This window comes from Amphiura filiformis, chromosome 15 (assembly GCF_039555335.1).
Source record: "Amphiura filiformis chromosome 15, Afil_fr2py, whole genome shotgun sequence".
NCBI classification, from domain to species: Eukaryota; Metazoa; Echinodermata; class Ophiuroidea; order Amphilepidida; family Amphiuridae; genus Amphiura; species Amphiura filiformis.
Window position 1 is genome coordinate 61861245 of NC_092642.1, and position 72089 is coordinate 61933333.

Consider the following 72089-nt stretch of genomic DNA (forward strand, 5'->3'; position numbering starts at 1 on the left):
TGATGAGTTTGGGAGTGATGCTGCCATTATATCTTATATTCTTACTGGATCAATGTAGGTAGATCCCAGAAAACTGCTCTGATATCTTATATTCTTACTGGATCTGATGTAGGTAAGTGATGTAGTACAAATCCCAGAAAACTTTAACAAGACTTCATAGTGTGTAAGGTCTTGGTATCTGATGAGGATGAATCTGGGAGTGATGCTGCCATGATATCTTATATTCTTACTGGATCAATGTAGGTAGATCCCAGAAAACTGCTCTGATATCTTATAGTCTTACTAGATCTGATGTAGGTAAGTGATGTAGTACAGATCCCAGAAAACTTTAACAAGACTTCATAGTGTGTAAGGTCTTGGTATCTGATGAGGATGAATCTGGGAGTGATGCTGCCATGATATCTTATATTCTTACTGGATCTGATGTAGGTAAGTGATGTAGTACAAATCCCAGAAAACTTTTACCAGACTTCATAGTGTGTAAGGTCTTGGTATCTGATGATGATGAATCTGGGACTGATGCTGCCATGATATCTTATATTCTTACTGGATCTGATGTAGGTAAGTGATGTAGTACAAATCCCAGAAAACTTTAACAAGACTTCATAGTGTGTAAGGTCTTGGTATCTGATGAGGATGAATCTGGGAGTGATGCTGCCATTATATCTTATGTTCTTACTGGATCTGATTCGGGTAAGTGATAGAGTACAGATCCAAGAAAACTTATACCAGACTTTATTGTGTGTAAGGTCTTGGTATTTGATGAGTTTGGGAGTGATGCTGCCATTATATCTTATATTCTTACTGGATCTGATTCGGGTAAGTGATAGAGTACAGATCCCAGAAAACTTTTACCAGACTTTAGTGTGTGTAAGGTCTTGGTATCTGATGAGTTTGGGAGTGATGCTGCCATTATATCTTATATTCTTACTGGATCTGATTCGGGTAAGTGATAGAGTACAGATCCCAGAAAACTTTTACCAGACTTTAGTGTGTGTAAGGTCTTGGTATCTGATGAGTTTGGGAGTGATGCTGCCATTATATCTTATATTCTTACTGGATCAATGTAGGTAGATCCCAGAAAACTGCTCTGATATCTTATATTCTTACTGGATCTGATGTAGGTAAGTGATGTAGTACAAATCCCAGAAAACTTTAACAAGACTTCATAGTGTGTAAGGTCTTGGTATCTGATGAGGATGAATCTGGGAGTGATGCTGCCATGATATCTTATATTCTTACTGGATCTGATGCGGGTAAGTGATGTAGTACAGATCACAGAAAACATTTACCAGACTTCATAGTGTGTAAGGTTGTGGACGTTGATGAGGATGAGTCTGGGGGTGATGCTGCTCTGATATCTTATATTCTTACTGGATCTGATGTAGGTAAATGATAAAGTACAGATCCTAGAAAACTTTTACCAGACTTGTGGTGTGTAAGGTCTTGGTATTTGATGAGGATGAGTTTGGAACTGATGCTGCTCTGATATCTTATAGTCTTACTGGATTTGATGTTATACAAATATTAACTGTCTATGAGTGCGATGGTCGAAATATAATCACGAGGTGAAAGATGGATTGTAATGGAATGATACATCTTTCACTGAGTGATTATATTTCGACCATTGCACGAATGTAAGACAGTTAATATTTATTTTATATCACTCGTACATAAATTATATTACTAAAATAACATTTTGGGGTTCACCCCATAACTAAATCGGCGAGTCTAAGAGTCAGCGCACGGCTCTGGAAACGATGCTGCGGTGATATATTATAGTCTTTCTGGGCCTGATATTCATACCAGTCTTCATAGTGTATGAGGTCGTGGTCAGTTTGTTCTTAACCACCAATAAGATATATGCTATCAATGGCTTGGTTTATTTGTTGTTGTTCTCTGTCTTTGAGGACCTGTGTTTTAAGTATTTGACTATCATTCAGTACAGACAGATTGTAACTTAAGGCATTGTTCTTTATGTTTGTTTTCAGACTTTTTTTGGATTGAGAAAGACATTGATGGATTTGGTGTGATAAGATTGAACAGGGAGGTAGACAGAGAGACAAAAGATTTATATCAAGTCACTGTTGTGGTAAGACACGTCTGTAAAATATATTTCATTTTCTACTCAAGTTTGTTCGGCTTATAATTGGCAATATTGTGTATTGATATAGAATGGTGTGCACACAGTTGGATGCAGCACTTATGCTAGTTGCGGGTTACATAATTTGTGGCTGGTACAGCGCTTAAGTGAATTTATGTGCGCATAAGTGGGTACTTTATTGATGCGCACAGTAACTGAAAAAACTGAATGTATTTTGCCAATTATGAGCCGAACAAACTTTAGTGGCACTATCACAATTGACCTTGGCCACCTGCATGAAGACTTGGCCACTTACCCAGTGGTGCATGTACCACTTATAAAAGGAATTGACGTTTGCGGTAAATCCCATAATTCCTTGCGGTTGGACCCAAGTTGTCGTCATTTGACGTCACCCTGATGCGCACATCTGGGAAACGTCGTTACTGTGCATTGCATGTCGGCGTGGCGTCAACTGACAACATTTCGGGTATAACCGCAAGGAATTAAGGGATTTACAGCAAACGTCAATTCCTTTTGCAAGTGGTACATGCACCACTGGGTAAGAGGCCATGTCTTCATGCTATTCACCCTTTGCACGGATCCGCCATATTGTTACCAATAAAGGTTCTCCCTGGAAATGCACGCGCAAAAATTGTATTTTTGTTTCCGGCGGTTTCTAGTTGTGGGTAGAATCTTGTTTTGAGATGACTGTACGATTGGCGAATTGCAGACTATGAGCCGATCATGTAAGTTACCAAACAGGACGTGGCACTACATAAGCACACTTCTCAGGTAAAAAAGAACGAGGCTTACATGATACAAATTGTGGGATAGGCTTTTTCTCTGTTGACAAAACGCAGTCTTGGCCATAAGTAGGTAAGGGGCAGCCCACATGTCTCATTCTTAGGTACTTTGTCCTGAAGAAGTCAGAGTTACTCCTGAAGAAAGCTTGACAGTTCTAAACTTGTCCAACGGCAAACCGGCTAATATGATACTTTTGGACCCCGTCAACAATGTTTTTAGGTCCATGTGGATGTATAGTTACATTTCCCCTGAATCTTGTGTGTATAATTAGTATTGATAATGTTTTCATTATTTTTATAGGCTTCTGATCAAGGTAGCCCACCACTGTCTGTCAGTTTAAGTGTGACCATCAGAATAACGGATGTCAATGATGAACCACCAGAATTCTCTACACAGACTGAATATAGGAGATCATTTAATGATGAAGTACCGTCAGGAACTGAGGTAAGCAAAGAGTTGCTCTCATTTTCATTACGTTTTGTTACCTGGAGAAATTTGATCCTGTCTCGCCTCCTTTTTCAACCAAATTGATGGCAATAACTCTTGTAGTGAGGGATCAACATTTAACCACAAATTGCCTCAGGTAAAACTCACTTCCTGGGAACTAAATACCACTCAAGGTCATTTTTATGTAACTCATTGACCATTTGTGTTATATACTGCCTATAGCTATATGACATCCTTGTGATGTGGTCAACTCATATTGACCGATACCAACCTCAGGAGGGAATTCAATTTTTTGATCAATGATCTCCAGGTAGTGAAACCACAGAGGAGTAAGATAAAACAGAGCGTGTACCACCAGTCAAAGTCTCCGCCTCATCCGATAATGAGGGCCGATTGTTCCATGAAATGAGACAGGCAAGACTGCTACGCAATAACCGCGTATTTCCATGGTCTATCGCGTATTCGCGAAATCACGCAACGCCCTCTCGCGTATATGCGATGGCCCGTAGCGCTGGCGTGTTTGTGAGACACGACACAATCGAACAATCGGCCCTCATGAATATCACGAGAACTGGTAGCATACAATACAGGGGACTTTGACTGGTGGTGCGCGCTCTGTTTTATCTTACTCCTCTGTGAGTGAAACGTAATGCATGTTTCTTGCTGGGTTTATTTTCTTCTTGTTTTCATTTCTTTTTTTATCATCCTCTCTTTCTGTTCATCATCTTTTTCGAAGAAGATAAGTGATGAAATGAGCTATTCCACTTGAAATCCATACGCCCCTATGAAAGACATAACCTTAATCTTTCACATAGGGAGTGTAGGTTTCAAAAGGAGTCAGCCATTCAGGTAACCCCATTTGAAATTCACACTCCCTGTGTGGAAGATTAAGGTGGCATCTTCCATAGGTGTGTGTGAATATTAACTGAATAGCCCAATTTCTGATTATTTGTATCATTTTTGTCTCGCCTGATAAGGCAGGAGACTATATAATCACTTTTCCGTATGTATGTGTGTGGGGGTGTGTGCGTGTGTGACAAATTTGATTAAAGTTTTGGTTTTCGCCTATTTTCTCGGAGACTAGGAGTCGCACGTTTCTCAAACTTGGTGGGTGGGTGCATCTTGACCCGAGACAAAACCGGTTTGTATTGGTTAGTGGGTCAAGGTCACTGAGGACCTCTAGAGGTCATCTGAGGTCAAATTAGTAAAAACTGTCGTATGGGCATGAAACTTGGTAGGTACAGTCAACATTTCAAGCCAAATTTTTTGAAGGTCATTTCAAGGTCACCAGGGGTCATCTGAGGTCAAATTAGTAAAAACTGTCGGATGGGCATGAAACTTGGTGGGTACAGTCAACATTTAAAGCCAAATTTTTGGAAGGTCATTTCGGGGTCACCAGGGGTCATCTGAGGTCAAATTAGTAAAAACTATCGGATGTGCATGAAACTTGGTGGGTACAGTCAACATTTAAAGCCAAATTTTTGGAAGGTCATTTCGAGGTCACCAGGGGTCATCTGAGGTCAAATTAGTAAAAACTGTTGATGGACATGAAACTTGGTGGGTACAGTCAACATTTAAAGCCACATTTTTGGAAGATCATTTCGAGGCCACCAGGGGTCATCTGAGGTCAAATTAGTAAAAACTGTTGTGTGGGTATGACACTTAGTGGATACAGTCAACATTTAGAGCCAAAGTTTTGGAAGGTCATTTCAGGGTCACCAGGGGTCAAATTAGTAAAAACTGTTGCATGGGCATGAAACTTGGTGGGCACAGTCACCATCAGCCAGATAATCGTGCCTAGCCGATAACCGCCAAATTCATTTACCTCTACCAAAAGTAATCACAAAAGCAGGCGGTTGCGAAAGCAGGCGAGACTCGTGGTTCGAGAACCGCCTTGTCTTATAAATTTTTGACTTTTATACAAAGTTGGAAATTTTTCTTTTCTTGCAACTATTTTCTGTCTTATTTTATTGCCAGGTCATTCCTGTGACTGCCACTGATAAAGATTTGGATCCATATAGAACAATTCTGTGTAACATAAGCAGCACTGATGGAAGCCATGATTACTTCTTTGTAACCTCTGATGGTAAGTTCCGTTGCAAAAATGCATGCATCAAAATTAGCTCACAACAAGCTTATTGAAGCTTTTCAATTGAATAGCTGAGTGGAAGAATGGCCCAAATCGATCAAAACTGTTTTTGAGATATTAAGAACAAAACTTAATATTTGGAAAAGTTTTATAGACAGAATGTTTTCATCTTCAGGGGACCATTAATACATGAACATACAGTATTACAGACATTCGAAATTATATAGGTTGTTTCCATGGCAATGGTACAGGTCTTAATATGAGCTGGAGTTGGACCCTTCTTCCACTAATATACCGCAAGTTCCAGTTCCGTAAGCAGATGTGTTATAAATAGCTACAGAAACTTGGTAATTATCAATTAATTGCACAAGTAGAAGCATGTATTATGTTAGCAAGAAAGTTTATTGTAGTGAAAAGCAGATTTCATGGATGAACAAAATTCCTCTTTAACCCAATAGTTGTGGAAGAAGGGCCCAATTTTTCTTCCATGAAAACCATGATTAAGTGTACGTGGAAGATTATTTAGAGGGTGGATTTTGGCTCATCTTTCACACACAAGGAAGAACAGTCTGCTGGCAATAAAATGCTGGGTCTAACTCATTTTTGTAAAAAATTGGAGTTGGGCCCTTCTTGTACTTAGGTAGTCAATTCAACTTTATTTCCATAATAAAAAAAAAAGACAAAATACATCGCTTCAAAGAAAGATTAAGCGATTATGGAGGGAATGGTAGAAAGGCCAATAAGGACAGCATTGACCACACCGTTTATAACACAGCAAAAATCTAATAGAAGAGACTTTATCTCACATGGCACATAAAACTACCTCCAAGAATTAATTGTAAAATGAGGTAAGATGCAATTTGTATTCTCTCCGAAAGTTTTTCAATGATCTTGCTTGTTTTATGTTTTTAAGGGCATGTGTTTCATGCTTGATCAGTAAAAGTGGCATTTGATCAGTAAAAGTGGCATTTGACCAATGAGATTACAGAATTCATGTCAACTAAAGGAATAATGTATCTATTCCCTATTTCTCTTGCAGGTGCTGTGTGCACTGTCTTCACTCAGGGTATCGTGCCAGTGCGCCAAGCTGGACCCTATGTAATCACCGTCCAAGCTTACAATCCAGACCGCCCAGAACTTGTAGGTAACAGCATAGCCACCATAAGTATCTACGTCACCGCAGACTTGTGCTTGGTCATCATTGATCCTACCGATTATTTTAGCAAAGTGGAGGTTGGAAACATCAACGCTGGAGAGGAGGTAGTGAAAGTTCTCGCATCTAGTCCATGTGGAGTTGATGGGCTGGTTTATAATGTGATCAAGCAGACTTTGGCTCCAAGTAAGTTTGACAATCAGTCCATAATGTCTGCTTTGTCCAAAAAAATACACTATTTTGGGGGGATAAAAAAAAGTATCCTGTTTTACCAAATGAAATACCGTAAAATTCCGTCTACAAGCATATATATGCCTCTAAACGAGGTTTTTTTGAGACAAGAGGCAGACACTCTCAACAAAAACATTATTTGGAGTTTGAACAACTATATTACTGATAAAGGCGGCTGTACAAACATGTATATTTGTAAGACCAATCTATTGCAATGTTTTTGAGAAGGGTATTGGCCTTTCATATCTTTAGTTAAAAAAACCCTCGTTTAGAGGCATATATGCTTCTAGACGGAATTCTACGGTATAGCTTAATCTTTATTCATTTAGTTAGTTCTAAATGGCAATAAAAGTCAAATTTTAATTTTTGTTTTTGCAATTTCAGGGAAAATGAGCCAAAATATGTTTTTGTTTTATTTCAATTTGCAGTCACAAAATTCACAGACTGATTCAAAATTCAGTGTTGCCTGTCTTCAGTAAATTTCCTGATTTCAGGAAATTTTACTTGGATGATCCTGTATAAATGTTTAGGCAGAGAGTCAGACTACACTGACTGGCATCTCTGAAAATGTATAGTATTGACTTATTTGGCTATGAGTTTGCTCACAAATGTAATATTTTGTGTTAAATGTGACTTTTGGTATCTCGATGGGTCCAAATTTCTTGAAAAATAAATATATTGATGGGTCCACTTTCAAATTCTCAGCGGCACATACCCATATCCAAACTAAACTTGATTACCCCCCCCCCGTCATTCTTTTCCAAACACCTGACAATCCACCTCCAGCCATGAGAATTTTCAGGCTTTTGCCTGAATTCAGGCAATTTTTTTGTCTAAATTTATGCATTTTTATATTTTTGCAGCCTGTTTTGGGCCTTTTAAGGCCAAATTCACATGCTTTTTCACTCAGTTTTCAAAAAAGCCATTCCTCTGAGCTTACCATCAACGACATATATATGAATGCCAAGTTGGGAACACATTTAACATAACATTTTGTCTTCTCTGCAGCACCTTTGGACCCACCAAGCGATTCCACAGAGTTTACCATTGACACTGTGACAGGCATCATATTTGCAAGGAGCAACAACCCCAGTTTTGGAACACATTTCTTGGAAATCGTTGCTTTTAATTCATCAAACCCTGATTCCAGTACTGATATGGGATATGTAAGTTTTTGCTTTTATTGTTATCATAAAAAAGGTGGTTAAGTGATGAAATTGGTAGGTCTTTTTAGGAAAAAAATGTACCTATATCTTAAATACGAAAGATCAAAATTTTCAAATGATGGATGGCTTTTCCTCCCAGCTACATACACTGTAAGTACATCTCCATTAAGTACAGCTCCATTTGAATTTCATACACCCTCTGAGAAAGATTCAACCTGAATCTTCCACAGAGGAGTGGCAAGTTTCAAATGGAGCTGCTAATGTGTTCATTTCATTTGAAATTCATACTCCCTCCGTGGAACATATGTGACCGTCCACGGCGAATGAGCCGTAAATTCCTCCCCCGGTCAATTTTGTTTTATTTCGTGTTTAAAAAATAAACATCATAAACTTTAAAATGGTATATTATTTGACTTCAAACGATATCCAGAAGCGGGGTTATGGTTTGTTAAACTTTGCTCCTTCAACAAAATTATAGCTTTTTACGTTTTTACATGTGTCTCTTTTTCCACATTGTTGGCAATAAATATCAAACAGTCATAATTGGTGGTCATTTCAAATCATCCCCAAGTCAACGAGGTTTAAGAAAGTTCTCTCATTGTTAATTGTTATTAAAAGTTCTATTGCCATCTGAGGTAGAAGCTTATTATCCACTTCAATAATAGGATTATTGATTAGTTTTTGACTATTGAAATGAGACGGATGTCGGGCCAGCTTAAGTTACCGATGAATATGACCTTCGTACACATTTTACACCGTAACTCAGAATACAATTTAGGGAATTTACGGCTCATTTGTGCTGCCGGGTCACATATTTCCAAAATCTTCCACAGGGGTGGTGTGGATTTTAAATGAAATAGCCCATTTTATTTAACCACTTATGCAAATTTTTTTGACAGGTCACCATTATTATCATTCCAAACACCAACAGTGGACCAGCCTTTGACAGTGACCTCTACAATGTGTATTTCCAAGCGCCTAAACTTGAAAATTACGTTGTAGTTGACCTGGAGCATAATGTCACAGATGACGACTACCCAATGACTGGGGTCGGCGAGATTGTGTTCACGGAATTGTCTGAAACAGGAAATAGTGGTGAACGTAGGTTGATCAAAACGAGAACATTCACAGGAGTTTATCTCTATACCGTAAAAACTCGATAGTTAGCATATGTGCTTACTATCGAGCACTTTTAAAACATGCAAAGTGTAAAGGGTTTTGAGCAAATCATGGATACACATAGTAATATACGAACAAGTAAACCTGCAAATTTGTGTCTCAACCCCATTAGCTCGGTTGGTAAAGCGCAGGACTATGGTACAATTTCATGTTTTCATAAGCACTCGATAGTAAGCACATATGCTAACTATCGAGTTTTTACGGTATGTGACGCTCCCATAAGCATATAAAGTCACACATTTCACTTTCTGAGATATTCTATGTTTTGAAATCCTCTTTTCAGAAGCTTTAACCCCCTGAGTACTACCTGCTGATCTAACATTGCCTCTGATTGGTCAATTACATGATATCTTCACTTTAATCACCAATCAGAATGGAGTTTTGCAAATAATTCACCCAAATTTTTTTGTGGTGAAATTATTCTAACAATGTTGCTGATTGGTCCAATTGATAATGAAAACTTCTTTTTGGCCAATCTGCAGGTAGTTCTCATGGGGTTAAAATGATATATCACATGTCATAGCTGCTTCTTGATTCCTACTTAAAAAATCAACAATTCCTTGAATAATTCCTATTGATTTTAGACAGGTTTAAAGGGACATTTCATGATACACAGCTCATCTCCCCACTTTTCACAAAAAAGTTGAGATTTTTATACCACTGGAAACCTCTGGCTACATAATATTTATGTACAAAAAATTTCTTACAGATTAATTTGTTTACCAAAAATATCATCAAATTTGTATTTCGTTCTGGTGCACCAGAACAAAATTACAACAGAGTAGCCTATATAATATGGAGCAATGTAATACACATGACCATGCATAACTCGCAAACGCAAGATCAGAATAACTGAAATTTTGTGAATAAGCATTTTTGTGGATATCTACTGAAAAATGTTTTAACAAGAGAATGCATATAGGATCATGTAATACTCCTTTGATGGATCATATCTCTGATGTTAATGTTTTTACAACTTTACGCTCAATTTTTGGGAGCAGGTCACATATTTGCAATAGGGGAGGACAAGTGATGGACAGTACACCCTTTTAGTAGCACTATTGGGCTTAGCCTGGCCTATTGGGCTTAGCCTGGCCTGGCACACACAAATGAACGGGCACTTTTTTGATTATTTTCATCAAGGTTACTCAAAACTTACCTAGCTAATTTATTATACAGCAGGGGTCTCTGCCTTTTTAATATGTTATGAAACACTTAATTAAAAAAATATTTACAGACGGAAATTAAAATTCATCGACGGAAAGTCTTGTTATGCTCTCACAAACTTAGAAAAAATCTGAAAAATTCAAAATGTTGGTGTAAAAATTGGCAAAGGTTACTGCTGTCCCATTCAAAAGCACAGGAAAACCACCCACAGCGTTGAGGTCACCTTAGACTTCCTGTGCTAGCATCAATCAATTGTTTAAAACGAATTAATACATTCGGTATTATAGACTGTTTAAGATTAACAAATAATGTTTGCATGTTTTACATTTCAGTGACAGATTACTTTGGGATAACTGTCGATGGTGAGGTATTTTTGAGGGACAACTTACTAGAGCTCCCTGAAGCACTCATCATTACCTTGACTGTCCAAGTTGAAGATAAAGGCCTACCTCCATTGACTGATGTTGCAACTATTATCATCAGCATCGAACCACCGGCATCTAAACCACCAGAGTTTATAGTCAAATGCAGCGGGGTACAATTTGTGAATGAGGTCAGTCTTCAATAACAGCAAAATTTTTTGAAAAGAAAAATATTTTGCCTTACTACTCCAAAATGTATCAATAAATTAATCAACAGCAATAAATTAGGTCAACAGTAAATTTCAGAATCAATAAAAGTAATTCATATATAAAGGAAAGCTGTCAAGTTAGCTCAATCAATAAGGCATTTGACTATGGAGCGAGAGGTTGCAGGTTCAAACCCTGGTGGGGGTTTAGTATGCTCTCATGAAAATTGTGTTAGCTTGAAATTCCACTAAGCAAGGAACTTACTGCTAATTGTCCTGTACGGAACTCGGGGAGCTGCTCCTGGCTGTGAATGTCAATTGTGGAATGTCTAGGGTGTAGGCTCGTAAGCTGCAAAATCTCCAAGTTGATATGGGGACGTAGTTGTTAGTGGCGACCTGTAAAGTGTGCTGAGGCTTGGGGATCAACATATAGGTGTTGTGCTTGTGCATAGCACACTTTAAATCACTGCGCTTTTTCTTTTTTTCTTGCTTTCTTTTTTTCTTTTTTTTAAATAAAGGCACATATAGCCCACACATGTTCAGAGTCCCTGTGTTTAATAATAAAGGTCACTCCTCCATGAAGTATGCAAGATGAAATTGTGACAGTTAATTGATAAATTAAAACGATAATTGCGAGGTAGCAGGTTTGAGTCCCTATTGCGTCAACTTGTTGTGTACTTAGGCGAGGGTCTTCACCCCTATTGCCTCTCCCCACCTAGTGATCCCCTTACAGCAATATTTCTTGGAAGAGTCGGGCCCAATCGTTTCGAAAGAGAGATGGGCACTCCAATCTGTGAACACATGTTTGTCCCCTTTCCCCTTTTACCATTACCTTAGTAAATCAAGATGTAACCCCTCACAATGGACTATTCCAGTCGAAATCCATACACCCCTATGGAAGACATGACATTAATCTCCCGCACAGGGGGTAGACCCATTCAGGTAACTGTATTTGAAATTTGCACTCCCTATGTGGAAGATTAAGGACATGTCTTCCATAGGTGGTGTATGGATTTCAATTGGAATGGTCTATTGACCAAGGTGGTTACATGCTTGAATATAAAGTGATGGGAACAGCCCATTAGTCTAAAAGGCCATTAGTCTGAGAAATGGTTAAATTTAGGGCATTTTAGGTTAGGATTTGGGGTACGGTTAACATTAGTGTTGGAATAGGGTTAGGCTACGGTTATAAATAGGATCAGAGTTAGGATTAGAGTGTGGTCAGAGTTACGATTAGAGTCAGTGTTAGGGTTAGGATTAGGTTATTAGTTGAGGGTGAAGGCTAGGGTAAGAATTAGGGTTTATAACACTTATTGAGTTTTCAGACTATTAACCTGTAACCAAAGTGACATACTCATTATTGTTAGAAACAATAATATTGTGGGAAAGTTTTTGACACAAGTATCTGTGTACATATGACAGACAGTGAAAAAAAATTCACTGACATAGAGGATTTGAACCCGGGACCTTCGAATCACCGGGCCGATGCTCTACCGACTGAGCTAATGAGCCAGATCAAGAAGAGCAATATTGCGTCACTGGGCGGGAAAAACCTCATATGTACTTTTTGCCCTTGAACATGGATGAAGCAAACCATTCAATATAAAGTCTACACATATAGAGTGCACAACTTATAAGTTCCCCCTAATGCTTTTTGAAATAAATCGAAAATCATTTAACAAAATGTAAAAGTGTAAAACGTTATGAGTAACCTTATTTGTTTTACAAATCTGGGCCAATTTGTAGTGTCACACATCATTTCGTTTGGTCACAATGGTTCATTACGTAAAAAAGAGGGAGTTTTAAAAGTTGCACCTGAGTCCATAGGAGTTAAATGTCAAACAATACAGTATGTTAGGCCTGTCCATGTGTTTGTAATGGAAATAAAACTTAAAGTCTACATGCTTAGTAGGGGATGTGTCCTCCTGCACTGTTGACAAGTGCGTTGCAACGTCGCCGCATGCTGTTTATCATATTCCGGAACCGTTGCTGGTCCATGTTGTTCCATACATGTTGGATTGCTCGGGTTAGCTCTTGCAGTGTTGTGTTTTCATTGATATTCATTCATTCATTTCTAACACATCCCTTCCATCTCAGCCATTTATCATTAAAAAGTAAAGAATTAAACACCTGCTTTGCTTTTGAAAAAGAAGAAGAAGAAGAATACCAAAGATTAAGTTTTCTTTTACAAACACGAATATCCCTGGCCTACTGTTTTGTTTGAGAATTGAGTCCTATGGACTCAGATGCAACTTTTAACACTGTTTAAAACGGTCTCTTTGTTTTACATAAATAACCATTGTGACTGAACGCAATAACGTGTGATGCTGAAATTTGGTCCACATGTGTAAAACAAATAAGGCTACCCATATCTTTTTACAGGTTTGCATTTTGTCAAATATTTTTTGATTTATTTTAAAAAGTATTTAGGGGGGAACTTATAAGTTGTGGACCCTATACAAGCCTTTATCCATGTTCAAGGGCCAAAAATAAATATGAGTTGTTTCCTGCATGTACTTTTGGCCCTTGAACATGGATGAAGCAACATCTTCAATATAAAGTCTACACCAACAAGGCTTTATCCATGTTCAAGGGCCAAAAGTACATGTGAGGTTTTTCCCGCCCAGTGACGATTGTGATTTTTGTTTTCATCAATAGAATACACCACCACCATTTTTCCTCTGCCAAGTGAAAGCAGAAGGTAGCAGTAGTACCATCACATACACCGTGGATGATGCCGTAAACTTCAGGATTGATACAGCAGATGGATCCATTTTCACAAACAGAGAGTTTGATTATGAGAATACTGAAGAACGGCAGTTTAAGGTATGTATAGGTCTCTCTGGAAGTGTCTATTTGAAATAAATATTCAATATGTTCAGTGGATTAACTATGAATTAATATATTAATTCCATTTAATGACCAAGTTCCAATAAGCAACCAGGCAGATATTTTTCAACTTGCAGAATGTGATATTACTAACATCCTATTCAGATTTACTAGTATCTGGTGCAGATACCATGTGAATGGCAGGAATGGTGCTGAGTATGTCCGTACACAGGAGGGTGCTGCCCCCTAAAAATACAGGGTAAATATGTCCTACATTGTAGAAGGGCAAAATTTAGAAAGAAAAATGACTAAATAGGCCGCTTTTTCATTAAAACTCCTGAAAATAGCACCCAAAAGTTAATATTTAGGGGGCTGAAATCCACCCTGCAAAACATATTACATACAAGCCTGGTGCTGATAGAATGGTTTGATGAGAATTATAGTTACTAACTCTTACACTATTTTACCAAACTTTGTCTCTCAGACTGTCACATGTTATTGGTGACAGCAACCAGCTGTCAGAGATGTGAGTGATGCAGAGACTGAATATGATGAGATGTTTTACACAATTGTTTGTATTCTCTTGTATTTTATTCAGGTCTTAGTGACAGCAACCAGTGCAAGTGATGGTCTGTCGGCTACAACCAGTGTCAGTGTAGCTGTCAGAGATGTGAATGATGCAGCACCTGAATTTGATCAGGTAAGTAAGTCACCAAGGCCCACCCCAGCCCCCACCCGTACAGTGTCATCACCCCAATATCTTCATGGAGAAATCGCCATGGTAGGTTGAATCCACAGCCACGCATGGCCATTTTGTTCCTTTGAGACGTATAATGAGCCGAGGGAAATCCGACTAAGGCTACTGACAATAGCCTGGTAATTGACCTCTCTGTGTGTCAGTGAGCATGTATACGCCATGATGAGGTCAATGGTCATCTGCTTTTAGACTGCCTCCACGTCTGAGTGGAGCTAGCCTAGCGCTATAGTTCGGCACATATAAAATCAGAATTTTTGTAAGTTTTGAGTTCAAGACGCAAGCTTCTTTCTCAAGACGCAAGCTAACGACTATCCTATCCGTTCAACACATATATTCAAGTGCAAGGAACAAAATCTGGTTTCTTTAGACTAAATAAATTATGGGAGATATTCATCATTTTCTACCTGTACCTCCAATGGATCATCAATACCTATATGCCAATAAGAATGTGACTTAGACTAAATCCATCAGTCCCCTACACTGTGCATGCATTTGTGTTATGCTTGCAGTGACGACTGAAAAACTCATGGAACACAGACTCATGGAAATGTTTGTTTTGGAATTATTTGTCCAAACATCACTACAATAATCAAAATGAGATAAAACCAATGCATTGCCAAGCATTTTTAGAGTGTCTTGTGGTAACAAACATTTGACACATCTAATAATACCAATTTTCTTGGAAACCTTTGAATTGATGAGAACATTACATTCCCTGAGGACACTATTGTGATACCGTAAAACCCCGTCAACAAGCATATATAGTGTTTTTTATAAAAGCTTAATTAATTCGAAGCAAGCGTTAATATACAAGTACCAATACAATAGATCGGTCTTAAAATAATACTTGTTTGTATATGCTTGGATCCGTAATTTATTTGCTCAAACTCCATAATGGCGACTGGATTAATGTAGCTTTCATCAGAAGCACACTATATGCTTGTAGACTGGGTTTTACGGTATTACGTCCGCACCAAATAGTCATGCGATAGACTCTTTTCATGCTCATTCACCTATGTAGAAATGGCATAAGCACATAAAGTAGGAAAATGTTTTAGCATAACAAAGAACAAGCCCCAAAATTAAGCTACAGAGGGTAAACAGTCTCATTTTCATAATAAGGAACAACTTGAGCCAACACTTTATTGTAGCAATTTAGTTGATACCAGGTTTCTTATGATTTAAAGATACCAGTAACATGCGCATATTTTGGGGGGGGGCTTTACCCTTTTTTTTATTTATTTTTTTTTGCTCTTCACTTTTTCAAACGACCGAGAAAAAAATTGGGTCAACCTTTTCGGGCTGTTGAGGAAGGGGCGGCAAAATTGAATTTTCTTCAGCCCCCCGGGGTTGGGGCGGCCATGGTACGCCACTGAGTAATGGTTGGGTACTGGACATGGTGATAATGCAGATGTTGATGCAATGCAGTCGCAAGAAACATAATTTGCCGCCATCATTTTCAAAATTGAAAAACAAATCCCCATTAGGGTTAGCAATTATAACTGTTGCGATGTGGTAGTTCACAGCATCTTACGAATGGTAGTGACCTTTGGCAAAAATTGCATTGATCATTTCATAGCGAGTGTGTAGAAGAATTCAAATATCACAGATATACTTTTGTAGGTTCTGTGGTTCTTGAGTTATGTTAAAGAGGCTGAAATAACAACACTTTTGTAAAACGTACATAACTCATTAACAACAACAAATTTTTCAAAGTATATGATTTGTTGAATGAACTTTTGGAAAGGTCAAAGTGTTATTTTTCAATAATATATTGATTTAGATAATGAAAATTAATTTTTTGACTGCTTCGACCAACAATAACTGGTCCACCCTTGAGTCAATTTGTCGTGGTTGTCAAACAGCAAGATATGTCTTTGTATGCATACATATACAATACAAGAACGTACATGTCAAATTTACACCACCCAGATGTGTATTTTACATAAATACCCTCCTACATTATGAGATAACTCAAAATCTATGCGACAAATCTCAAGACCTATCTTAAAATTATTAGACATTCCTTTAGTTTTGAACATTCCACTAATAACTGAAATCAACATTCAGCTATCAACAATTCTATTATCTCTCCATACGACTCCATACATTTATCATGAATCTGCAAACAATACTTAATATGCTAAATATATGTGTGTTCAATTTTAGAGTGAATACAAATTCTCCATTTTGGAAGATGTTGCCTCTGGTGGTTGTGCTGGTAAATTTGTGGGTACTGTGCATGCGACTGATGCAGACACGGATCCGGACTTTTCCTACCTTCAATATAGTATTATTGGTAAGCTTATCAACTTGAAACAGTTTTGAATAGTTTAATTCAGAAGGGATGTTTTAATAGGTGCTAGTAACAGAGAACTAAATGTAGCTCACATTCAGTTTTGAAAAGAGTAGGGTACTATAATCTGTAGCACTACCTGCCGATCTAACATTGCCTATGATTGGTCAATACATGATATTTTCAATTTAATCACCAATCAGAATGGAGTTTTGCAAATATATCGCCCCAATTTTTTGTGTGGTGAAATTATTCTAACAATGTTGTTGATTGGCACAATTGATAATGAAAACTCCTTTTGACCAATAGGCAGGTAGTTCTCATGGGATTAAAGTAAAATTTCCCCCAGTCTTTTATAAAGTCACCATATGCTGCCTGGTCCAGCAGTGTTTTCTGGGCAGGCAGTTGGACAGGACTGGTGATGTGCTGTATAGCAGGATATTTTGGCGATATTTGTTGTTCTTAATTTAAACTGTTCTGAGCCGCTTTGCAGATTCTTGTATTTGTGGTTTCATATAGTTAAAATGTTTTTGCTTTTGAGTTTAACCCCATGAGAAGTACCTGCTGATTGGCCAAAAAGAAGTTTTCATTATCAATTGGACCAATCAGCAACATCGTTAGAATAATTTCACCGTGCCAAAATATTGGGGTGAATTATTTGTAAAGCTCCATTCTGATTGGTGAATAAAGTGAAGATATCATGTAATTGACCATTCAGAGGCAATGTAAAATCAGCAGGTAGTGCTCAGGGGGTTAAAAGTTATGAAATTAACCACAAAAATTGTGAAAATGAAAACCGCATCAACATTTTCCACTACACGGTAGATGAAGTGGCAGTATATAAAAGTGCAATGTGTATGTAATCAGATCATTTGGATTTAAAGTACCCAGAGTTTAGCGAGTTTTTTGTCATTTAGTTACTGCAATTGGAGAACCTATTTAACAGATGATGTACTTGCAATTTTCAGATGAACCCTACGATTTTACCATTGATGCCAGCAGCGGCATTATTGAAACCACAGCGTGTATTGATCGGGAATCATCAGACTACCAATCGGGACGGGTCGACATCGTCATCAGAGCAGCCAACACTCGAGGAGGCAGTCCCATCTTAGATGCTTCTACAAATGTGCAGATATATATAGGAGACCAGAATGATAATGACCCTGTGTTTCAGCAGGATAGGTACACTGTGTTACTGCCCAGTCTACCACCCAGTTATGAGCTGATTACTGTGAAGGCTGAGGATATTGACCAGGTAGGTACACTGTGTTACTGAGTAGTCTACCACCCAGTACTGAGCTGATTACTGTGAAGGCTGAGGATATTACCAGGTAGGTATACTGTGTTACTGAGTAGTCTACCACCCAGTTATGAGCTGATTACTGTGAAGGCTGAGGATATTGACCAGGTAGGTACACTGTGTTACTGCCCAGTCTACCACCCAGTACTGAGCTGATTACAGTAAAGGCTGAGGATATTGACCAGGTAGGTACACTGTGTTACTGGGTAGTCTACCACTCAGTACTGAGCTGATTACAGTAAAGGCTGAGGATATTGACCAGGAAGGTACACTGTGTTACTGGGTAGTCTACCACCCAGTACTGAGCTGATTACAGTGAAGGCTGAGGATATTGACCAGGTAGGTACACTGTGTTACTGGGTAGTCTACCACCCAGTACTGAGCTGATTACAGTAAAGGCTGAGGATATTGACCAGGAAGGTACACTGTGTTACTGGGTAGTCTACCACCCAGTACTGAGCTGATAACAGTGAAGGCTGAGGATATTGACCAGGTAGGTACACTGTGTTACTGCCCAGTCTACCACCCAGTACTGAGCTGATTACAGTAAAGGCTGAGGATATTGACCAGGTAGGTACACTGTGTTACTGGGTAGTCTACCACTCAGTACTGAGCTGATTACAGTAAAGGCTGAGGATATTGACCAGGTAGGTACACTGTGTTACTGGGTAGTCTACCACCCAGTACTGAGTTGATTATAACAAAGCTTCAACATAAAAAAGTTTTAGGATGTTTTCTCAAAATAATTAGAGCTATCTTAAGAACCACTGAATCAATATGGCTTGTTTATACTCATTTTAATGCATTTGTCATGCTGATTCCAAATATGGTCATGACATTGTACAATTCTGAAATTTTGAATTTTTAAAGAAAATTTGAAACTTGTCATGTGCAGTGGACAACCACATGGAGAGAGTTTAATTGTTATGGGTGGATATCCAAGTGAGCGAAAAAATAATGTAGTGTTGAAGTTAAACTCTTTAATCATGCTTAAACTTGTTTTGCTTCCGAATTTTGATCTGATATCATTCAAGTATGTGTAATAAACTCTTTTCTTTTTCTTTCACTCTATTTTCAGGGTGAGAATAAAGAGCTGTACTATCTCATAGCCCAAGACCAAAAAGGCATCATATATGAGTATTTCACAGTAGATAGAGTGACTGGTGTGGTCAGTACAACACCAACAGCAGATCTACCGCCAAATGACGGACTAGAAGTAACTGTAAGTTATGACGAAACCTCTTTGTGATATTTTGATCCAAGTTGATGAACTTTATTTGAAAGTTATTTTGAGAGTTTATGTAGTTAAAGGTACATTTTGTGATACATAGCCTCATCCCCCCACTTTTCTAATCACAGAGTAGATGAACAATATATAAATTGTTTTATGAGTTCATGTAGTTTAGGTGTATTTTGTGATCCATAGCCACATACCTCACTTTTCTAAAAAATGTTGAGATTTCGATACCACCAAAAACCTCTGGTTACAAAATGTTTTTGTGTAAAAAGTATTTTTGCAGAGATTCATTCGCTTGGCAAAATTATCATCCAATTTGTATTTATGTTCTTTTAACAGAACAAAGTTATAGCACAGTGGCGTATGGAGCAATGTAATATACATAATCATTCAAAACTCACTAATTCAAAATTGGAATCACCTGAAATTTGGGAATAAACTTTTTACATGGATATCTACTGAAACAAACCATGAGTAGAGGACTCTAAAATCACAAATACTCCTTTAAATAATGATCAATGTTGATATCACTGATGTTTTCAATCTTATGGGGTTACTTTAACATATTTGTTCTGTTGCTGTGTTTGTATTGCTCAGGGCCGGATTTACCTTTTGAGGGGCCCTGGGCCAGGCCAAAATTTATTTGACCCCCCCCAACTCACCAAGTGTCCACGCTTTTACATAAGATCAATAGTGTTTATGGATGCATTAAAATTTAGACGAGTTGCATGCAACATTGTGCAATTTTACCTTATTTTGGTTTTTTAAATATTTTTTTCGGCTAAAAGGAAGATGCATAGGGCAATTTTGGGGGCCCAAAATTGTGGGCCCTGGGCCCGGGCCCATCTGGCTGAATGGTAAATCCGGCTCTGGTATTGCTAGTGATAATTATCCCCAGACTTGAGCCAAAAAAGGGATGTTGTGATAGTTTATTCCTTCAGTCTTCAGCTGAAGGTGTCAGTCGCATCAGTTGCTCTGATTAAAAGGTAATAATGCACTACCTTGCAATCATTGAGTTGAACACCCCAACTGTTAGTTTACTGTGCTCCTCTTGCGTTTGGTTGACAAAAACTGTAATAAAACAGCAGTTCTGTGTTCTCATCACTTTTAATTCTATGCTTTACAGCTTTTACAGGCTCATTGTTTGTTAATTACAGCTTCGTGTAGAGCATAGCTGAAATATTTTGCTGTTATAACCTATTGTAATATTTGATACTTTATTTTTGTCCTCCCAATGTTTGCGCTTTTACCAATGTTGAATTCATTTTTTCATATTTCCTGACAGATTATAGTAGAAGCTTGGGACAAGGGTTCACCACCCAGGAGTGACACGACAGAGGTTGCGGTTGCTGTTACACCAGGGTATCTTAACGAACCAATCTTCATGGAAGATGATAGGCAACAAGCGTAAGTGTATTTTACAGTTTCCATTTAATGCTCTGCATGCTAGCCATGTTTTGAGGTATTTTCTTAAAATATCTAGAGCTATCCAAAGAACCACTGAACCAATACTAGGCTTGTTTGTACTCATTTTAATGCATTTTGCATGCTGATTCCAAATATGGGCATGACAATTTACAATTCTGAAATTTTTGAATTTTGACTTTTTTTAAAACTTGTCGTCTGCAGTCGACACCCGCATGGAGAGAGTTAATCATCTCCAAAATAGGATGGGATGGAATATGTTGGAAATTTATTGTTGAGTTGAAATAACAATATTTATTCAACTATATTTACTGTTTTAATGGTTATAATTTAAATTTTAAGTTCCAAGTTTCAATCTTTATTAAGAAAAGTTGCAAAAGAATTTCAAAATCACTTGGATGATAATGTTAATGTTAACCCCTGTTTTCACAAATATCAACTCAAATTTGCATTGTAGTGAGAAAATTTGACTTTTACCATTCGAGTAAATGCTGTCAAAACCGATAGTGTAAGGGCGGTTAGTGCTGTGTAATCGAATAAAGCACAGTCCATGTGTGTGTGTGACATATTTCCATCCCTGGATTGGAAAAACATTAAATTTCATTGGGTAATTCCAAAAAGTTTGAGCTATCTTCTGATATCAAAACCTCAATTTTGATGAGGATAAAGATGTAAATTTTGCTGACGAGGGCACCCTCGATATTTTTCAAAATGCTGTTTTTTTACACGATTGTAATGTATTTTATTAAATTAACATACCCTGCAAAAATCAACACTTTCGATACTGTAGTTTTGTCAAAATCCACAGGAACTATCATTTAATTATTACAATGGAAATTTTAGTTGAGCGCACACGCTGTGTTCATAACATGGCATGCGGGATCGTCATACACATATCAAAAGACTGTGCCGTAGCACAACCGATGAGAGTGACACGCATTGGCGACATCGGCACTGGTATTAAATTTCCACTTGCTTTGCCTTGCCTTCGAGTTGTTTGCTCAAAATTAAAAGGGGACATATTTGACCATACTTTTGTGGAAAAGAAATATTATCTATTTTTATGGAAATGTAACAATATGGCTTTAAGTGAAGCTGGTGATCTGATCACCCAGCTTTAGAAATGATTGTAGTGATACACTATGGACCACAATGGCCTCATCCCAATGGCATAGTTCATTGACCTCAATTACACAATCATAGTGCAAAATTTGACCTCAAGTTCCAGAGTATGAGTTTTTGTACTTAAAATTTCAAAGGCCATGCAATGAATGTACTGAATGTATTGGGGTTAAAGAACTGTGCCCTGATAGATGAGCATGTTGTGGATCCTAGTGATACCAGTTATTTTGTCAATTCCTTTATTTTCATTATTACTTGCCTTTTTCAGTTGCCTCCTAGCTTTCACATCATGCTGCTGTATCTAGCTTATCAGCTATTCATATCATGCTTGGCTACCATTATTATGCTATTGCTACTGTGACATCATTCATCACTGACCAGGTAACGTTACTGTGTGGCGTCAATGTATACAGTCTATAATATCGAATTGATTAATTCGAATTAAACAATTCATCGAGTGGCAATGGGCAGTGCCATTAGACATGTTACAAGACTACCAAGAGACAGGTGATGGCCTGTACACACACAAAAGAATAGGCACTTTTTTGATAATTTTCATCAGGGTTACTCAAAACTTACCTAGCTAATTTATTATACAGCAGGGGTCTCTGCCTTTTTAATATGTTATGAAAATATTAATTTAGAAATTATTTACCGATGGCAATAAAAATCCATTGACGGAAAGTCTTGTTATGTTCTCACAAACTTAGAAAAAAATCCAAAATTTAGGTCTAAAATTCAAAAGCACAGGAAGACCACCCACAGCATTGAGGTCACCTTTCCAGACTTCCGGTCTACTGCTACTAGTGCCAGCATCAATGAATTGTTTAAAACGAATTAATAAATTTGGTATTATAGACTGATGTATATGAGGCTTTTTCTGGAATATGGAAATGCTCTGAGCATGTTTTCAATAACTTAATTGAGTAGGGCAAAGTACACTGATCAATATGCTTTTTGCTTGAAGCAAATCGGACATAAATTTTTAATAATGCATCAATTTATATTTTCTTTGTATCTTATTGTTTTGATCAATTCAGCATCAAAGTGGTTACGTAATTCTCTTGGTTACCGGATCATGCTATTTTGGTATGCCTTTGAGTGCCATATACTTTGTGTGGTGATTGTTTATTTTGAAAACTGTATGTCTGATTTGCTTCAAAATGCCTCAAATACCACCTCAAAGCTCACGAGTGGTTTGAAAACAAATGCGAAATGCACTTTTTTTTTTTTTATTCCGAATTTTTTCATGGTATTTGGAGAAAAATATCTAAATTTCGCCGAATTTTTCTGGAAAAACTAAAAAAAAAAATTTTTTGTAATAGAAAAAAAATCTGTATTTCTTTTTTTCCAAATCTCACGATTTTACAAATGCGCGCGCGAGCTTTGAGACAAACCTTTTTTTTTTGGCCTTATAATAAAAAAGTATTCTCATTGCGAATTATGAACTGTTGAAACACATAAATGCTATGAGCTATTGCAATCACTCGCAGTCATTGTGCTTAAATAAGCATGAACATGAGCTGCAGCATCCAGTCAGTAAACAGTCGTCTTAGGGCATTTAAATAAAGGTGCTGACATTACAGCGTCTAGGCAGGGAGTCTGGAGAAGTGACCTTTGGCACAGCGGGGGGTCAATTGTATTTCAATTGGAAACGCTGGATGCGCATGTCCAAATTTTCTAGCAAATTTGTCATTTTTTTACAACTTTAAAAATTTTGTTCTTGAAAACATACTAAAAAAACAGAATCCCCAATGTATAATTAATTTGCCTATTAAATTTTCAGCAATTTAGCATTGTAGCACATCTACTGATCACGTGGTGGTCTTGGTATGGCGGCCCCCATGGGTCACGTGGGCATTAAATTTAGTGCCTTTTATTTAATACCCTATGGTAACTGGTAAAGTCAGAGGCAAATATCTGATCCTTTAATTTTGTTGAGAATAGATGAATCTAATTTCATGCATTCCTACACCTCAATGGCAGCCATAGCAGGGTCCTGCCTGGGTCTATCCCAGCTTAATGTGAAATGATGCGGCCTCGGCGGGAATTTTAAACTGCATTCCATCACCCGTGTTACACGTAGACAAAAGAATGATGAAAGTTTACAACACAATACGCTATAACATCGATTTTTAAGCGGCTTTAATTCACCTAATTGGGCAGTCACAACACCAGTTTGGTGCAGGGGGACCCAGTGAGTAATGGCTGAATGAATTCTGACCATCACTTAGCTCGTTGGATTTGTCTATTACCCCATTTTGAGTAACCTTTTGCAGTCTCAATGTTGGCGCATATTCAGAACTGTTGCCTAATTCTTTAAAAAAAAATTTCCATTTAGAATGGCTTTCATCGAAAATAAACAACCAATGCAGGAATGCTTCAACTTCACATCGCCACTATATGATGAATCTTTAGTCCTGGTCTACACTATAGTTAATGATACCAGTGGAGGTGAGTACTAGATACCATAGGCTTAGACATACAGGGTCACATTCCATACCTTTGACCCCAAATCTGTGTTTACCCCATAGGCCCGGGCTATAGCTAAGGTTAATGTCCAAATCTCATTATTATACCATGTAATCTTTTAGGAGCCAAATCTGATTATACCCCTATATGCACCTAATGCTAGAGCCTTTTTGGCATTATTCTGATGATGGGTAAATTTTCACAGGAAAATTTTCTGAACATGTGACCAATGCGTATCAATGTGAGTGTAACCTCGAGCGTGATCCTCGCTATTCAAGTCATAGTAATTTTGAATTGGAATAGTATTATTGGCCGAAATATCGATAGAAATTCGTGCATTGCAAATTTATTGAATATTATGCAATCTTAATCTTTTCACAATATCATCAAAACGTAATTTCAAAAAATTAATATATACCTACGGAAACTCTTACCATAATATTATTAACTTGCGACAAGTAACTTATTTTGCATGAAAGGAGGAATTCTTCCTATTCAAATACATTGGAAGACCACCCACTGTGCTCAGGCTAATAATATGTCTATGCCCATGGGTGTCACGGGTCCAGAAAATTTTCCCGTGAAATTTACCTATTAATTTTGACTGCTGTAGGCTTAGACATAGAGAAGAATGTATCTAAACCCTGACCCTTGAGGGGAGACAATCATGCTGAGAGAGGGAGGTGTGCTTGTTTTGTGGGTGTGGCATTGGGCAAGAAGAGGGGGCACAACATTATTAACCCTAACGCTACCATACTGGGCATGAAATGACTGCAAGACCATGCATCCCACATGATCCGATTTTGTAATCATGCCAAACTGCGTATAGGCGCGAAGCCATTGGCCGGGCGATGATCACATGTATGGCTTGCTATACCCGTTCTGCTGGTTGGCACCTGAGGGGTCATATCCCGGGTGGGGAAAATAACTTTTGCAGCATACATAGGCCTAGCAGGTGTGTTAATGGGGGACTGGCAGGCACTTTCGCTCAAGCATGGTTACTGGTTGTCAATTATGTCATGGGCTGGTAACTAATCTATTTGACTATTTTTCTTTTTGAGCTAAAATTATCACATTTCTTTCCAATTTTGTTCAATATTTTTTTACAGGTCAAATCGATCTTCGATGCCATATCGAGCCAATACTGTGTAACCATCATATTTTAGACCGTGAAGAAGGGGACAAATATGTTATGGTGATAGAAGCGAATACTTGTGACCCAAAAGTATTTGACTGTGGATCGTGTGAGACAGGCCAAGCTGGACCTGGAAGAGTGTCACGCAATGTGGACCAAACTGCCAATGGTAAGAATTTCTACCTGATTTTGTGTGATTTTAGCATCTGTGTAACATGGTATCATTAGATGAGAGAATAAATTTAATCTATTCAACCAGATTAACGTACCTTGGAGCAACCAACGTTGCGGCCAGTACCACTGACCTTCAGCTGGGTTGTGATGTTATACACCTTGAGACCCGATGACGCCACCCTGTGACGCATTTGGCTCTTGGTAGAGTTCTGATGGTTCTGTCCCAGGCGGGTGAGAGGTTGTTTCTGAGTCCTCCACCACGGTTGAGGGATGGTTGTTCTGCTCGCACCCAGATGGCTTCTTTTACTCCCCGTTCGTACCATTATCATTAGATCGCGAAGAAGGAGACACTGGAACACAAAAACACTGACGGTAAGAAAGTTCCATGTGATTTAGTGTGGTTTTAGCCAAAGTCCCTTCTATGTAACATAGTAGCATTAGATCATCAAGAAGCAGATAGTGGAGCCTAGGCATGCTGTATTATACTGTCACGGAAAGTGGACCAAACTGCCGAAGGTAAGAATTCAAACTTGATTTGGTTCCCGTGATTTGGGGGTTTTTTTACCAAAAATTCTGTACTGTGTAACATGGTACCATTAGGTTGTTAAGGAGAAAGTGTGGAGTGGGAGAGTCTGGGCAAGCTGTACTATATACTGTCACGAAATAATGGACCAACCTGCCGGAAAATAACAATTTGGTCTTTTAGCCAGAGCCCATTCAGTGTAACATAAGGTGACAACTTTGTTATAGTGATGGAAACCAATAGACATGACCCTTCAGTTACTGACAGTGGAACATATGAGACAGGACAAGCTGGACTCAGAAAAGTGTCTCAGATTGTGGACCAAACTGAGGAAGCACAAGTTTAACAAACAAATAATTTTGCTCATTATTAGAACCATGTTAGAGCGCCACCACACAGAGAAAGGTGGTACCACTTAATAAACTGCTCAAATAAAGAAAGTCCGCAGTCATGTAACTCGTCCTACTTCAAAACCTGATCTTGTTATGGCAATTTGATTGATACGGTCGTGTGCAGGATCTTGTTAGCTCTAATTTGATACCAAATTTACTACCAAACACTCAACAGTAAGAAGGATTGATACCAGTTTATGGCATTTGGTGCATTTTCAAAAGTTGCAAATCAAAACGATACACGCGGTCGAAATTGCTTAAGCGTGGCAAAGTAGTCAAGCTTGTTTTCCCACCATGAACCCATATCGACTATCCCAAGGGCGCGCTTTATTCAATTGTTAATTTAAAACGCATGGATTGTTACAGTGCTTTACTGATGAATACTAGGGCACGATCGATCGATATGACCAAGCGGTTGTTTCGGCTATGTTAATGGTCGTATTGCCATTCACCTACAGATCCGCGTGCTCGCTTTTTAATTTGCAACTTTTGAAAATGCACCAAATTTCATATACAGGTATCAATCTCTGTGAATTTAGAACTTTGGGTACCAAATTTGGTATCAAATTGGAGCTAACAAGATTCTGCACACGACTTTATCAATCAAATTGTCATAACAAAATCAGGTTTTGATGTAGAACGGGTTACATGACTGCGGACTTTCTTTATTTGAGCAGTTTATATTGGCTTCATTAGGTTCTATAGTAATACTGTGAGGAAAATCAATTTACAGCAACCCAAATTGACATTCAATGGGCCCACTTGAGTGTCCAATTTTAGGCCCCGCCCACTAAATGTCCCTATGTTGAACGCATAGTAGAAAGTTTGATATTGGTAATTTGGATATATTCATTAATGATATTGTTTAAGAGAATTAGCGAATGGGAAAGTTTGTTTGATGGCATGTTTGGTTCATGTGAACTCTGATCTAGCTCCTGAACAGTTTTGGTGACGCTGATGTACTGGAGTGCTGAGTAGGAGGACGTTGAAGTTTCATGTGGCAAATAACATGAAATAAACTTATTATTTCTCCATTTTGATTTGAAATATTAAGTCAACTTATATTCATGGAGTTTCTTTGATTATTCAAGAGCAGAATGATACCATGTTTGTGAAAATGGGTGCAGCAGTTTTTCTGAAATCATTTCATTTCGAAAGTCTTATCGACACCATGATGAACCAGTTTTGCATAGCAACGTATGATTGTGTACAGTAAATAATTTTAAGCGTACTTCATTATCATGATTATCAAGCTACATGCTTGCAGAAAGCAAAACTATGACAAATACAAGTTAGTTGTACTTTTGTTTTCTGTTATTAACTGATTTTAGCACGCAATAAGCGTAAAAAGTTAGTGTCAAACATTGTCAGAGGTAGGTGTTGACTAAATGCTGTGTTAAATTGTGTTGATTGATTTATGGATTGACTTGTGTAGCATGTACATATGTACCAGAGAAGATGTAATAAAGAGGAGGTTGATCCAGCTATCCTCAAACAATATGTGTGTGAGACGGCTCATTCAAAGTAAATGATGATCACCCTATTTAGCCGCTTATACAATAGAATACCACAATGGGGTTTGAACCTGCGATGGGTGTGATACACAAGTTACAGCTAACTGATTTTAGGGATAGGTCAGTGCGTGCTTGTCGTCATGCCATGCATACCATGCATGCAGACCCTGTCATCTAGTCAGATTTCAGATAAAATATGACTGAAGTTCCATGGCAAATTATAATTTTTGCTGCTAGTTGCCACTTTCAGCCTCTGTTATTTATGATAGAGAATGTTTTCAATTATCAGAATATCTTTACTAGGTTTGCAGGAAATGACAGGAACATACATTAAAAAAATAAAATGGAAATAATCAACAATCATCACCTCTGTAAAAAATCCTAAAAATGTCTTCTTTAGAAATTTATATATTTACCAAAAAGGGCGGATTTGGTGGGATATTTTACAACACTCGATTTCTTTCTTGTATTATCCACATGTGGTATCCCATCCAAGCAGCAGGTCCTTAACACACGCGTTTCATAATTTTCAACAAATTCTCTATAGAAACATTGGAAATATTTCCAATTATGAAATGAAAATCGGTCAACCATGGGCGATCACACACATAACATCATAGGATATTTCAGGTGGATGTCTAACTACTTGAGAATAAAGGACTATGAATAGATACGACAGGATTACCTCCCGGATTACCTACGGGATTATCTTAAGGGATCCAAAATGAGCGTTTATTGCGTTTCGACAGTATTTTTTGTAGGACATGAGAGCACCTCATCAGACCTATCGAATTGCATTCTGAATACGAAGCATGTCTTTCTGATATAAAATAATTTTCATTTTTTTAAAATCACAATATAATACTTATAATATAATATATAATAATATTTTTCAAATTTTTGATATATAACAGTCCTCGAAGTAAATTATATAAATCTAATGATATATTCTTAAAGTGTATGTAGTAGGGAAAAAGCCGACGGTCAATTGAAAATTTTGACATTTCATATTGAAGATATGGATTTTTTCCCCAAAAGACCTAATTTTTTTGGTGTTTTGGGAAAAAAAATCCATATCTTCAATAATGAAAGGTCAAAATTGTCAATTGATCGTCGGCTTTTCATCCCACCTACATACACTTTAAGTATAAATCATCAGATTTATAAAGTTTACTTCAAGTACTGTTAAATATCAAAAATATCAATTTTTAATGATTTGCCATAAAATGTGTATTAAATTGCGAATTTCAAAAATCAAAATTATTTGATATCAGAATGACATTCTTCAGATTCAGAATGCAATTCGATATGTCTGATGTGCTCTAATGTCCCAAAATAAATACTGTCCAAACGCTCATACCCCAGCCCTTAAGTATATAATTCCGTTGACTCTCCTCTCTGCATATCCATGCACAACACACACAGTGGTCATGTATTGAGTAGTTGCTTCAATGCTCATGTAACAATTTTGAGGTCAATGTTTATTCACAGACACGTTGCTGCTGTATACATGTAGTACTAGTAGGCCATGACCCTACATGAATTTTACAAGACATTTCTAATTAGGCCTACTTTAAATGTTATATTTTAAAACTAGTTTTTGATTTATGTGCATTGAAACATCATAGGCCTTGTTTTTACCCATATAATTATTTGACGCAAGCTGTGATAAATGCAGAAATTAAAAATGTAGAAAATGCTTTCTTACTCATGAAATTTTCATTATTCATATATTAATTTTAATCAAAATAAAAATAATATGAGAAAGTGCAAAGAAAGGAAATAACTGAGGGTAGCAAAACTATCATGCAGCAATAGAGGCCTTGCATGTGATGTATCATCCCGTAAATATGGCGGACTACACAAATGCATTCAACAAAAGCCTGATTGCAATCTACCGTGACAGTTCGTCTCGCTCATATAACCCTGCACTACGATCGAATAGGTTGATGACAACATTTGATTGAATGGACTGCACTCCGCCATAACTACGGTGAAGGACACCGGTTCAAATCCTTTGTTTGGAGCCAATCGATAAAAGAATGCAGGGCCTCTATATAGGACTGTGAAAAGTTAATAAAGCAATATTATGGACATCTTGTGTGTTTGCTAGTGTAAAAATCAATATTGATCTTTCCACATTCTATTGTTATCAAGTTCAGTGTACCGGATAAATTATTGATCACAAAAAGTTTTTATTGACCACATAGTAAGCATGACTTCAGAACTGGCAACTTAGCAACAAGTTGTTTCACAGTCAAGTGAGCATTATGCAAATGTGGCTTCCTAGTCTTCAATGTAGGTGTCAATCATATGTGTGTAGTGAGGCGTGGGTGAAGATAGGCCAAATAAAATGAACACTCCTAAAACTTGTGGAAGGTAAGAATGTCCACTTGATTTAGTGTGGTTTTAGCCAGAACCCATTCTGTGTAACATTGTATCATTAGATGGTTAGTAGTATTGAAGAAGATAGTGGAAAGTGAGAGCCTAAGCAAACTGTGTTGTACTGTCATGGAATGTAGACCAAACCCCCAAAGGTAAGAATTCCCAATAGATTTGGTGGTGTTTTAGCCAGAGCCCATTCTGTGTTACATGGTATCATTAGATTGGCTTTGTTATAGTGATAGAGTCCAATGCACATGACCCTTCAGTTACTGACTTTGGAACGTGTGAGTAAGGGCAAACTGGACTCAGAAGAGTGTCAGGTAATGTGGAAAAAAAGAAGTTTAATCCACCACCCATTAGTTTACTCATACATTGCTGAGGATTAGGCAAATTTCTACATGAAAAATAAAAACAAAAGCATTGTTAATTATTTAGCCTGTATAAGGTGAGAAGGGGATATCTTATCAAAGAATTATTCATTTGTTCAATTTAATTGTGTCATAACATCATTGTACCTCTCGTCGTCCATTATTCCATAGTGGCGTATAGTGGGCGCCAGCGAATAAACAACTTTTCGAGAAAATCGGGTTTGAAGAAATGCCAATTTAAAATCGAGTTGTGTAAATCAGACATTCATTATATTTTGTAAATGATGTGAAATTTCTGTAGTAAACTAAATAAATTTTATTGTTATATATTTTTCAAAAGAAATAAATACATACTATTGCTGGCAAACTGACAATAAAACTATACGTCACTATGGAAAAGCGAACAAAACGCAATACCCTAACCTTACGTTAACCGTGCATACCTCGGTCGCCGTGTAATCCCTATGGCGTTACTTTTAAATCGTTCAGTATTCCATAGTGGCGTATAGGTCCGATCGCGTCGCCACTATGACATACGATGTTTTTCATTTTTGCCAATATTTCATAATTATAAAATGTGTATAAAAAGTGGCGTATGGTCGATACGCCACTATGGAATACAAAAAATGCCACTTTGTAACTATACGCCACATTTAATTAATTAATTACTAATCAATTAGCTAATTATGACTGATGAGACTTAGAAAAATGAAAGAGAACATCATTAAAAACATATGTGCCAATTTTCAAAAAATGACCAAAAATCACTATACGCCACTATGGAATACAGCCGACGAGTGATGCATATATATACACCACGGTTGTTTGATGTGATCATTTATTAGTTTTTCAAACAAAATGTCATGCAGTACCTAATTTTAGACTTAAACAGCTAAAAGCGGTGTCATGCTAATGTATACAGATGCTTTTGGTCCTTTTCAACTTTAATTTCCACATATTTACAACATTATTCACGTTCAAATCATTTTTTAAAGCTTTTTCGGATATAAAATGTATCTATTTATGACAAGTTTGGTGGCGCTACTTAGTTACTGGAAATTACCCTTTCAAGCTTTTATTACCAATAATTCTTTTTCTTTGTTGATGTTTATAAAATTTCTTTGTTACTTATTTCACCTATTCTATCTGTTTTATTGGCAGTATTGATTACCAACCCCTTCCAAATAATGAAATATGATTTAGGATAAATAGCGCCATCTATAGTTTGCATTTTCTTAAAAATGAAGCCAATTCTATATACATCAAACAACCGTGGATGTACGCCATGGTTCAAAATACTGGGACAAATTGACCAGAAATTACTATGTGCACTTTCTTTTTGGCCTTGTTTTCACCCATCTAAGCATTTCAAATGTTACACTCTTTAAAATATGGGCTCAAATATGCACTGACTAAAAATAAATTGACCCCTTTTCAATGCAATCAACAACTTTTGTAGTCAAATTTGACCCTGCACAGGGCCAAAAAGAACCCAAAAAGGGGTCATATTTGACCCAGCAAGCAACTGTCAAATGAATACATGAATACAAAACCCACCCAAGTCCATGGGAAGTGATTTTGAGAGAAAAACCTGTGTATCATTTTAATTCCTTCAGTTAGATTTACCTGGTCAATATGGTAAGTTTTAAGTGCAAATGAGTGGGTTAAACTGTATTAAGTATGACGATTAGCATTTCAGGGACTTCGTGGGGTTCATTTTAAATTTTGGACTTGGGTGGTTTTTTTGAATCATATACAAAGACAACAATGTTTGAATGAGATTACCACTAGTCCGATACTCCAAAATAAAGCACACAGGTATGTATAATGTTGGTAAGCATTCTGCCATGTAATATAAACCACACACTTTCCTTTATTAAACCCATTTTTTCCCCAAAAGTCACTCTCCAGCAATGAATGTGTTACAAGCGGACTTTTATACATACTGGATTTCAATCAATGTGCTACAAGACTCAAATCATGGACTTGGGTTGATTCTTTCATACATGCTATTTTTCACATGCTCAATAGACACAGAGGATGAATTTGAGTTGTTCTTTCAAACATATGACATGCCTATGTATAGCAACACTTTCCCATGCTTAACTCAAATTGTGCCAAAGTATGGACTTGGGTGGGTTTTGTATTCATATTGATACAAAGGGTGTTGGCTCTTATTCAAGATGTTCCCTGTACGCGAATGAGACAGTTTACGCTCTGTAGATTTCGGGCTTGCTCTTTGTTATGTTAAACCTTCAAGGCCGTTTCTACACTGGTGAATGAGCATGAAAAGAGTGTATCCCATGACTATTTGGTGTGGACTAAATATCACATTAGTGTACTCAGGGAATAATGACCTAATAATTACAATGCCTTTGACTACGGAGGGTGTAATGGTAATGAGAATAATTTCCTGACAAAAGAAGAATGCCAAAACAGATGTGATAGTAGTCATCATATAGACCTGAATAATTACTACACCTTTGTTTTACTTCTCATGTAGAAATTTGCCTTCAACCCATTGAGATAGGTCCTTGCGAAGCACTTATCCCACGCTGGGCTCACGACAGTGATCTGGGACAGTGTGTTCAATTTAACTATGGGGGTGTGAAGGAAATAAGAATAATTTCCTCACAAAAGAAGAATACCAAAACAGATAAGCATGATATAGACCCGAATAATTACTACACCTTTGTGTTTTATTTCTCATGTAGAAATATGTCTTCAACCCATTGAGGTAGGTCCTTGCGAAGCACTCATTCCACGCTGGGCTCATGACAATGATCTGGGACAGTGTGTTCAATTTAACTACGGCGGGTGTGATGGTAATGAGAATAATTTCCTCACAAAAGAAGAATGCCAAACCAAATGTAATGGTAAGTATAGGTGCATTGGTAGTCATTTAAGCAAAACAAAAATACAGAACTAAATGTTTTGAATAAAAAAATGGTTTGCTAGGAATTTCAATCCTAATTCTTCATTGAACACACTGTCCCAGATTAATGTCATGAGTCCAGCATGGGATAAGTGCATCACAAGGACCTAATTCAATGGGTAGAAATTACAAAAGGGACAATAACAGTCACTAAAATTCACTTGTCACAAGTCTTGAGCATTCAAAATCATATATAGGCCTGTTAGGCTTACATATCACTCTTTTGCCTTTATTTCATAATAGCTATAAATAATATAAAGCTTTGATATTACTTTTCTGTTTCAGTGCAACCTAGTCCTGTTGCTGTAGCATCAAATCAAATGGTCATGGATATTGCTGTGAGGGACATCAACGACGAAAGACCCCAAACAACAGGATTCATTCCAGGTCTACCGAAGAAGTTCTGGATTGGTATCGCTGATAATGTGGCTTATAATTCCACCGTGTTCAAGATTGATGTAAGTTTGTATCTTAAACTCTCTTCACGCGGGTGTTGACTGCAGACGACATGTTTCAATTTCATTTTTAATTCAAAAATTTCAGAAATTTAAATTTTCATGATCATATTTGGAATCAGCATGAAAAATGCATTAAAATGAGTACAGTTGTTCTTAAGATAGCTCGATATTTTGAGAAAATATTTCAAAACTTCAATTTTTTTCCGTTGAAGCGCATGGCTAGCACGCAGAGCATTAAAGGCCGCTATAAATATCTGGAAAACACCTAAAGTTAGGAGCTATGTAAAGTTTGTTAGTATAGAGGTGAACAATAACTAAACATTGGCTTGATTATATTTTAAGCCTACTTAATTGGGTTACCCTTGAAAGTTTGCCTGGTCAACTGGATTCCTCTTTAAGGCTGTGTATTTTCATGTTCAAACTGATGTTCTTTTATTAGAATCTGCCATTTTCTTGGTGAACAGATTTTTTTCATAATATTTGCAATAATTTAATTTAGGAACTATTTGTCGACTGAAATAATCTGTTCACATAATCCCAAACACTAGTTATCGATACATAAACTTTAAGTTCACCAACATATCAAAACCTTTCTATGTGAAAAGTAACATGTTTTTTACCCAAAATAATATTCACTACACAATGAAAAGCAATAGTGACCTTGACGAACGCGAGCTGTGTGGAGTCATGCTGAAATATGAGATCATATAGTCTACGCAAAGTCTACGCTTGGTCGTATTTCACGTAATGCGAATTATGCTGTGCCATATATAGGCTGTGACTAAGACTGGCAGACCCAGCGAGTTATCGAAGGGACTAGAATTGACTTCTGATTAGGGGTACCCATAGTTTTTGTATGCGCGTGAGACTAAATTCAGGTCTATCATAACCATTTTAGATGACCATTAGGGAAAATGTCTATACAGTCGATTAACCCGAAAACATTTTTAATAACGCGGCGCTATTTCGTAGAGTGACTGTTGGAACAGGGCAGGTTTGACAGGAAAACCCAGAAAAACTTGATCTCACGCAGGGAAAGGAACAAAATGAGTGAAAAGATGGAATAAATAAAAAATTCAGGCAGGTTTATGGAAGCACCTACAGCTTCAAAAAAATAATTTTAGGGTTAAAGAATATCTCAAGGTAATATAAACGTGGGTATAGAATTCTGAGTTCACTAGTTCAAATTGACGGCGATTTAAAGAAAAATTTGGTCATTTTTAGCCAGTTTTCTGTTGCGTTTTGAATGGCCAAGTCTGCCGTGAATTCACTGATTCTGAAATGTTACTAAAGGTTTTGATATGATTTGGCGTTGGAACTTTCAAACCACAAATCACCATGAATGTCCTTGGAGTCACATTCTTTAATGCTAATATGTCTGCCCCCATTTGCCCATTAATGTTGACTATTATTCATTGATGTCAGCAGTAAGAAATATATGACTGTTTGTATATCCATTTTAAAATGTTCCCATTGTTCTTTTTATAACAGGCTACTGACCGTGACGTGAACCACTCCTTGGTGTACAATCTCGAAGTCTACCAATCCCCATCACTACAAAACATCAAATGTGTAGATTTACCCTTATTAAAACTCAGCGACCAGGGCAATCTGCTCTCAAGAGATGCGGTGTATAGCTACTTGCTTGTAAATCAGACGGATATTTGGGTGGAACAACTGTTCTGTGAATATGTTGTGACTGTGACTGATGTAAACACAGATCCAGATTATCCAGAAATGAGATCTGTGTCCATACCAACCAAGGTAGGATAATAGATATGGATGTTTATTATGTCATGTTCTTTTTCCTCGTTTGGTTGTAGCTTTATTAAATTTTGCTCCACAATGTGCCTTACACAGTACTACTGGAGCACTATAACTTTATTGTTGTTTGTTAGGGTAGAGGTTAGGGTTGGTGCTCCCGGAGCACTATTTGTCGACAATAAATCAATTTTATGTGCTATAATTGAGCTTTTCCAGTTAAAATTCATACACCCCCTATGGAAGACATGACCTTAATCTTCCACACAGGGAGTGTGACTTTAAAATGGGGTCACCTGAATGAGTGACTTGAATGAGTGACTCCAGTTTAAATCTAAACCTTATGTGTGGGAGTCTGAGATTAAGGTCATGTCTTCCACAGGGGGTATGGATTTCAACTGGAATAGCACATTCCCAGTAAATTTAGGCCTAAAAATTGTTTGATTGATGTAACATTAAAAAAAATTGGGGTAGGTCGGTTGGCAATTTTTAAAAAAATTATCATTATTTTTTTTACATACACATTTTAAGCTGTAAATTGCGTATAATTTTAGGCCTTGGAACTTTTTTTTTTTTTTTTTTTTTTTTTTTTTCATTTTTTTTAAAATAAAAAAAAATTTTGGTAAAAAAAAAGAAAAAGAAGTCTAGGGTCGGGCATATTTTTAGGGTCGGTCGGGTTACCCCAATCAAACAATTTTTTTAGGCCTTTTCAGCTGAAGATCCATTATAGAATATGGAAAGATAAATTAAAAACAAGGAATCAAATGTTAAGGGATGAGCCTATAGGAATAACGACCAAACAAAGAAATTCTTGTTTATGCATTAATATTGTAGTCTTTCAACCCTTTCACAACTTCAGCTGTGTAACTTACAAAAATTCCCGCTAAAAAGTGGTTCTTTTAATTTTAGAAAATACATTAATAATCGCATTGGACTTTTCGTACTGATCGTACTATAGTGACCACCAGCCTATAATGTTCTAATCACACTATAGACTGGGATTACATTTGACGTCATTGCCAGGCAATTGGTCTCTATTGTTCCTTGCCCGGAAATATGCCCACGCAGTCAGGGACCGTGCTTTTAAAACACCCGCCAGATCACAATAAGGCCATTGAACTGTGTAGTGGCCATACGTACTCGATGAAGTATAACGGTAGCACGTTCCCTTACCGACTCATTATTAATGTGTGGAAAGGGGTCAGGGGCGGTATTCTGATCATTCTAATCCTTTCTTTTGAGGTCAATAGATAAAAGAAAGGCCTTGAACACAGGTGCTTGGTTGTAGATAATATTTAATCATCAAAGCTGCTGGCATAAGAAATTTCGAGGAGGCAGCGCTTATCATTTCTTGTAATCACAATCTAATGTGGTACTCACTACATATAGAAGGCCGGGCGGGTCTGCAAATTAGTGCATGAAGCTAGTAAAGATATAGCTTCATGTTCAGTTTAATCAATTAAAATACTATGGCTGGATATCAAAAAAATCGTGAGGCATTCTTTCTTGTTATGGACGACAAGTATTAATTTTTATATTATTATGACAAAATTCAGTCCCTTCTCAATTGAATAGGCTCCGAGATTAGACTTTCCTTTCCAAAAATAAATTATATGGCCTAGAGGACATGATATAGGCCTAATCTAAACCCATATTCGGTATCCAGAAACCTTCACAGTCCGAGCGGCGTTTAAAATCTGTTCATCACATGCAGTCCGATTTGGTATCTATGGTTTCATCAAAGTCTTGAGAACTAATTTGGATGGTATGTTGGTTAACAAAAACGATACTGTTAAAAATAGCGGTATTTATGTAAGCGACGTATCTATTGTGTAAAATGCATTGAAAATTGTCGGCTAAAGAGGGCATAAATTAAAATCGCGAAGTGTAATAGCAACAATAATTATCTACATTCCAAGCGGAAACGCTTTTCAAAAACATACCACCTTTTTCGGGCAATCGCTGAAACCGAAATATGAAATTCCAGGCCATCTGTAAAAAAGTGCGTGAGCAGAAATGACCATGAACTTGGGGCACGAAACAAGTGTTTATATTGGTGTCAGGCCTTTCATAGTGATACAATAATTAGCCCCCAATAATGGCTTTCATTTGAACCATTATTTGTTAAACTGCGATTTTTACTTTTTGAGAAATCAATGAATGTATCAAAAAACTTTTCGAAAGTCGATTTAAAATGGCCTAATCCGTTAAATCAACAGACTACTAAGACTTCACAGTCCCTGTATATATATTCACGAGGGCCGAACGTTTGATCTTCTGTGTCCAACAAATAATGCCAGCATTGCATGCTTTCGTGTTACTTTGCTTATCTTCATGTTTTCCCAAAAGACCATAAAAATTTGTGGTATGTGCATAAGTTTCTTATGATGCTCTTTGTGGAACAATTTGCCCTCATTAATCAGTCTATAATATCGAATTGATTAATTCGAATTAAACAATTCATTGATGTTAGCACTGGGTAGTAGCCATTACTGCCAGTAGACAGGAAGTCTAGAAAGTTGACCTCAACGCTGTAGGTGGTCTTCCTGTACTTTTGAATGGGACAGCAGTAACCTTGGACAGATTTTTTTCTAAGTTTGTGAGAGCATAACAAGACTATCCGTCGATGGATTTTTATTTCCGTTGGTAGATATTTTTTAATAAAGTTTTTCATAACATATTAAAAAGGCAGAGACTCCTGATGTATAATAAATTAGCTAGGTAAGTTTTGAGTAACCTTGATGAAAATTATCAAAAAAGTGCCTATTCAATTGTGTAGGTACGGGCCATCACCTGTCACTTGGTAGTCTTGTAACATGTCTAATGGCGCTGCCCATGGCCACTCAATGAATTGTTTAATTCGAATTTATCAATTCGATATTATAGACTGTTAATGTATGATGCTGGGACTTTACCTGTTGACAAGTAGTCTGTGGTTATCAGCCTATAATTCAAAGAAATATTTGTTTCATTGTTCTAGCAATTGGGTCACATTTAGAATGGGTCACAATTTACAATCAACATTTGTCGGTAGTCCGAAGGGTTGTTAGTCCAATAACCAAATAACTTTGTTATAAACCCTAACCTTTAACATAACGCTAACCTATTATCACCAAAGCCCAGATCCTAACCCAAACCTTAACCCTAACCCAAAACATAACCATAACTCTAATCCTAACACTTGCCCTAATCTAACCATATCCTTAACACTTGCCCTAACCCCAATGCTAACCTTAACCTTATCCCTAAACCTAATCCTAACTTAAAATCCCCTAAACCCTAACTTTAACCCTAAATGCCAAGGAAAAGGAGATATAGGCAATTCAGTGTGTGACCATTGTTCTGGTATGACTGTTAACCTTTACCTTCCTACCTTACAGATCAAAGCATTGTACTCCTTTGAGCATGCTATCATTCTAATTGACTCACCACCTGAGGACGTAGTAGGAAAGGCAGAAGACCTGGCAAGGTTAGTATAATACTGTATAGCCCATATATATGGTAATTGTATTGTACTCCTTTGAGCATGCTATCATTCTAATTAATTCACCACCTGAGATGATAGTAGGAAAGGCAGAAGAGCTGGCAAGGTTAATAAATGCTCTGACCAGTTTAGAATATGTTACTAAAATGTGTTATCACTTGAGTAGAGCTACTTAGGCTTCCATGGAAGTGAGCCCACATACATATCAGAAGCTCCTATGTTCCACCTCGGGGCTTTTTAGACGAGCAAGCAATGTTAGACAAGAAAACCAGTTTCAAACGGCCAGGTTCTGAACTAAGACATATGGAGTTTGGGGTGTTGCTGTCCTGGTTCTGTGGAATATGCCATTCGTCAACATATTTAAGCTTCTCTAACAACAGAGCACTTCAAGAGCTGAAGACTGTTATGTTTAATGTTGCCTTTGAAGGACTTAAGTAAGGATAAGATATTTCTGAAGTTGTTTTTCACTGATGTGAATCAGAGGATATGGTCAAAGAAGTGTGCAATATTTTGATATTCTATTGTTATCTCGACGAGTCACTGGTGTGATGTCAGTGTACATTTCACTGGACGCAGCTTCAAATTGCACACACACACTCCGACATGTAATGGCCTCCAAACGTGGATGCCGTTTAGGACTATGCAAATGTGGCCATCTGAATCGGTACTCAATTGACATACCAAAAACGTTTTCCGCCATTTATTGTGTGTATGAAATTTTACCTGCGGTTCTGTGAATGTTATATCTCACGTACGAAAGAGGATGTATTTGAATATATGAATACAAAACCCACCCAAGTCCATACGTTGGCCAAATTGAGTTAAGCATGGGGAATTGTTGCTATACATAGGCCTGTCATATGTATGAAAGAACAACTCAAATTCATCATCTGTGTCTATTGAGCATGTGAGAAATAGCACGTATGACAGAACCACCCAATTCCGTGATTTAAGTCTTGTAACACATTGATTGAAATCCAGTATGTATAAAAAGTCCACTTATAACACATTCATTGCTGAAAAATGAAAAAAAAAAAAAAAATGGGTTTAATAAAGGAACGTATGTGGTTTATATTACATGGCAGAATGCTTATCAACATTATACATACCTGTGTGCTTTATTTTGTATTATCTTACTAGTGGTAATCTCATTCCAACGTTGTTGTCTTTGTATATGATTCAAAAACCACCCAAGTCCAAAATTTAAAATGAACCCTACAAAGTCCCTGAAATGCTAATCGTCATACTTTATACAGTTTAATCCACTCATTTGCACGTAAAACTTACCATATTGACCAGGTAAATCTAACTTAAGGAATTAAAATGATACACATATTTTCTCTCAAAATCACTTCCCATGGACTTGGGTGGGTTTTGTATTCATGTATTCATTTGTTAAATACATTGCACATGCAATGACAGTCATTTGCAGACCTCCTTGAACTGAGGACAATCCTCATTGCAGAGAGGTTCATGATTTGAATGTGAAAAATGAGCGTGTCCTCGTTTGTTGGCAAACACCTATGAACATATAAGTTTAAAGACAGAAGATAGAAGAAGAAAATTAACTGCGTCGACATTTGATGAAAGAAGCGAAGAATAATTATAATGTCGTAAAAGAATATTTTATTACACGAATATTGATGTCACTGACCCACCAAGAGTACTAATACTATTTTTAAGATTTTACATAAATTCAGTATTCTTATAAGAGTCAAATAAGTTAAATTTTGTTTTTGTTTTTGTTTTTTTATTCTTAGTTGTTTTTCTCAGGGTATGACTCATTATGTCCTGAGAGTGGAGTTTGTCCGTGCTGAGTACAAAGGCGAGAGAAATGGTCTCACCGAAGTCAATCCAAGCAGGTACGTACAAATCTTTTATTTGCTTGTTGTTTCTGTTTCAGGTTTGTTTGTCTGTTTGTTTGATGGGATATGTCATGTGAGTGTGTCTGGGCTCATTTTATAGAAATTCGTTGTTCTTGAATTTATTTATTTCTTTTACTCTTTTTTCCTTTCCTCTCTTCTTTTCTTTTTTTTTCTTCTTTTTTTATTAATCTCTATCTCTCACATTTTTCTTTTCTTGAGTGTGGTTATCTTCTTTCTTTCACTTTGTTTGTTTGACTGCAAGCATATTTGTGTTTTTTGGGGGTATTTTTTGTATTATAAAAGACTATATCATGTATGGTATTTTGGTTAGTTCTTCATTATGAAGGAACATATTATGCATATATTTGCAATATGTTAGGGTTAGGGGTCAGATATTATATTTGCATAATATGTTCCTTCATAATGAAGGATATACCAGTAGTTTCAGGCTATGCTCAATTATAGGAAAATAAAAGTGCCACAATTATTGAGTTAGATTTTTTGTTATTTAAATTTGTGTACCTGCAAGCATCACTGACAAGCAAGGGGCTGACCAAGTATATTTTTGTTTTTCAGAACTGATTTGTGGGTGTATGCAGTCCATGACAAAACAGGTGAATTTGCCAAGTATTGGGACATTAAGAGGTAAGTTAATGATTGGGTAAAAGTTTTTATGGGATGGATGGCTTGTCATACATTGTCAAGTTGATGATTGGGTCAACTTTTTTATGGGGTGGATGGCTTGTCATACACTGTCTGCATGGTTGATGATTGGGTTACTTTTTTATGGGATGGATGGCTTGTCATACATTGTCAAGTTGATGATTGGGTCAACTTTTTTATGGAATGGATGGCTTGTCATACTTTGTCTGCATGGGTTGATGATTGGGTTACTCTTTATGGGATGGATGGCTTGTCATACATTGTCAAGTTGATGATTGGGTCAACCTTTTTATGGGATGGATGGCTTGTCATACATTGTCTGCATGGGTTGATGATTGGGTTACTTTTTATGGGATGGATGGCTTGTCATACATTGTCTGCATGGGAAGTTGATGATTGTGTTACTTTTTATGGGATGGATGGCTTGTCATACATCGTCTGCATGGGTAGAACAAAATATTGATAATCCTTTTATCACCTAGATGCAACAGCCAGCCAGCACAACATGTGACATAAAACATTTAGACGGGGTATAAAGCGTTCCAATAACATTCAAAACATACATTTGAAAACATGATGCAAAACATTTTATGTTATTAATTATTGACAAAATATCTTGCAAAAATGTTTGGCAAAACATATTTTACAATAACATTTTGACAACATTGTTTCATAGAAAACGTTTTGAAAATGTTTTCATGACTTAAATATAGCCTGACATGTAAATGTTATTAAAATGCATTTAGAACATGTTTATAATTTATTTAAACCTTTTTGTGGGAATGAACTATAAAGGTGATAGGGTGATAGAGCGTGATGCATTCTAGTCCTGAAGACTTTTTGGTTAAGTAGTCTGCATTACTACTGAATAGTAATGAGATCATTTGCATATCTTGAGCGTGATACCATTAATCAATTTGACCACCTTAATGCCTGTGAGCTTCAAAAGTGGGTATTATGATGAAGCATAATGAAATAGACAAGATTGATGTCAATTTATTTGCATATTCATGAATATCAATTTGCATATATTTCTCAAATAAAGTATGATTCATCAGCTCTTCCAATTTTTTTAATCAATTCCTTCTGTTCATTTTTTAAGGTGAAAAAGCATGATGAGTTTCGTACTGTAAAATTGTGTGTGAAATTTATAACAGAAATACATTTGTATTCATTACAGTGCTTGGGATGCTAACACAGTCAAAGACCAATGCTTACCTATAATATCCCCATTAGCAGATGGAGAATCCCCTGGTACCAGAGTAGAATCCCCTGGTATCAGACCTGCTCATATCCGCAAAGATTACCTCTACCCGTACGCCTCCTATGTAGGATGGGCTGTCCTTGCAATGGCATGTTTGGTCTTCCTGGCAGCACTCATATGTCTCTTTATACTCTATGAATCATGGGATAGGTGAGTAGAGGTTTTTGATGTAAAGTGAGGTTAACCCTATGAGAACTACCTGCCGATTGGCCAAAAAAAGTTTTCATTATCAATTGGACCAATCAGCAATATTGTTAGAATAATTTCACCACACACAAAAAAAATGGGGTGAATTATTTGCATAGCTCTATTCTGATTGGTGATTCAAGTGAAGATATAATGTAATTGACCAATCAGAGCCAACCATACGCCTCATACATAGGATGGGCTGTCCTTGCTATGGCATGTTTGGTCTTCCTGGCAGCACTGATATGTCTCTTTATACTCTATGAATCATGGGATAGGTGAGTAGAGGTTTTTCATTACGTTTCACTACCTGAAGAGAATTAATCAAAAATTGAATTTCCTCCTGAGGTTAGTATCAGTCAATAGATTGACCAGATCAGCAGGCTGTCATTATAGCTAGAGGCAGTATATGACACACATGGGTCAATGAGTTACTTAAACATTAACTTGTGTGGTATTTAGTTCCCAGGAAGTGAGATTTGCGTGAGGCAATTTGTGGTGAAATGTTGATCCCTCACTATAAGAGTTATTACCATCGATTTGGTTGAAGAAGGAGGTGAGACATGATCAATTCTGTTGAGGCAGTGAAACCTAATGTGATGTAAAGTGAGGGTAATTTGAATGTACATAATCTGGGTCTCAGCTAGAATTTGGCAAGTGCCCGTCATTTTCTTCAAAACTGCCTGGCCAACATTTGACCCTGAAAACATAAGCCAGACCTTGGTCTCTTCAGTCTGTTCAAAAAGCTAAATTGCTATAGCTTGGTTTATCATATTTATTAGTATGGTCTTCTTTTGAGTTCACATAACATATTAACCCCCTGAGCACCACCTGCCGATCTAGCATTGCATCTGATTGGTCAATTACATGATACCTTCACTTTAATCACCAATCAGAATGGAGCTTTGCAAATAATTCAACCCAATTTTGTTGCATAGTGAAATTATTCTAACAATGTTGCTGATTGGTCCAATTGATAATGAAATTTTTTTTTTTGGCCAATCGGCAGGTAGTTCTCGTGGGGATAAAGGATTAATTATTGGTATAATATTATATCACAGGGCTAGCTAATACCTTGTACATAATGCAAAACACAACTTAAATCGATAACAACTTTTGCCCAGCGTAAACACAGTATATATTCTTCACTTATGATATCAAGAGGTGAAATATTTTGTGCTATTTTCTGTCAATGTTGTTTGTTCCAGATATTTAATTGAGAGGACACGATTTATGCAAGCTATAATGATGGGAAGATCTAAATATGTTGACGCTGCTGTTCGTAAGTATAGCAACCGTATTGTCTGTAGCCTGTCTCGAGTTGAGAGTAATGCGATGTTTGATATGGCAGTGACTGATTTAAATTGCATGTGTTAACCTATCACACGTAGAAGGTGATTTGTCCATACACTGGCAACGCAACCACATAATCGCATTGATCAATGCCGATTTGAATCAGCCACTCCGAAATATAATTTGGCGATACTCTCAACTTGAGACGAAACACAATATACGAAAAAAATTCTGACAAGGAACCTCGGGACATTCACTTTATTGTAGCGGCTTCAGAAGCTCATTAAAGCCATAATGTATGATCTTATAATAATGGAACCTGATTTTTTGGCATATTTGTAATGTTTAGACATGTCCCAACATGCACCTAAATGGAACCAGCCAAATGTGTTGTATTACTTTATATACTCCCATAAGCTCCCTATTTGCAGGTCTAGATATATATTGCGAGCACAGCAAAAGAACCTCGGGATATTCGCCTTCTGTTAGTAGCTGAGTGTTCTCCTTCAGAAGCTTATTAACAGTAGAGAAGCTGACCTCACCAAAAATTTGCATATTCACATATCTGCATTTCCATACCATTTTCCTAAGCCTTTTTTTTTTAAATTTTGGTCAAATTACTGCAAGATATATAAATTTCACGGCCAAATATGCAAACTATCGGCAGCCTAAGTTTACCAAATTTCATGTTGCATTTTTATTTACATTTTTTTTTCAATCAATTAACATAACCAGCATAAATGTGTGGGGATCAAAGGTCATTCAACCAAGATGAAAATAGCATGTGGTGAAATCAGACCATCCTCCTTGAAGATAATGGGCTATTCCATTTAAAATCCACACTACCCCTGTGGAAGATTTATCTAAAGTCTGCCATAGAGGTAGTATCAATTTTGAATAGAATAGACAATTGGGCAACTTCCATTTGTAATACTCACTCCAGTTCTGGAAGATATCGGTAAAGCCATAATACAGGGGGAGTATAGGTTTCAAAATGATTACCTCTGTCCAATTACATTTGAAAAACATACTCCTCCTCTGGAAGATATTTTCAAAATCTTCCACAGTGGTAGGGTGGATTTCAAATGGAATAGCCCAATAATCATTGATTATGTCTTTGTTTCTTTCAGTTACTGATCATTGGGATTATGACGCGCCAATATCTTTGGATTATATGACAGAGAAACGTCAATTGTTTGAATCACAGGTAGGGCTTGTTTGTGTAACTGGTCGCTCTGTGTAGAGACACATGGGACCTGATGGGACCAGGCTCAAACAAAATGCTCAAACCAGGCTAAAAAGCTTATCACAGGAAGCTTATATGTGACACAATCTGGTCCATGGGGGCCAAAGGAGAAGTGTTGTAGTCGAGTCCTCAATGTCCGAGTCCGAGTCCTTGGTGTTCGAGTCCGAGTCTGAGTCCCTGCCAATTTTTGATGTCCGAGTCCCAGTCCGAGTCCTCAATGTCCGAGTCCGAGTCCTTATGTATCAAATTCAAGCGCTAGGCTTTGCACCAATTATATTAAAGGGATCAGCAAGCCGGTCATGTTATGTTTTGCCTATTATCATTGTTTATGAATTAATAAACATACCTGGTCTGTTTAAAGTACAAAAAACCTCTCCGTTATAAAGAAATAAAATTAAAATATCTTTAAATTTCCCGGTATCGGTATCATTTCTTGACGTCACTACAGCCTAAGTAGCGATACAGCTGAGTGGGCAATGCTAGTTTTTCCTATGAGGTTATCCACTTCACTCATGTGTGACTTCTAACAAAAGGAGCAGGTACCTGTAGTATTCCTGATTCAAACCAATTCAAGGCATGACCTCGAAGATAACTGCATGACTTTAGCGGGCTATTTTGAAACAGTCATGGTTGCACATGTACGTTAATTGTTTTCAATTTTCCTGTTACATTTCGCGCTTATTTCTGTGTTGCCAATATCGCTTATCACACTACCTAAGCGCCCATGCAATGTGTGTAATGTGATGTCACTACAGCCCAAGTATCAAAACATGGTGACTTCCACTGATGACTTAAAATCAATTAATTACACTAATTAGCAAAAGTGTTTGATTCTCAAAATACTGTCAATTTCGATACACCCGAGTACACAGATATTGTGTTATATTACACGGTTGAGTGCATAACATCATAAGAGCTGTGTGAGATCTGGAAAATAGATATCTGTGATTGGTTTTTGTCCAAACCTCAAGTGTTCCCTTCATCCAATCAGAATTTTTTTTATATCAAACGAAAGCTAACAATTCCCCCTAAAACACTTTTTTACATTAGGTCAACAGATAATGCAATTCAATGTTATAGCAAGGCGAATGTGGTAAATCTGTTGAAAACTACCTATCTAAGCAGGCACATTTTTTTGACCAAAATGTAGGTTTTAAAAGTCAAAACCTCAAGTGTTCCTTACAATATTTTTCAAATTTTATGTCATAAAATGAAAACTAGAGCACACTTATATTGGCCATATACTATATAGCTTCATTAGAACAGAGCAATGGTCAATTCTCTTTAAATTGCAAATCTTGTGCAAAAAGTTACTGATTTCGCCTGTTTTGTCATACGGTTGTAAATTCAATGAACTATGACTTTGCTAAAGAGCGCTTACAAATTGATATGATTCAGTAGGGGCCCCAAGAAAATGATCATATCACATATATTTAATAAGCATGCTGGTCTGTATGAAAAGAAAAGAAACAGATTACCTTGTTTAAAATCTAGCATTAGAGAACAAGCTATGATGGTGTCTTATAAACAAAAGTGCTTTTGTTAGGAAGCTGGTGTCGACCCTCCCTAATATAAAACCTAAGCCCTAATCCTAATGCTCTCCATGCTAGCCATAGGCTTCAACATAAAAAGTCCAAGTTTTGAGATATTTTTTCAAAATATGAAGAGCTTTCTTAAGAGCCACTGAACCAATACTAGGCTTGTTTGTACTCATTCTAATGCATTTTTCATGCTGATTCCATATATGCTTATTAAAATGTACAATTCTGAAATTTTTGAATTTTTAGAAAAAAAATGGAACTTGTCGTCTGCAATCGACACCCGCGTGGAGAGGGATAGCATACACAGAACCCTATCCTAAACATAACCTTGGCTATAATCCTAACCCTATCCCTAACACTAACCCTAATGCTAACTCTAACCCTAACCTGAAATTCCCTACACAGGAAGTGATCATGGACTTCTTTTCTGAACATCCCTGGCCTCTGGTTGCAGAACAGAAACAGCGCCAGTTTGAAACCCAGGTAGGTCTTGCATGCTTTCTTTTAAAAAGATTGTTGTGCATATTGTGAGGTTGCATGTATCGTTCGCGTTGTGCGTAACATGATATATGCGCAGCGATCTCATGCATCGACGCAATGCGATATACCCAGCTAACACACTACGTTTTCACGACATTCGCTGACGTTGGACTTAGGTTGTCATTTACGTTGTAAATACGTAAATCTGTAAACTCGTATTCGTGTAGTGACAACGTTATTTTCGACGTTGATTTTTGGATGTTGATATAACATCATTATGACGTTGTAATGACGTTGTTTCGACGTTGATGCAATGTTTGACCAGACCTGATGACAACGTTTGAATAATACGTTCAGAAAACGTTACACAAATACGTATCTGAAAAAAAATTTAGATATTGACACCATGGAATGTAAATTCTTCCATTCCAAGGAGATTGTTGTCCAGCCAAAATTTTCTGAATGTGTCTTTTGACGATCACCTTTAGGCGTGAAACTCAAAGTAACGACTTCTATTCCTGAAGTTCTAAACTTTAAATTTTAATACGCTCTCCCTTTTGGGATTGAGCATCATTGTTGCCGGATGTTAATATAATGTCATAATCACGTTGTCACGACGTATAAAGCACATGGTTAAAACGTGGTTTAAAAGTCATGAACTGACCCAGATACAACATCATCTATGGACGTCCTTAGATATAACATCATAGTGACGTTGTTTCGACGTTCACAACTTGACGTCGAAACAACGTCATAATGATCTTACATTAACGTTCGGAAATAACGGAAATTTCACGACACGAATACGAGTTCACAGATTACGTACTTACAACGTCCATATATTACGTTTGTACGACTTTATATACCTTTTAGACAACGTTGTAACAACGAAAAATTGTTAGCTGGGTAGTACCACTGCGGTGAAGGATTCACCAATTTCATACACAGGAGTAACTGATTGAACTTTGCAATAAAAGTGGATGTAGGTTACATTCAAACAAGATTTTACAGTTAATCTGTTTAAGAATGATAATAAACGTATTGGAACAAATCATCATTCTACCGCTTTGTTCCCCTTAAAATTATGGTATCACCTATGTGCTAAAGGATACTTTATTCTCATAAAGCATTACCTAGGAATAATATCATGGTGTCAAATAAAAATGGCTCCCTTATAAGATATGCATTGTGTACCGCCAAATATTAAAATTAAATCTGTTAACAGTCCTGTACATAGATAACATAAAGTTGATAATGTAAAATTGACTTACATTACATTGGCGCAGCCATTTGTAGTTGGTGCCAGGATGTCTGGCATTCCGCATGTGGCTTGAAGCTCTGCGGGCGGTATTCTTGTAGTTTTCAATGGCAAGATGAGTAAATCTTAAATCTCTCGATAAAGTTTTTAAAGAAATTGTTTTGTGCTTTGTATGTGAAACTCGGAATCGCCCAATGCTCAGAACGTCCAATGCTCAGAATTTTTGCAGTAAGCTGTTTATCAAAAAGTCATGATTTATTTTCAAAATTCTCAAATTCATTTTTGTGTGTAGCTGAAAATAATCCAAACATCTGGCAATAGGTGGTCTGCCAGAGGAGGCTTAAAGGCATTCCTACAATGCACTATGATTGGGAAATTTGATCAATATAACCTAATTTTAAAGGCAAAGTCCCCATTGCCACACACACAAAATGGTAATTTTAAAACTGCAGCCAACAAGCTAATAGTTGAGACTTAGGACTGATATTTGATTTTCTTACAGGAAACATTCATATTGTCCCACTGCATTAATTTTATTCCTAAGTCTCGATGTTATGAATGTTAAATAATAGGATGAAAACACCAGATATTTGCACATAATTCCAATGCAAGGCATGATCAACTGTACCACATGTGTACAAAAGCCAGACATACAAGGTCAGAAACCCCATTGGGTTGTGGGAATGTCTTTAAACATCCTCTGGTGGTCTGCTAATGGCTGCCTCCATGAGCTATAATCAATAATATATTATCGACTTTATATTATCTATGTACAGGACTGGTTAACTTGATCTGTCCACATACAATAAACATAATGAATGAATGAATGAATGAATGAATGAATGAATGAATGAATGAATGAATATGTCATTCTGTACATTGGGTTCATGCAATATGGCAATAGCTGCCATGTGTAACATTTTCAGCTGTGTACAATATAGAATGCAGAATTTGTCAAATGTCTATAGGGCAGCTATTGCAGATATAAGGAAGCTACTGCAGATAGGGTTCATCTGCAATAGCTGCCAGGTGTCATATTTTAGATGTATGTACAATATAGAATGCAGAAGTTGTCAAATATCTATAGGGCAGCTATTGCTAATAGAGCCTTCCACTAACCACTCAATATGTTTTTTTTCCACAAGATGCAAAGCAGTTGTCATATCTAAAATTATTCTTGTATTTTCATTTATCTTAACTTCTGCACAGGAAATGACCATGGACTTGTTTGCTGAATACAGTGATGGTTACATCCCCAGTGACGAAGCTATCCTTTCCATAATTCGCTCAAAAACCTCCGGGACTGAAGTACAGACTATCGTAGATCGTGGGGAATTCGAAGAGGATGACAATGAGATGGTCAGCACCACAAGAGATTTCAATGCAGTATTCGGCGCGACCGAAGACCGCAATGTGGTATTTGGCGCGACCGGAGACCGCAATGGAGTGTACAGCATCACCAAAGAGGTTACTACCTCCTACGATGTCGTTGATGTACCTGCTGATAGAGATGATAAACTGCTCTTGGCTAAAGGCAAGGGGAAAGGCAGCCTGAAGACAACAGACAAGGACAGACATGTAGTCATCAAGTCAGGAAGCCTGAAGACAGCAGACAAGGACAAACATGTAGTCATCAAGACAAAGACACCAGGAAGCCTGGAGACAGCAGACAAGGACAGACATGTAGTCATCAAGACAGGAAGCCTGAAGACAGCAGACAAGGACAAACATGTAGTCATCAAGACAAAGACACCAGGAAGCCTGGAGACAGCAGACAAGGACAGACATGTAGTCATCAAGACAGGAAGCCTGAAGACAACAGACAAGGACAAACATGTAGTCATCAAGGCAAAGACACCTGGAAGCCTGGAGACAACAGACAAAGCCAGACATGTAGTCATTGAGACAAAGACACCAGGAGGCAAGATCCAAACTGTCGAAAAGGTCTCTGTGTCAAAGGAAAAAGGTGGGGACATCACACGCGTAGTCAAGACAGAGGTAGCAGGAAGCAAGATCAAGACTGTTGAGAAGGCATCGGTGAAGAAGGCTAAAGGTGAAGCCATCACACACGTTGTCAGAACAGAGGCTCCAGCAAGCAATATCAAAACGGTTGAGGTTTCAGTAACGAAGGAAAAAGGTGGGGATATCACAGGCATAGTCAAGTCAGATGCAAGAGGAAGCAAGATCAAGACTGTTGAGAAGACCTCAGTGAAGAAGGGCAAAGGTGAAGCTGTCACACACGTTGTCAGAACAGAGGCTCCAGTAAGCAATATCAAAACGGTTGAGGTTTCAGTAACGAAGGAAAAAGGTGGGGATATCACAGGCATAGTCAAGTCAGATGCAAGAGGAAGCAAGATCAAGACTGTTGAGAAGACCTCGGTGAAGAAGGGCAAAGGTGAATCCATCACACACGTTGTCAGAACAGAGGCTCCAGCAAGCAATATCAAAACGGTTGAGGTTTCAGTGACAAAGGAAAAAGGTGGGGATATCACAGGCATAGTCAAGGCAGATGCAAGAGGAAGCAAGATCAAGACTGTTGAGAAGACCTCGGTGAAGAAGGGCAAAGGTGAAGCCATCACCCATGTTGTCAAGACAGAGGCTCCAGTAAGCAATATCAAAACAGTTGAGGTTTCAGTGACGAAGGAAAAAGGTGGGGATATCACAGGCATAGTCAAGTCAGATGCAAGAGGAAGCAAGATCAAGACTGTTGAGAAGACCTCGGTGAAGAAGGGCAAAGGTGAAGCCATCACCCATGTTGTCAAGACAGAGGCTCCAGTGACAGGTGGAAACATTAGACGTGAAATCAGTACAGAGGCAGCAGGAAGCCAGCTAGTGACAGGGGGACAGATTAGACGTGTAGTCAGTACTGAGTCAGCAGGAAGCCAGGTGACAGGTGGGCAGATTAGACGCGAAGTCAGTATAGAGGCAACAGGAAACCAGGTGGTGACAGGTGGGCAGATTAGACGCGAAGTCAGTATAGAGGCAACAGGAAGCCAGCTAGTGACAGGTGGACAGATTAGAGGCGTAGTCAGCACAGAGTCAGCAGGAAGCCAGCTAGTGACAGGGGGACAGATTAGACGCGTAGTCAGTACACAGGCCGCAGGAAGCCAGGTGACAGGTGGGCAGATTAGACGCGAAGTCAGTATAGAGGCAGCAGGAAGCCGGGTGACAGGTGGGCAGATTAGACGCGAAGTCAGTACACAGGCAGCAGGAAGCCAGGTGACAGGTGGGCAGATTAGACGCGAAGTCAGTATAGAGGCAACAGGAAGCCGGGTGACAGGTGGGCAGATTAGACGCGAAGTCAGTATAGAGGCAACAGGAAGCCAGCTAGTGACAGGGGACAGATTAGACGCGTGGTCAGTACACAGGCAGCAGGAAGCCAGGTGACCGGTGGACAGATTAGACGCGTAGTCAGTACACAGGCAGCAGGAAGCCAGGTGACAGGTGGACAGATCAGACGCGTAGTCAGTACACAGGCAGCAGGAGCCATCACACGCGATATTGAGACAGAGGCCCCTTATTTAAGCAAAATCAAAACGGTTGAGATCTCAAGGGACACAAACGAAGGTGGAGGTATCACACGTGTTGTCAAGACAGAGGCCCCAGTAAGCACGATCAAAACTGTTGAGGTCTCTGTGGAGAAGAGCACAGGTGGGGCGTGGCACGCCCAGATTCCCCGTGAAAGATCTGATATCCAAATTCAGTTCGGAAGTTCCACAGCATCAGATACCGCCGTAGCTTTCAGTGTTACACCATCCAATGTTCCCCAGAGACAGCTTCAACCGATTCAGTTACAACTGTCGATACCTGAACAGTCCAAGTCTTCTGAGACGACCGTGTCGATGTCAAAAGAGACAACGGTATACCAAATTGAAGGTGAAATTGATCACCCTTCTCAAGCTTTCCATGTTACATCATTGGATGGTGCCGCGAAACAGCTTCAACAAACAGCAGAGTTTGAGATCAAGAAACAGCTTCAACCCGTAGAGTTTCAGTTGGTGGCAAATGAGAAGTCCGGCGGATCTGAGAGGAGGACAGTGGTGACGTCACAGGAGACGACGGTTCACTACGAAATTGAAGCTGGAAACGACAACGATCTTGCTCAAGGCCTGGCTAGTGTAGGGATTCAAGCAAAGGTGGAGAAGAAGAAGAAAAGCAGCAAAAAACATCCTAAACCAAGTTCCTAAAATGGCAATGAAAACTAATAAACATCCTAAACTAAGTACCTAAAATAATAATAATAATGAAAAGTAAAACACTTCAATAAAAAAATTATTATTTGTTTGTCATAACCGGTGATAAAAATAAGAATCAGAAGGTAGGCATGTTTTTATTTTCTATTCCTGAAATAAAAATTTTCTGTTACTGGATATAACCAAAAATTAAAAAAACAAATATGAATATATTAATTTTGATAATTACATTTCTCTCTTTCATTCATAAATTACAGTTAAGTCCAGAAAAAGCTTTATTTTTATTGATGAATTTAATTTGGTAATTATAAACGGATACAATACATCAGAAATTTCATGATAAATACAGACAAATTTTAAGAGAGTAATACTTGATCAATTATATATTAAAAGTGTTGAAACAAATAGTAAAGATGAGTTATATTGGCATTATTTCTCTTAAATTTACAATATTCTGTTTTTAAATCTTTATAACTAGCTAAACAATAGGTCAAAACATGTGCAGGCGTTTATTAATTATGCTGTTTTTAAATTGAAATACACTTTAAAAAAATGCAAAATTAAAACAGTCTGATTGCAGTTCTGAACAATTGTTTACAAAATGTACAAAAAAACACCACAAATTTCCCACTTATATATTTGTGTGTATTGAGAGAAATCATAAATTCACATCATTTGTAATTCTGAACTGTGAGTCAATTAACCTAATTTATGCTGAAAATATCTAATTTAATCCCATGCAACATTATTGTATAATTGGTATTGTTATTTAATCCATTCCTGACAACTAACTTGCTGCATACCAGAATATTCGCATCTTATAACCTTCATTAATATATTCTCGTTCATTAATTGGTTAAACGAGTATCATGTGACCAAAAATAGTTTTGCTATTTTGCAAAGCATCAAAAAGCATGATACTCGTTTAACCAATTAATGAACGAGAATATATTAATGAAGGATATAAAACAAATATTTACTGCTCTAAATTTGGGATCTAGTGGAATCTATTGGTCCCGAGGTGAACTGGAGACTCACAGTCTCCAGTTCACCTCGGGACCAATAGATTCCACCAGATCCCTCATGAACAGTAAATATTTGTATAATAACTCCAACATTGACAGCGAGCTTGTCATGATATTATGATATTCCCAATTATCAGTAAAATGTAACATAACAATAACAGGCTTTATTTAAAGTTTCTAAAATAGCTTGAGTTTTTAGTTTCTTTGTTTGATTTTTTTTTTCGGGGTGTACTCAGTACAAATGAACATACATGGATGTGCCCATTTTTGGCCATTTTATATATCAATGACCCGTTTTTCTAGACCAAAATAGCCCAATTTCACCCAAATTTCTTGGATGGGTCCACTTTTAAATTCTCAGCAGCACATCCCTACCCAAACCAGAGTACTCCCCTCCCCCCAGATTTTTGTTTTGTTTACAAAAGTTCACATCTGAACCAGAGGCAAGTACACACTATACCGTAGAATTCCGTCTAGAAGCATATATGCCTCTAAACGAGGGTTTTTTTAACGAAAGATATGAAAGGCCAATACCCTTCTCAAAAACATTGCAATAGATTGGTCTTACAAATATACATGTTTGTACAGCCGCCTTTATCAGTAATATAGTTGTTCAAACTCCAAATAACGTTTTTGTTGAGAGTGTCTGCCTCTTGTCTCTTGTGTCAAAAAAACCTCGCTTAGAGGCATATATATGCTTGTAGACGGAATTTTACGGTATGTAAAGCCATCAGCAGTCGTCTTAGGGTATTTAAATAAATTTAATGCCCACGTGACAAGATGGACGCTGACATTACAGCTGCTAGACAGGATGTCTGGAAAAGTGACCTTCAGCGGTTGGCCTTCCTGTGTATTTTAATTCAAAACGCAGGATGCATGTCCAAATTTTCTAGCAAATTTATCATTTTTTTGCAACTTTGTAGTATTATTGTAAGAGTTTCCGTCGATAACTTTTTTTCCGAAGGTAAAAACTTCCAAAATTTAGTTCTTGAAAACATATGCTAAAAAAGCAGAATCCCCCAATGTGTAACTTATAGTTGCCTTATACATTTTCAGCAATTTTAATGATATTTTCCTAAAAAATTCCTATCTCTCAGCATTGTAGCACATCTACTGATCACTTGGTGGTCTTTGTATGGCATGGGTCATGTGGGCATTGAATTTAGTGCCTTTTGTTAAATGGCCTATGGTGACTGATCAGTGTGTTAAAATATGAACACAACAAAGGTGGACCCTGATGGCTGTGTATGATGTGTATTTTATAAAGAATCTGTGATATTTGTTCAGTTTTATAAATTGTCATAAATACCCACTTCCTATAGTTAGTTATTGTTTAATAAATATACATAAGACTCAATTAAAATAATTATCATTTTGTATTGTTTAAGAAATGATGAAATAAATGATGTTAAATATTATCTAATCATATTTACATGTCTTGTGATCATTTATTTCTTTATCATGTTTAGGGAGCGGTCATTATTTAAGCCGGGCGGATTGGGTGATTTAAGGGATGTGGATTGAACGTTTGGACAGTATTTTTTGTGGGACATGAGAGCACATCAGACATATCGAACTGCATTCTGAATACGAAGAAAGTCCTTCTGATATCAAATAATTTTCAATTTTTGAAATTCGCGATATAATACAAATTTTATGACAAATTATTAAAATTTGATATTTAAAAATCTAATGATATGTACTTAAAGTGTATGTAGCTGGGAGGAAAAGCTGATGATCAATTGAAAATTTTGACCTTTCATATTGAAGATATACATTTTTTTTCCCAAAAAGACCTAATTTTTTGGGTGTTTTGGGGAAAAAATGGGGGGCAAATCATTAAAAATTGATATTTTTGATATTTAATAGTACTCTAAGTAAACTTTATAAATCTGATGATTTATACTTAAAGTGTATGTAAGTGGGATGAAAAGCCGACGATCAATTGAAAATTTTGACCATCCGTATTGAAGATATCGATTTTTTTCCCAAAAAACCAAAAAAATGAGGTCTTTTTGGAAAGAAAATCCATATCTTCAATATGAAAGGTCAAAATTTTCAATTGATCGTCGGCTTTACCTCCCAGCTACATACACTTTAAGAATATATCATTAGATTTATAAAATTTACTTCGAGGACTGTTTTATATATATATCAAAATGTGAAAAATATCAAATTTTAATAATTTGTCATAAAATTTGTATTATATGGTGAATTTCAAAAAATGAAAATTATTTGATATCAGAAAGACATTCTTCGTATTCAGAATACAATTTGATATGTCTGATGTGCTCTCACGTCCCACAAAAAATACTATCGAAACGCTCAAAACGCTCATTCCAGATCCCTTAATTGAAGACATTTAACCCTAAGTACCATATATGTGACCCAATCTGATCCATTCAGGCCAAATTCCACAATTTTAAAAATTTGAGTTAATTACTAGATAGTAGGAATTTCAATTGAATGAACACAGCTTTCAATAGCGTGACGAACATTTGCGTACACTATGCGATGTACGCCAGCGTGTGCGACTGTGCATGAGTAACGCGGAAGTGAATCCACCATGCCAATGCTCTTGCGATTGGTTAGTATTGTACCAAGGTTGTGCGTTCGAGTTGTAGTTTGAAATACGCGATATTACAATCGCGGTTGGATCAAGTACAGGTTGAAAGCTGCATCCATTCAATTGGAAGTCCTACTATAACTTGCTCAGTACCTAAAATTACTTATGTTAAGGTAATACACTATTTTAAAGTGTTGCGATTTGGTAGTTCACAACATCTTGCGAATGGTAATGAGCTTTGGCAAAAATTGCATTGCTCATTTCCTTGCGAGCGTGTAGAAGAATTCAAATATCACAGAAATAATTTTGTAGGTCCTGTGGTTCTTGAGTTATGTTGTAAAGAGGGCTGAAACAACAACACTTTTGTAAAATGTACATAACTCATTAACAACAATAAACAATAAACAACAATAAATTAAGCAAGTTTTCAAATTATATAATTTGTAGAATGAACCTTTGCAAAACATAAAGGTGTTATTTGTCAATAATTTATTGATCTAGAGAATGAAAATCGATTTTTTTTGGTTGCTTCGACCAACAACTCCTCGTCTACCCTTAAATCCCAAGGTCGCTTGAACACTTGGTTGCAAAGTTATGAACCTGTTAAATGTTAATTTTATTTGTTTTTTCTCCTAACGTTTTTGCTTATATCGAGGGTTGACAAACAGAAGGCCTTTACTCACTTTTGGCCACTTTGAGATTTTGGTACCAAAATAATCTGTAATACCCACAAATTCTTAAAATCATAAAGCCTTAAGAGGTTACACCCTGCCCAATTTGTGCCTATTTTTGCATTTTTCTCAAAAATTATAGCGCATTGGTGACAAGTAAGATATGTACATAAAAGGGGCAAGGACTGCAACTGCAGTAGTTGTAGTCCTTGCCCCTATAATATACATATTTAACTTGCCACCTATGTGCTATAATTTTGAGAAAAATGCAAAAATAGGCACAAATTGGCCAGGGTGTAGTACCCCTAACTCAATCAACTTCCTATTGCATCTATAGCACCAATAATACTTAGTCACATTTCAATGCAAAATATTATTTTACTCATTTTTCTCAAAAAGGCACTTTTTGAGTTGAGGCCTTCTGTTTGTCAACCCTCGAATTATCTTAGTTTTATTATAATTGCTGACATTAGCCTGATTGGACCAGATCTGGTCACAAATAAAATAATTATTCAAGTTTGTTCAGCTTAAAATAGGCGATAAAAAAAGGACTCATAACATCCGTGTATTATATATAGATATAGAATGGCATGCACTCAGTTGGGCACATCACTTGTGCTAGTTGCACGTTGCATAATGCGTGACTGGTGCATGCTTATGTGAATTTACCCGGGGGGGGGGGGGTTCTCAGTACAGCCTTTTGGTATATCAATGACCCCTTTTTCAAAGCCTATTTTGGTATATGAATGGGTCCTTTTTTCAAAATTTTCTCAATTTTTTCGGAAAATAGCCCAATTTTTCCCTAATCGAGCCAAAATTGTCAAAATTTTCCCAAAATTTTGTAAAAATTTGTAAAAAATAAGACAATTTGGGTTAAATTCCTTGAATTTCTTGAAAAATTGGTATATTTATGGGTCCACTTTCAAATTCTCAGCGGCATGTCCCTACCAAAAACAAACTTGAGTACCCCCCGGGAATTTACGCGTGCGTGAATTGGGACTTTATTAACATGGGCAGTAACAACCAAATAATTTTCACCCATTATCAGCCAAACAAACTTTAAATGGATAATTTTGCTTAGTATATTTTAATATGTCATTTGGCACCATGCAATTTCATTTTCCGAAGTTATCCCGAATTGAATGGAGAAGTGAGCATTTCAAAAGTGACAAATTTGGGTTATTTCCTCTTTCAGGGTGACAGGCACTATGGATCACTATGGCCTCATCCCAATGGCATAGTTCAATAACCTCAATTAAACAATCATAGTGCAAAATTTGACCTCATCAAGTTGCAGAGTGTGAGTTTTTGTACCCAAATTTTCAAAGGTCATTCAATGAATGTGCAATTGTATTGGGGTTTTAACCGTGCCCCTGATAGATGAGCATGTGATTCCTACAGGCTAACAGGCTGACAGATCATCACTCGCTTGCCGTGCTCATAATTTCGTGTTCCAAGAATTTTGTCAATTTTTTAATGCTCTTTTTTATTCAAATTGGTATTAACTTGGGAAAATAAAGTTGCAAAATGTTGAATAAGGTACCAAAATATGCGGAACAAATTCTCCATCTTTTAACTACTTCATTGATTCTCACCTACCTTTGTGAGAAATTGATCGTGATACATACATTTATGATATTGATACTTGCATGTTAATGGCCTCTTATTTTGTTACTCATTTGCATGTCTAGTCAGACTTCTGAATCATGTGGCATGAGAGAAACTTGTAATATCCAACAGTTATTTCCATGAATGAGGTTTCTGTGTTACCAGTTTTGATATGAATCCTTTCATGTACAGTCTTTTCACCTGCCCGTGAGAAGCTCTTGTTGCAATACTGGCATCCATATGGTTTCTCTTTGGTATGAACCCTTTCATGTATTGTCCTGTCACCTGCCTGTGAGAAACTTATGTTGCAATACTGGCATCGATATGGTTTCTCTTTTGTATGAACTCTTTCATGTACAGTCTTCTCATCGGTCCGTGAGAAGCTCTTGTTGCAATACTGGCATCGATATGGTTTCTCTTTGTCATGAACCCTTTCATGTCTTGTCTTGCCACCAGCTACTGCGAAACTCCTGTTGCAATACTGGCATCGATATGGTTTCTCTTTGGTATGAACCCTTTCATGATTAGTTTTGTTACCTACCACTGAGAAACTCATGTTGCAATACTGGCATCGATATGGTTTCTCTTTGGTATGAATCCTTTCATGTTTAGTCTTGTGATCTGCCCGTGAGAAACTCTTGTTGCAATATTGGCACCGATATGGTTTCTCTTTGGTATGAACCCTTTCATGTACAGTCTTTTCACCTGCCTGTGAGAAACTTATGTTGCAATACTGGCATCGATATGGTTTCACTCACTTTTATGAACCCTTTCATGTATAGTCTTGTGATCTGCCCTTGAGAAGCTCTTATTGCAATACAGGCATCGATATGGTTTCTCTTTGGCATGGACCCTTTCATGTGTAGTCTTGGGACCTGCCTGTGAGAAACTCTTGTTGCAATGCTGGCATCGATATGGTTTCTCTTTGGTATGAACCCTTTCATGTGTTGTCTTTTCACTTGTCCGTGAGAAACTCTTGTTGCAATACTGGCATCGATATGGTTTCTCTTTTGTATGAACCCTCTCATGTGCAGTCTTGTCACCTGCCTGTGAGAAGCTCTTGCTGCAATACTGACAAAAATATGGTTTCTCTTTGGTATGAACCCTTTCATGTATAGTCTTTTCACTTGTCCGTGAGAAACTCTTATTGCAATACTGGCATTGATATGGTTTCTCGTTGGTATGAACCCTTTCATGTCTAATCTTGTCACCTGTCCGTGAGAAGCTCTTGTTGCAATACTGACATCGATATGGTTTCTCTTTGGTGTGAACCCTTTCATGTATAGTCTTGTGACTCCCGTGTGAAAAACTCTTGTTACAATATTGGCATCCAAACCATTTTTCTTTGGTAGCTATCTTTGGTAGTGCCATCTTCTCACCAGCTTGCAAGGAATGTCACAATTATATTGCCAGGGATATGGTGTCAATCTTGGTATAAGCCTTTTAATGTGAACTTGTCTGTTCTTGTAATTCTGGAACAGAAGATAAACTAGTGGTAAATGGCGGTCATAGACCACAAACCTAGCTGGGTTGTGTGGAAAATATTCTAAAATGTTCTCCTGGTCATGAGGTTTGTTCTCACCGAGTTTGAGTCCCATACCCCTTACAGATGTCCAGAAAATGCATTTCTAAAATTTGGCCTCTGCATGACCTTTGACCTGACCCATGTAAAATATTCCCCTGGTCACGAGATTTTTTTATCACTGAGTTAGAGTCCCATACCCCTTACAGATGTCCAGATAATGGAATTCTAAGATTTGACCCGAGATGACCTTTGACCTGACCCTTGCAAAATATTCCCCTGGTCATGTGATTTGTCATCACTGAGTTTGAGCTCCATACCCCTTACAGATACCCAGAAAATGAAATTATAAGATTTGACCCAGATAACCTTTGACCTGACCCCTGCAAAGTGTTCCAAAATGTTCCCAAGATCAATAAGTTTGTTGTCACCAACTTTGAGCCCCGTACCCCTTACAGATGACCAGGAAATGCATTTCTAAAATTTGACCTCTGCATGACCTTTGACCTGACCCCTGCAAAATGTTCCCCTGGTCATGAGATTTGCTGTGTGAGCCCCATACCCTTTACAGATGTCCAGATAATGTAATTGTAAGATTTTAACCCTTAAAGCCATATTATAACATTTGCTGAGGAGGACGCCCTCACTGAATTTTTTTAATTCATTTTTTACACGATTTAATTGTACTTTATTAAACCAATATACCTTGCAAAAATCAAGACTCTAGGTGCTGTAGTTTTGTCAAAATCAGAGATTTTGAATAAAAGGCTGATTCAGCCATTTATTATTACGATGGAATCGTTAGTCGAACGCATACACGATGTTCATAACACACAGTATGTATGCCGGCGTGGGCGACGGTGATATACACAACAAAGGGTCGTACCACAACATGACCGAAGGAGTGGTATGTATTGGCGACACGTGCGCTGGTAGTAAATTCCAATTTTCTTTGCTTTGCCGTAGTTGTTCGGCTCAAGAATAAAAGGGGCTATATATCTGACAGTAAAAGCTAACAGTTTATGGCAAAGAGATGGTATTCTATTTTGTTTGAAAATGTTATAATATTGCTTTAAGGGATCTAGAATGAGCGTTTATGGCGTTTTGACAGTATTTTTGTGGGACATATCGAGCACCTCAGACGTGTCGAATTGCATTCTGAATACTGAAGCATGTCTTTCTGATATCAAATAATTTTCATTTTTGAAATTCACGATATAATACAAATTTTATGACAAATTATTAAAATTTGATATTTTTCAAATTTTTGATATATAACAGTCCTCGAAATAAATTTTATAAATCTAATGATATATTCTTAAAGTGTATGTAGCTGGGAGGAAAAGCCGACGATCAATTGAATATATGAATACAAAAGCCACCTAAGTCCATACTTAAACCAAATTGAGTTAAGCATGGGAAAGTGTTCCTTTACATAGGCCTGTCATATGTATGAAAGAATAACTCAAATTCATCCTCTGTGTCTATTGAGCATGTGAAAAATAGCATGTATGAAAGAATCACCCAATTCCATGATTTGAGTCTTGTAACACATTGATTAAAATCCAGTATGTATAAAAGTCCACTTGTAAGACATTCATTGCTAGAGAGTGACTTTTGAAAAAAAAATGGGTTTAATAAAGGAAAGTGTGTGGTTTATATTACATGGCAGAATGCTTATCAACATTATACATACCTGTGCGCTTTATTTTGTATTATCTTACTAGTGGTAATCTCATTCTAACATTGTTGTCTTTGTATATGATTCAAAAAACCACCTAAGTCCAAAATTTAAAATGAACCCCACGAAGTCCCTGAAATGCTAATCGTCATACCTAATACAGGTTAATCCACTCATTTGCACGTAAAACTTACCATATTGACCAGGTAAATCTAACTGAAGGAATTAAAATGATACACAGGTTTTTCTCTCAAAATCACTTCCCATGGACTTAGGTGGCTTTTGTATTCATGTATTCAATTGGAAATTTTGACCTTTTATATTGAAGATATGGATTTTTCAATACGAAAGGTCAAAATTTTCAATTGATCGTCGGCTTTTCATCCAACCTACATACACTTTAAGTATAAATCATCAGAATATAAAGTTTACTTCAAGGACTGTTAAATATCAAAAATATCAATTTTTTAATGATTTGCCATAACATGTGTATTACATTGCGAATTTCAAAAAATCAAAAATTATTTGATATCAGAAGGACATTCTTCGTATTCAGAATGCAATTCGATATGTCTGATGTGCTCTAATGTCCCACAATAAATACTGTCCAAACGTTCATACCCCTTCCCTTAATGATCTTTGACCCCAATTCTGTATGCAAGTTATATGCGTGTAGTATAGCCAATGTAATTATGCAGAAGCATTTTAAATATCGGAAATGCCCCCTTAATGACCTTTTACCCCAATTCTGTTTAGACCCTATGGCCGAAACATATGTGCAAGTTATGTAATTGTAGGGTGTAACATGTAGGAGGAGAAGCATTTTAAAGTTTGTTACCAGAAGAAGAAAGAAAGAGAGAACTAGATATATTGCAGCCTCATAAGGCTACCAAGTCCAGCCTTGACCTTGAAGTGACCTCTGATGACCTTGAAGATTTGGAGCACAATTTATTGCCTTTCCATAAAAAATGTAGCCATTAAGTTTAATAACAATCTAGCTAAACTAATTTGACCTTTGTTGACCTCTGACCTTGAAATTACCTCCATTTTGTTTTCAATCATATCAATATTACATATTCCAATTTAAATTTAAATTTTTCCTCACATCAAGGATGATTTTTGCCAAGTTTAAGCACAATCAAGCCCATTTCACATTTGACCTCGTTTGACCTTTGACCTTGGGTGCCTTCAGGTTGATATTTTACGGTTTCATACTCCCTAAGTGTCAGGGATCATTTTCCGCAAGTTACAGCTCGATCGGAGCAACTTCCAATTTGACCTAATCTTTGACCTCGGATGACCTTTGCCGTTTCATACTCCTGTAATCATGTCAGGAATCATTTTCCTCAAGTTACAGCCCAATCAGAGCAACATAAAATTTGATCTGATCTTTGACCTTGGATGTACTTTATGGTTTCATACTCCCCAAGTGTCAGGGATCATTTTCTGCAAGTTACAGCCCGATTGGAGCAACTTTAAATTTGACCTGACCTTTGAACTCAGATGACCTTTGCGGTTTCATACTCCCAGGGATTGTTTTCCCAAAGTTATAGTCCCATCGGAGCAACTTTAAATTTGACCTGACCTTTGACCTGGGCAAAGTTTAACATTTGTGTGAACCCCCCCACTATGCTGCCCTCCCACCCATGAACAAGCGAAATTGCACTCTTAACAGTTCTCGACCCCCCCGAAAAAAAATCTTATGTGAGATCCACTGTTACCATCTTCTGTGGCTAAGATTCTGCTTTTAAAATAATACTTGGGTATTTCACAATATTTACTTTTCAGCTTCTTGGATAAAATTCAAGTTGTGGCTTTTCTACTATAATGTAGGTTACCGTGCCTAATCATAGCTGTTCTTTCACATTTTAAAAAGATGCTCAAAGCCAAATCAGGCTAATTTTAACATGTGACCTCATTTGACCTTTAAGCTGTGGTACAATATATACAAAGCTTGTGCCAGTGGTTCTTCTGACCAAGGTTAGTGGTCATAGCATTTTAAAGATTTTCACGTAATGACCTCTAATAACTCCTACATGACCTTTCACCCCTGTGTATAACTTAGAAGGAGCTTGGGTCATAGTCTCGGTTCCAGCCGATTTGTGGTCCTTCGGCGCTAAACAAACCGTTTAGTGACAGAGGAACACAAACCGGCTGGACCGAGACAACTTGGGTCAGTGCTGCTTGTGGCCAAGTTTGGTCGAAATTAGCGCAAGCGTCTGGCACTCATTTTAAAAGATGGTTTGACGAAAGAAATGGAAGAAGAAGATTCCCCTGCTCAACAATATATCATGCCACCTGATATAAGAAACTATACAAGAGTCCAGCCGTCGCTCGGCTGCAGGCGCGGATTCAGCCCCCCCCTCCTCCTCCCAAAAAAGAGGAAAGGAGAGAAGAGAAAGAAAGAGGAAAAAAGGAGAAAAAGAGAAGGGGAAGGAAAAGTTAAATTGCACGTAATTGAGTAGATCTATGTCTAAATAAACCGCACAGTCGGGTCAATTAAAAGTAGGCCCTATAATATTTAGGCCTATGATTATATTAGGCATTGCTTGAAGGCGGGTCCTCTGCCCAAAAGCATGTGAAAATTATTGCAGGCCCGCCGATATGCAGGGCCCGTCACATTTTATCACCAAAGTGATAGACGGACTCCATGCATGCTGACTTCAACATCGATCCATGGATGCTTTAATTGTGAATCTTAGGCCTATAATAAGGGTCAATCAAAAGTAGGCCCTATTATACCGGTACCCCAGGTCAACATAAAAAGTGGTAACCATGTGTGTTCTAAATTTCGCGGAAAAGGAGTATTTTGTTGACTGAAATCGCGGACCGCGAAATCGCGAAAAAGGGGGTATTCTGAGCATTGTCTCCGCGAAATTTAAAAAAAAAGGGGTATTTCACGAATTCTACGACCGACCGAGTGATATTTTTCCTTGGTTTTAATTCTGTTCGAATTCTGATGCATGTAAGTTTTATTTTGTATCTTTGTTTCTCTTCCCCTGTTGCACTTGAAGTTTGGCGTGCGCCGGTTCGTTCGTGAAGTAAATAAATCAAAGTAAGCTTACCGGGGCATTTGACATGTGTCAAACTAAGATATTTTAATATTTTATGTACATAATATGAACATGCATGATGTTCCTAGATAATGTAGAAGCTGTACATGCACGATGATCTCCCAGAGGTGTCTGAACTGGGATAACCTGGATGGGAACCTGGACTGATACCACAAAATTGTACATTTGAATTTCTACTATCTGTTTCTGTATGTGTTTAAGATATATCTGATCTGAGTATCCAACCCATAGTGTTGTGCAGCCTGAGGTCTTGTGTCAAAACTTGGGTACCACAATACTTTAAAGGAACCTCTGTACACAAAACTTCGAGGGATTGTTCCTCTTTGGTTCATTTTCAATTAAAATCAGTATACAGGCATTGTAATTACCCCAGTTAATAACACAGGATCATCTGGGAGTACAACAGACACAAAGTAATGTTCATACTTGCACATTTTGTACTTAATATATTAAAATATTTGGAGTCATTGAAAAGGGGTGTCTTGAAATCTTCTCATTGAAAACCATGAAAAAAGGGGTATTTTTTACCCTTATTTTGTCAGTAATATAGCAAAAAAGGGGGGTAAAATCAATGAAAAATCAGTGAAAAGGGGGGTTTTGAAAAAAGGAAGAACACACATGGTTACCACTTTTTATGTTGACCTGGGGTACCGGGCTATTATATAGGCCTGTGATTATTTTAGGCATTGCTTGAAGGCGGATCCTCTGCCCAAAAGCATGTGAAAATTACTGCAGGCCCGCCGATATGCAGGGCCCGTCACATTTTGTCACCAAAGTCAGTAGGCCTATAAGACGGACTCCATGCTGACTTCAACATCGATCCATGCATGCTTTTATTGCGAATCTTAGGCCTATAATAGGTGTCAGTGTACACATTTAAAATTTTGCAAATTGAGTACGAGCCCTTTTTTGTTTTAAAAAGCAATGATATTTAATGTAAAAATGATGCACCAAATGGTTTCAATTGGCCCTTCATTTTGCAAAATTTCCGAACGTCTGAGGGGGAACACCTCAGACACCCCCTGCGTAGGCCTATATAAACAACTGCCCGTTTTTGCTTCTGTATTTCAAGCCTAGCACTTGATGTTTTAACCAATAATTTATACAATAACAGTGAAAAAAAGTGGATTCAATTGGCCTGTCATTTCGAAAAAAAAATTCTGCTTTTTCAAACTAAAATTTTACACAATAATAGTAACAAAATGGTCCACCAAATGCCTTCAATTAGGTCTTCATTTTGCAAAAGTTTCTCACTTCATGAGTGGGGCACATTCAGACACCCCTGCGTAACACCACTTTACGGGTACATATAAAGCAATAATTAATACAATAAAAGCCAAAACCTGTCCACGAATGGCTTCAACTAGGCTGTTTTTTCGCAAATTTTAGGCTTTTTCAAATTAAAATTTTACACAATAATAGTGACAAAATGGTCCACCTAATGGCTTCAATTGGGTCTTTATTTTCCAAAAGTTTCTAACTTCTCAGGGAGCACATCCCCTTCAGACACCCCCCCCCCTGCGTCGCGCAATTTTGAGCTGAAAACTAAGGTAAAGCAAAGAAAATTGGAATTTACTACCAGCGCCGATTTTGCCAATGCATGTCATTCTGTCGGTCGTACTATGGCACCATCCTTTGATGTGTGTACCACCGTCCTGCACGCCATGAACGTGTTTTGTTATGAATGTCGCGTATGCGTTCAACTAACATTTCCATCATAATAATTAAACGACGGTTCCTGCGTTTTATTCAAAATTTCAGATTTTGACAAAACTACAGCACCTGGAGTCTTGATTTTTGCAGTGTATGTTAGTTTTAGGTGGTACTACACCCCCTGATAAGTTTTGTGACCAATTTTGCCTTTTTCTCAACACACTGGTAACTAAAATTTCAGTGATTCAAGCCAAGTGGTTCATTATATAATGTTAAGAAATGAGGTACATTTTAGCGGTACCTCTTTTCTTACCATAAATAACGTAGGCTACCGCTTGTCTTGAGTCACTGAAATTCCATTGTAGTAACTGGATTCCTTGCCCCTAAAATATACATAACTTTTTTTACGGTGTGTTATTATTTTTTGAGAAAAATGCAAAAATAGTCACAAACTTATCAAGGGGTGTATAATAAAATATTGAGGGCGTCCTCCTCAGCAAGTGTTACAATATGGCTTTAATTGTGCAGAGTGCCAACTGCATGAAGTTGAAGCTGATGATACCTCTTAAGGGGGAATAATACCCTGATTTTCATCAGTACCCCTCTTCTTTTTTTTCTTGCAAATTTATATAGTACATAAATATGTTCATCACCTCATGTCATGAACTTATAAAATATATCTACATACAAAGTGTTTTTAAACCATTTTAGTAAGTCATGTTAGCCCTATATATTTTTTGTTTACTGTATCCTAGTAACTGAGATGTGTGTTTCGTAACAAACCATAATTTATTCTATTGAACATGTCCAAGTAGAATACATGAATAGAATACATTAAATCCTTTGTTATACTATCTATAAAAATGTACTCACTGATTATAACACTGAATAAATTAAATACCCCTATAATCTCTTCCACATAGACAATTTAATACTACCCAATGTATGTATCTTCTATAATGTGTTGTTAGGAAAAGAGATTAAAAAAGGCTATAAGGTCATCAAAGGTCAGGTTATAGGTCAATTGGTTCAGGTCAAATTCAGGCATCAATTTTGAATACATGTGATACATGTAGTCTGTGATATCATACATGTCATAATGAGGCATCAATTTTGATATTTTGTCTGTTACTGGATATATAATGGAAATGTGTGAGGTGGATATACTAAAATACCTTGGGATGTAAATGGTGAGTACAATTTAGATTGCCTAGTTGAGATGCATTGGGCAAATAAATATAAAATAGTTACCAAAATCAACAAAAATTAAGCTTACGGAAAATTACCTAATATGGTGGTATAGGTGACAAAAAATACAATCTTTTTCAACATTGCTGTAGTGTGGTTGTGGTAACCTGTTACCTATGGCTTAATTAAGTTTCAGTGAAATAGTGTCGCAAGTTCAAAATACAAAATATATAGCTCAACATTGAAAATAGAAGCATTTTAACCGGTTCGTTTTTGATAGTTGTGGAGCACCAAGTTCATGAAGTCATAAAAGAAATCAGGGACCACTTATTCCCATTTTACATATATCAACATCATTTCCCTAATGTGTTAGCAACACATATCCAAAATTTTAACGAAATCCGTTGATAGTAAGCTTTCCAAAATGAAGTGAATTTAAAACATCAGTGATGTACCACTTTTTGGCTTATACCATTAGAAGTATGTACGTGTCATTGATACTGATGTAATGACATATAGTCACTTGTTAAATTTTGTGCACTTAACCCTCTTTCTTTTTAACCAAATATCCTAGAGAGTCGTGCCATATGTCAAACTTTTCCTCTGGTCATATAAGGAAAAAAAAGTCACTTTTTTGTACTTTGTGCACTTAACCCTCTTTTTTTACTTCTGGATATCGTTTGGAGTCAAATGATTTTTAATTTTAAAGCTTATGATATATATTTTCTAAACACGAAATAAAACAAAATTTTGGTGGACGGTCACATATATTCATTAACATATTAAATCGTTTATCCTTTTGACGGCCATTTTGAATGCCATTTTGGACGCCATTTTGAATTTAAGCATGGAATCATCATAATATTAGGACAGTTGTTTTAACTAATGGCCCAGAAGCAACTCATGAATTACTCTAGGATAAGATGTATTTAAAGGCTAATTTAGTGTAGTGGCCAGGGGTGTAGTACCCCCTTAAGCCTGAAAGCATCAATACTAAAGATAGGCTATCAATCGCTTGTGTAGATATATGTTAACATTGGATTTCATTTCTTGTTTATTGTTCACTGTATGGAAAAGCCTCTTCTGTTGTATCTTGTATTGGTTGTATTTCCCACGCATAGGGTACACGTTCACTACTTCTACTTCTACTTCTATGCTGCTACTCATCAAAGCCTGTTCAGCATCTGGATGAGGACTTTGGTGCGGTGCCTACAACAGTGGACTCTGTCTGTGCAAAAGTGCTCTCCAAATTTACAGGTGCTGGTTTGGTGCAAGTAAAACTCTCTGTCATGTCTACTCTCTGCTGATGGCTCCCTTGAACTGCTCTATGGTGGGCAGTTCGATGATGGCTTGGGGGAGCGCATCCCATTCTCTTATGGTCCTGGTGAAGAAGCTGTGTTTATATGTGTCGGAGTTGGAGCTGAGTCGCATGAAGCGTTGATGTTGACTGCTTCGTGTTGATCTGGTTCTGGTCTGTATGTAGTTTGGTATGGGTATGGCGATTTGTTGGTTAACAGCCTTGTAGAACATAGTGAGCCGGGCGTGTCTGCGTCTTTCTTCCAGAGTGGGTATGCCGAGGTCTTGTCTCATGGCAGTGACGCTGGCTTCTCTGCTGTAATTTCCACAGATGAAGCGGACGGCCCTCCTCTGGATCATCTCAAGTTGGTCAATCTGATTTTGTTTGTGAGGATCCCAGACGACAGATGCATACTCTAACTGTGATCGTACAAGTGAAGTGTAAGCCTGAGTCTTGATGATGGATGAGCATTTGCCAAGATTCCGTCTTATAAAACCAAGGGTCTTTCCAGCTTTGGATGCCACAGCTTCGATGTGAGGTTTCCAGCTAAGTTGTTCATGAATTTCTACTCCAAGGCAGGCCTGGCTGGAGACTGCACAGAGCTCTTCCTTTCCCATGATGTATTGGTGGGTAATTGGCTTCTTTTTTCCTGTGGATTCTCATGGTATAACACTTCTTGGCGTTGAATCTCATCTGCCACTGATGGGACCAATCATCCAGGCTGTTCAGGTCTTCTTGCAGCTGGTTTGCATCTGCAGGTGTTTTGATGGTGCGAAATAATAGGCAGTCATCTGCAAACAGTTTAATGGATGAATTGATGTTGTTTCCAATGTCATTGATGAATAACAAGAACATCAGTGGCCCAAGGACCGTGCCCTGAGGCACTCCAGAATCAACATGCACTGTGGATGAGGCTTCACCTTCGACTACAACTCTCTGGGTTCTGTTGGTCAACCATGTCTTTATCCAACCGTTGGTCTTATCACGTATTCCATAGTAGTCTATCTTCTTGATGAGTCGTTGGTGCGCCACCGTATCGAATGCTTTGGAGAAGTCGAGTATTAGCACATCTGTTTGTGTGTTGTTGTCAAGTGATCTGGCGATCTCCTCCAGGGTGATGATAAGTTCTGATTCTGTTGAATGTCCTTGTCTAAATCCATGCTGGTACCAGGCAAGTATTTGCTTTTCTTCAAGGTGTTCCATTATTGAGTGGAATATGATGTGTTCCATGAGTTTGGATGTCACACAGGTAAGTGATATCGGGCGGTAGTTTGAGGGCATATTTTTGTTTCCTTTCTTAAACACGGCAACGATATTCGCAGATACCCAGTCAACCGGGAAAGATCCAGTGTTGTAGGACTGGGTAAAGATGACTTGTAAAATAGGAGCAATTTGTTCAGCTGTCTCTTTAAGGATGCGAATTGGAACAAGATCTGGTCCACATGCTTTCCTTGGGTTGAGCTTACTAAGAAGTTTCTCAATTCCATTGGTGGTGAAATTGATGTCTGGCATAGCAGTGTATGGGCTTGGTCCCATGTCAGGAAATGATGATGTGTCTTCCTGGGTAAAAACCGATTGGTAGGCCTACTGTTTGTTTAAAGCTTCAGCTTTAGCTGCACTGTCTGTAGCCAGTCCACGATCAGTTTTCAACGGTGGAATGCCGGTACTGTCCTTTTTCTGGTTGTTGATAAACTGCCAGAACTTCTTATGTGAGTCTTGCATGGTATCTTCTAATATGTTGCCAAGATAGTCTTCATAAGCCTTTTTCATGCTGCTCTTTACCTTTTTTCTCATTTCTTTGAATTCATCCCAGTTCTTTTCAGTGTCATTTCTCTTCGCTTTCTTCCATAGTCGCTTCTTCTTTCTGATCTCTCTCTTAATTGTGTTGTTCATCCATGGTGTGTCTTGCCATGATGATAACTGTTTCTGTGGTATATGTTTATCCATGAGGCTGAATAGTTCATCTTTAAATGAGGTCCAATTGGTTTCCACGTCTCTTTCCATGGGGTTCGACTGAAGAAAGGACTCTTTATAGCTTTCCATTTCATCACGTAAACCATCCATGTCACCTTTCTTATAAAGGTAAACTTTCCGTGGTTTCCTACGGACGTATTTAACAGTGGTGTCAAGTTGGACTATCACTGCATCATGATCTGATATCCCTGGTACCGTTTCCACTTTTCTTAGCTGGTCTGGGATAGTGGTGAACACGAGGTCCAAGATATTCTCACCACGAGTTGGAATATGCTGCATTTGCACTAGCATGTTATCATTTGCTAGGTCAATTAGAGTCTGGTTTAAGCGTTTACCATACTGTGGTTTATTTGGTCCGGTTTTCATAGTACAATTCTCCCAGTT

At 37.4% G+C, this 72089-nt stretch overlaps 2 protein-coding genes across 2 annotated transcripts in view; both read left to right on the forward strand.

Moving 5' to 3' along the window:
• Window positions 1-15518, forward strand: part of LOC140171091 (cadherin EGF LAG seven-pass G-type receptor fmi-1-like) — a 16177-nt gene extending 659 nt beyond the window's left edge. The window contains exons 3-14 of the mRNA XM_072194260.1: window positions 59-112; window positions 1173-1256; window positions 1992-2092; window positions 3188-3331; window positions 5312-5420; window positions 6463-6762; window positions 7816-7973; window positions 8873-9074; window positions 10652-10872; window positions 13546-13713; window positions 14315-14416; window positions 15495-15518. Of these exons, the coding sequence (XP_072050361.1) occupies window positions 59-112; window positions 1173-1256; window positions 1992-2092; window positions 3188-3331; window positions 5312-5420; window positions 6463-6762; window positions 7816-7973; window positions 8873-9074; window positions 10652-10872; window positions 13546-13713; window positions 14315-14416; window positions 15495-15518 (1667 nt within the window). The remainder of the gene's footprint in view (window positions 1-58; window positions 113-1172; window positions 1257-1991; window positions 2093-3187; window positions 3332-5311; window positions 5421-6462; window positions 6763-7815; window positions 7974-8872; window positions 9075-10651; window positions 10873-13545; window positions 13714-14314; window positions 14417-15494) is intronic.
• Window positions 15519-18118: 2600 nt separating this feature from the next.
• Window positions 18119-52643, forward strand: LOC140171923 (uncharacterized). The gene is made up of 16 exons (XM_072195271.1): window positions 18119-18180; window positions 19151-19294; window positions 20595-20716; window positions 24198-24310; window positions 25438-25632; window positions 33534-33695; window positions 34040-34212; window positions 35704-35976; window positions 39354-39442; window positions 41218-41319; window positions 41899-41967; window positions 43166-43399; window positions 44644-44717; window positions 45859-45935; window positions 47921-47998; window positions 50463-52643. The coding sequence occupies exons 3-16, from the start codon at window positions 20694-20696 to the stop codon at window positions 52638-52640; spliced, it is 3840 nt and encodes a 1279-aa protein (XP_072051372.1). The 5' UTR covers window positions 18119-18180; window positions 19151-19294; window positions 20595-20693; the 3' UTR covers window positions 52641-52643.
• Window positions 52644-72089: the final 19446 nt, after the last annotated feature.

What these genes read in the sequence shown, in the direction of transcription:
- LOC140171923 (XM_072195271.1), top strand. Translation starts at nt 20,694, where the DNA reads ATGGAAGATGATAGGCAACAAGC. An exon ending in AAGGCAGAAGACCTGGCAAG is followed by an intron (nt 39,443 to 41,217) that starts GTTAGTATAATA and finishes TTTTATTCTTAG; the next exon opens with TTGTTTTTCTCAGGGTATGA. An exon ending in ACCGAAGTCAATCCAAGCAG is followed by an intron (nt 41,320 to 41,898) that starts GTACGTACAAAT and finishes TTTGTTTTTCAG; the next exon opens with AACTGATTTGTGGGTGTATG.